Genomic DNA, 60,948 nt, shown 5'->3' with positions numbered 1-60,948 from the left:
TGATGAGAAAATTTGTGACATTGTGACATTATGACATGAACCGAGGAATTGAATGGGGCGAAATGTTTCAATCGAAAAAGTTAATTAATTTTACTATTGAGTATTGCATATGCAGATTATATTTGTTATGAGCTGGATCATGGTGTCTGTAAAAATTATGTTAATTAAGTCTTAAATAAGACTAGTTTAATCACTTTAAATGCTTAAGAATTTTATAAAATCTGCTTTGTATATCAGTATCAGTACTGGATAATTTAATGTAGGATGTATTGTAAGATCACTGAATGAAACACTGATGACAATAAACACTCTTATTATAATAACTTAATTAAATAAAATGTAATCAGCAATATACGCTTATGGCTTTATTGGATGTGTTTGAGCGTGTATTCTATGTTGCCGGCGTATTAGCATTATGTGAAGTAACATCATTATGCAATGATGTAAAAGAACTTGAGAATAATTTTTTTGAACCAGTTCATTGAAATGAAAGAACTGGTTCACTGAAAGGAATCGGATTTCCCATGACAGCACTTTTCAATGTTAAAAGAGTGTTCTCCTCCTAAAATTGTTTTGATTTCTCTAAAAGAGTTTGAGTTTTCCACTCACAAAAGAACAATACACAGCGGCGTTTTTCAAGATGCCTTTCTGCCCCTGTGTTGTTCCTGGATGTGGTCGATTTATCTCCAAGACCGATGGCCACAGACGCTGCCTCTTGTGCCTGGGCAGCGATCACACTGAGGCAGCGTTCGTGGATGGCTCATGTACTCATTGCGAGAACATGACCATGGCAGCGTTGCGGTCGCGGCTCTCCTTCCTCAAGGTGAATGCCACTTCAGCCACCCCCCGCGTTGCTCCTTCTTCCCAAAGGGATTGAGGACGACTTGGCTGGCGATGAAAGCAATATGGGGATAATAATGGGCTCAGTTTCACCGGGTAAATCCCCACAAACCACCCGCCCCCCGACACGCTCGCTCGCTTCCGTCCGAGCTCGGGAATAGTGCAGCTCGCCTCACAGCCAGCCGGCATTCTCCCTTTAGCCCCTGGACTTGCGCCTGGAGACCTGTTCTAGAGGAACCCCTGCCTGTAGCAATACAAGGTCGTTCCAAGGGCTGAAATGGTGGCAACAGATCAGCATGATGGCCACGCGATGTGTCCCGTGGTGCCATGCCCATCTCATAGCTGAGTCCGATGGTCTGGGTCAGCCATCACGATGGGTTGGAAAGCGCAAGCCACACGTCCAAGCTCTGGGCGAGGGGGACCAGGGGAACAATCTCATCGGATGTAGCGGCAGGTGGGGTCTAGAGGCGGAGCTGGTGCAGCTGCCGCAGGGAGACGCTCTTGGCAACAAGCAGACGGAGTGCAGGGTCTTGAGCCACGCCACTTTCTGGTCTCCATCTGCTGCTTCACTGCCAAGAACTGCTGGGCAAAGTGCTCGATGGTATTGCCGATTAGGCCAGCCTGGGAAATGGGGCGTTAAAGAACCATGCCTTGTCAGCCTCTCTCATCTCGACCAGGTTGAAGCAAAGGTGGACATCGCCTGCCCAAGAGATGGGCTGTGACCTTCGTCGCCCTGCATCAATCCCAGGGCGGGACTACCCTCATGCAGCTCTTTCAGCGCCTTGGCTTGGTGGACTTGCGAACTCAGATACTAATCCTTGAGTGCGAGGGTTCAGGGGAGTGCGGAGAGTTCCACTCTAGCCCGACGCTCACTGCTGCCCGTGAAAGCACGTCCGTCATTTCCGCATCAGTATGTGACTGGGCGACCTCACCCGAAGGGGAAAGCCCAGCCGAAGATTTTGTGTCCGAATGGACAAGCCAGGTCTCTGGTGCTACGCTCAAGAACTCATCACCTTCGCAGGCACCGAACAAGAGGTCGAACTCACCCTAAAACGAGCCAGAGCACACATCCGGAAGCCTAACCGGAGCAAAGCGTGCCGGGGAATGGGAGGTCCGCTGGGATTTACCTGGCGGAGGTGGTTCCATTGTGGTCCCCGAATCACCCTCAGTGCTCGCAGCGCTGGCCTCATACCAGTGGGTAGGTGGACTGAGAATCCGACATCGGACAAATAGTTTGAATGGCTCTTTTTTACACTGTGACTAGTTAAGAGACAGTGCCAACTGCTGTTGAAACTTGATGTCGTGCAAGTGAAAAACACAAAAGGGCAAATGACAGCTATCAAATGCAAGACTTCTGTTATAATTTCTTGGCCACTTTACGATTTTGGCCATGATTCTTCCTTCTGAGACAAATTTCGGGAATCCTAAAGGATTTCTCTCATCGCAGGGCAAAATCAGCACTCTTACAACGTTCAGTGTGACATGTTCACAGACAGCCGATTAATAGCATTTATGATGATCTTCAGGCACCGCTGAGATTTGAAACCAAAACCTCCTGTTTCAAAAAATATGCACTTTCACCAGCTAAGCCACAGCACCAGTTGTTGTTGGTACACGGTGTTATGCAATTCAAAAACACAAAGGAGCAAATTACATAACATAGCATTCACAAAAGTGTGAACTTGTTTACAAAAGTCTATTAGGCACCACTGGAATTTGAACCCAGGAATTCATGTTTACAAGGCAGACGCTGTGATTTTTTAAGACACATTGCAAAATGCTGTTGTAAATTGATGTCATGAAATTGAAAAACAAAAAGGGGCAAATGCCAGATATCAATTGCAGAAAAGTATTCACTTCAGTTAAATGTTGTCTGCCAAAGCCGGATTTGAAACCAAAACCTCCTGTTTACAAGAAATGCACTTTCACCAGCTAAGAAATTGTGCCAGCTATTGTGATTACAAAGTGTCATTCAAGCCAAAAATTCAAAGGGGCAAATAAAAGCTAACAAATACAAGTCAGCATTCACATAATTATAACTTAGAAGTAAAAATCTATTAGTTAACACTAGGGTTTAAACCCAAGATCTCCTGTTCACAAGACAGGCAAGTTGACCTGCTAAGCAACTGTGCCAACTGCATTTACAGCTCTGTGTTTTGCCAGTGAGAAACAAAAAGGGGTAAATGTCAGCTATAAAATGCAAGATAGTCATCACTATGGTTACTTCTTATGTTGAGCAAGTGAAAATCACAAACGGGCAAATGACAGCTACCATTTCTGTTATAGTTTCTTGGCTAAAGCCTGTTAGGCACCACTGATATTTGAACCCAGGATCTCCTGTTTACAAAAAAGGCACTTTCACCAGCTAAGCCACAGCACCAGCTGTTGTTGTTACATGGTGTTGTGCAAGTCAAATACACAAAGGAGCAAATAAATTACCACAGCATTAACATAAGTATAAACTTGTTTACATCAGTCTGGTAGGCACCACTGGCATTTGAACCCAGGATCTCGTGTTTACAAGACAGATGTTATGACTGGCTAAGCCATAGTTGAAACTGCTGTTGTAAATTGATATCCTGCAATTGAAAATCAAAAAGGGACAAAAACAGCTAACAAATACAAGTCAGCATTTACATAAGTTCTAACTTAGAAGTAAAAGACTATTAGCAATCACTGGAATTTGAACCCAGGATCTCCAGTTTACAAGACAGGCACATTGTCCTGCTATGCCTCTTAACCAACAGCTTGGTGTTTTGTTCACAAGACAGGCACATTGTCCTGCTATGCCTCTTAACCAACAGCTTGGTGTTTTGTTCACAAGATAGGCACATTGTCCTGCTATGCCTCTTAACCTACAGCTTGGAGTTTTGTTCACAAGATATGCACATTGTCCTGCTATGCCTCTTAACCAACAGCTTGGTGTTTTGTTCACAAGACAGGCACATTGTCCTGCTATGCCTCTTAACCTACAGCTTTGTGTTTTGTTCACAAGATAGGCACATTGTCCTGCTATGCCTCTTAACCTACAGCTTGGTGTTTTGTTCACAAGATAGGCACATTGTCCTGCTATGCCTCTTAACCTACAGCATGGTGTTTTGTTCACAAGATAGGCACATTGTCCTGCTAAGTAAATTAACCAACAGATTGGTGTTTTGCCAATGAATAACTAAAAGGCATAAATGTCAGCTATAAAACAAGATAGCACTCACTATAGTTACGTCTTATCAGCCAAAGCCTGTTAGGCACCACTGGGACTTGAACCCAGGATCTCCTGTTTACAAAACAGGCACTTTGACCAGCTAATCCACAGTTCCGGTTGTTGTTGTTACATGGTGTTGTGCAAGTCAAAAACACAAAGGAGAACATAAATTACCATAGCATTAACATAAGTATGAACTTGTTTACAAAAGTCTGGTAGGCACCACTGGCATTTGAACCCAGGATCTCGTGTTTACAAGACAGATGTTATGACTGGCTAAGCCACAGTTGCAACTGCTGTTGTAAATTGATATCCTGCAATTGAAAATGAAAAGGGGGCAAATAACAGCTAACAAATACAAGTCAGCATTTACAGAAGTTCTAACTTAGAAGTAAAAGACTATTAGCAATCACTGGAATTTGAACCTAGGATCTGTAGTTTACAAGACAGGCACATTGTCCTGCTATGCCTCTTAACCAACAGCTTGGTGTTTTGTTCACAAGATAGACACGTTGTCCTGCTATGCCTCTTAACCTACTCTTGGTGTTTTGATCACAAGATAGGCACATTGTCCTGCTATGCCTCTTAACCTACAGCATGGTGTTTTGTTCACAAGATAGGCACATTGTCCTGCTATGCCTTTTAACCTACAGCATGGTGTTTTGTTCACAAGATAGTCACATTGTCCTGCTATGCCTCTTAACCAACAGCTTGGTGTTTTGTTCACAAGATAGACACGTTGTCCTGCTATGCCTCTTAACCTACTCTTGGTGTTTTGTTCACAAGATAGGCACATTGTCCTGATATGCCTCTTAACCAACAGCTTGGTGTTTTGTTCACAAGATAGGCACATTGTCCAGCTATTTCTCTTAACCTACAGCTTGGTGTTTTGTTCACAAGATAGTCACATTGTCCTGCTATGCCTCTTAACCAACAGCTTGGTGTTTTGTTCACAAGATAGACACGTTGTCCTGCTATGCCTCTTAACCTACTCTTGGTGTTTTGTTCACAAGATAGGCACATTGTCCTGCTATGCCTCTTAACCTACAGCATGGTGTTTTGTTCACAAGATAGGCACATTGTCCTGATATGCCTCTTAACCTACAGCTTGGTGTTTTGTTCACAAGTTAGGCACATTGTCCTGATATGCCTCTTAACCTACAGCTTGGTGTTTTGTTCACAGGATAGTCACATTGTCCTGCTATGCCTCTTAACCTACAGCATGGTGTTTTGTTCACAAGATAGGCACATTGTCCTGCTAAGTAAATTAACCAACAGATTGGTGTTTTGCCAATGAATAACTAAAAGGCATAAATGTCAGCTATAAAACAAGATAGCACTCACTATAGTTACGTCTTATCAGCCAAAGCTTGTTAGGCACCACTGGGATTTGAACCCAAGATCTTCTGTTTACTGAAACAGACACTTTTACCAGCTAAGCCACAGCGCCAGTTGTTGCTGTTACATGGTGTTGTGCAAGTCAAAAACACAAAGGAGAAAATAAATTAACATATAATTAGCATAAGTATGAACTTGTTTACAAACGTCTGGTAGGCACCACTGGCATTTGAACCCAGGATCTCGTGTTTACAAGACAGATGTTATGACTGGCTAAGCCACAGTTGCAAGCACTGGAATTTGAACCTAGGATCTCCAGTTTACAAGACAGGCACATTGTCATGCTATGCCTCTTAACCTACAGTTTGGTGTTTTGTTCACAAGATAGGCACATTGTCCTGCTATGCCTCTTAACCTACAGCTTGGTGTTTTGTTCACAAGATAGGCACATTGTCCTGCTAAGTAAATTAACCAACAGATTGGTGTTTTGCCAATGAATAACTAAAAGGCATAAATGTCAGCTATAATGCAAGATAGCACTCACTATGGTTATGTCTTAATCAGCCAAAGCCTGTGAGGTACCGCTGGGATTTGAACCTAGGATGGTTACGTCTTATCAGCCAAAGCCTGTTAGGCATCACTGGGATTTGAACCCAGGATCGCCTGTTTACAAGACAGATGTTATGACTGGCTAAGCCAGAGTTGCAACTGCTGTTGTAAATTGATATCCTGCAATTGAAAATCAAAAAGGGGCAAATAACAGCTAACAAATACAAGTCAGCATTTACATAAGTTCTAAATTAGAAGTAAAAGACTATTAGCAATCACTGGAATTTGAACCTAGGATATCCAGTTTACAAGACAGGCACATTGTCCTGTTATGCCTCTTAACCTACAGCTTGGTGTTTTGTTCACAAGATAGGCACATTGTCCTGCTAAGTAACTTAACCAACAGATTGGTGTTTTGCCAATGAATAACTAAAAGGCATAAATGTCAGCTATAAAACAAGACAGCACACACTATAGTTACGTCTTATCAACCAAAGCCTGTTAGGTACCGCTGGGATTTAAACCCAGGATCTCCTGTTTACGAAACAGGCACTTTCACCAGCTAAGCCACAGCACCAGTTGTTGTTGTTACATGGTGTTGTGCAAGTCAAAAACACAAAGGAGAAAATAAATTAACATGTAATTAGCATAAGTATGAACTTGTTTACAAAAGTCTGGTAGGCACCACTGGCATTTGAACCCAGGATCTCGTGTTTACAAGACAGATGTTATGACTGGCTAAGCCATACTTGAAACTGCTGTTGTAAATTGATATCCTGCGATTGAAAATCAAAAAGGGACAAAAACAGCTAACAAATAAAAAGTCAGCATTTACATAAGTTCTAACTTAGAAGTAAAAGACTATTAGCAATCACTGGAATTTGAACCTAGGATCTGTAGTTTACAAGACAGGCACATTGTCCTGCTATGCCTCTTAACCAACAGCTTGGTGTTTTGTTCACAAGATAGGCACATTGTCCAGCTATTTCTCTTAACCTACAGCATGGTGTTTTGTTCACAAGATAGTCACATTGTCCTGCTATGCCTGTTAACCAACAGCTTGGTGTTTTGTTCACAAGATAGACACGTTGTCCTGCTATGCCTCTTAACCTACTCTTGGTGTTTTGTTCACAAGATAGGCACATTGTCCTGCTATGCCTCTTAACCTACAGCATGGTGTTTTGTTCACAAGATAGGCACATTGTCCTGATATGCCTCTTAACCTACAGCTTGGTGTTTTGTTCACAAGATAGGCACATTGTCCTGCTATGCCTCTTAACCTACAGCTTGGTGTTTTGTTCACAAGATATGCACATTGTCCTGCTATGCCTCTTAACCAACAGCTTGGTGTTTTGTTCACAAGACAGGCACATTGTCCTGCTATGCCTCTTAACCTACAGCATGGTGTTTTGTTCACAAGATATGCACATTGTCCTGCTATGCCTCTTAACCAACAGCTTGGTGTTTTGTTCACAAGACAGGCACATTGTCCTGCTATGCCTCTTAACCTACAGCTTGGTGTTTTGTTCACAAGATATGCACATTGTCCTGCTATGCCTCTTAACCAACAGCTTGGTGTTTTGTTCACAAGACAGGCACATTGTCCTGCTATGCCTCTTAACCTACAGCTTTGTGTTTTGTTCACAAGATAGGCACATTTTCCTGCTATACCTCTTAACCAACAGATTGGCGCTTTGCCAATGAATAACTGAAAGGCATAAATGTCAGCTATAAAACAAGATAGCACACACTATGGTTACGTCTTATCAACCAAAGCCTGTTAGGCACTGCTGGGATTTGAACCCACGATCTCCTGTTTAAAAAAAAGGCGCTTTCACCATCTAAGCCACAGCACCAGTTATTGTTGTTACGTGGTGATGTGCAAGTCAAAAACACAAAGGAGAAAATAAATTAACATATAATTAGCATAAGTATGAACTTGTTTACAAAAGTCTGGTAGGCACCACTGGCATTTGAACCCAGGATCTCGTGTTTACAAGACAGATGTTATGACTGGCTAAGCCAGAGTTGCAACTGCTGTTGTAAATTGATATCCTGCAATTGAAAATCAAAAAGGGGCAAATAACAGCTAACAAATACAAGTCAGCATTTACATAAGTTCTAACTTAGAAGTAAAAGACTATTAGCAATCACTGGAATTTGAACCTAGGATCTCCAGTTTACAAGACAGGAACATTGTCCTGCTATGCCTCTTAACCTACAGTTTGGTGTTTTGTTCACAAGATAGGCACATTGTCCTACTAAGCCATTTAACCAATAGCTTGGTGTTTTGTTCACAAGATAGGCACATTGTCCTATTAAGCCATTTAACCAACAGATTGGTGTTTTGCCAATGAATAACTAAAAGGCATAAATGTCAGCTATAATGCAAGATAGCACTCACTACGGTTATGTCTTATCAGCCAAAGCCTGTGAGGTACCGCTGGGATTTGAACCTAGGATGGTTACATCTTATCAGCCAAAGCCTTTTAGGCACCGCTGGGATTTGAACCCAGGATCTCCTGTTTACAAAACAGGTACTTTCACCAGCTAAGCCACAGCGCCAGTTGTTGTTTTAATATGGTGTTGTGCAAGTGAAAAACACAAAGGAGAAAATAAATTAACATATAATTAGCATAAGTATGAACTTGTTTACATAAGTCTGGTAGGCACCACTGGCATTTGAACCCAGGATCTCGTGTTCACAAGACAGATGTTATGACTGGCTAAGCCATAGTTGAAACTGCTGTTGTAAATTGATATCCTGCGATTGAAAATCAAAAAGGGACAAAAACAGCTAACAAATAAAAAGTCAGCATTTACATAAGTTCTAACTTAGAAGTAAAAGACTATTAGCAATCACTGGAATTTGAACCTAGGATCTCCAGTTTACAAGATAGGCACATTGTCCTGCTATGCCTCTTAACCTACAGCTTGGTGTTTTGTTCACAAGATATGCACATTGTCCTGCTATGCCTCTTAACCAACAGCTTGGTGTTTTGTTCACAAGACAGGCACATTGTCCTGCTATGCCTCTTAACCTACAGCTTTGTGTTTTGTTCACAAGATAGGCACATTGTCCTGCTATGCCTCTTAACCTACAGCTTGGTGTTTTGTTCACAAGATAGGCACATTGTCCTGCTATGCCTCTTAACCTACAGCATGGTGTTTTGTTCACAAGATAGGCACATTGTCCTGCTAAGTAAATTAACCAACAGATTGGTGTTTTGCCAATGAATAACTAAAAGGCATAAATGTCAGCTATAAAACAAGATAGCACTCACTATAGTTACGTCTTATAAGCCAAAGCCTGTTAGGCACCGCTGGGACTTGAACCCAGGATCTCCTGTTTACAAAACAGGCACTTTGACCAGCTAATCCACAGTTCCGGTTGTTGTTGTTACATGGTGTTGTGCAAGTCAAAAACACAAAGGAGAAAATAAATTACCATAGCATTAACATAAGTATGAACTTGTTTACAAAAGTCTGGTAGGCACCACTGGCATATGAACCCAGGATCTCGTGTTTACAAGATAGATGTTATGACTGGCTAAGCCACAGTTGCAACTGCTGTTGTAAATTGATATCCTGCAATTGAAAATGAAAAGGGGGCAAATAACAGCTAACAAATACAAGTCAGCATTTACAGAAGTTCTAACTTAGAAGTAAAAGACTAATAGCAATCACTGGAATTTGAACCTAGGATCTCTAGTTTACAAGACAGGCACATTGTCCTGCTATGCCTCTTAACCAACAGCTTGGTGTTTTGTTCACAAGATAGGCACATTGTCCAGCTATTTCTCTTAACCTACAGCTTGGTGTTTTGTTCACAAGATAGTCACATTGTCCTGCTATGCCTCTTAACCAACAGCTTGGTGTTTTGTTCACAAGATAGACACGTTGTCCTGCTATGCCTCTTAACCTACTCTTGGTGTTTTGTTCACAAGATAGGCACATTGTCCTGCTATGCCTCTTAACCTACAGCATGGTGTTTTGTTCACAAGATAGGCACATTGTCCTGCTATGCCTCTTAACCTACAGCATGGTGTTTTGTTCACAAGATAGTCACATTGTCCTGCTATGCCTTTTAACCAACAGCTTGGTGTTTTGTTCACAAGATAGACACGTTGTCCTGCTATGCCTCTTAACCTACTCTTGGTGTTTTGTTCACAAGATAGGCACATTGTCCTGATATGCCTCTTAACCAACAGCTTGGTGTTTTGTTCACAAGATAGGCACATTGTCCAGCTATTTCTCTTAACCTACAGCTTGGTGTTTTGTTCACAAGATAGTCACATTGTCCTGCTATGCCTCTTAACCAACAGCTTGGTGTTTTGTTCACAAGATAGACACGTTGTCCTGCTATGCCTCTTAACCTACTCTTGGTGTTTTGTTCACAAGATAGGCACATTGTCCTGCTATGCCTCTTAACCTACAGCATGGTGTTTTGTTCACAAGATAGGCACATTGTCCTGATATGCCTCTTAACCTACAGCTTGGTGTTTTGTTCACAAGTTAGGCACATTGTCCTGATATGCCTCTTAACCTACAGCTTGGTGTTTTGTTCACAGGATAGTCACATTGTCCTGCTATGCCTCTTAACCTACAGCATGGTGTTTTGTTCACAAGACAGGCACATTGTCCTGCTATGCCTCTTAACCAACAGCTTGGTGTTTTGTTCACAAGATAGACACGTTGTCCTGCTATGCCTCTTAACCTACTCTTGGTGTTTTGATCACAAGATAGGCACATTGTCCTGCTATGCCTCTTAACCTACAGCATGGTGTTTTGTTCACAAGATAGGCACATTGTCCTGCTATGCCTTTTAACCTACAGCATGGTGTTTTGTTCACAAGATAGTCACATTGTCCTGCTATGCCTCTTAACCAACAGCTTGGTGTTTTGTTCACAAGATAGACACGTTGTCCTGCTATGCCTCTTAACCTACTCTTGGTGTTTTGTTCACAAGATAGGCACATTGTCCTGATATGCCTCTTAACCAACAGCTTGGTGTTTTGTTCACAAGATAGGCACATTGTCCAGCTATTTCTCTTAACCTACAGCTTGGTGTTTTGTTCACAAGATAGTCACATTGTCCTGCTATGCCTCTTAACCAACAGCTTGGTGTTTTGTTCACAAGATAGACACGTTGTCCTGCTATGCCTCTTAACCTACTCTTGGTGTTTTGTTCACAAGATAGGCACATTGTCCTGCTATGCCTCTTAACCTACAGCATGGTGTTTTGTTCACAAGATAGGCACATTGTCCTGATATGCCTCTTAACCTACAGCTTGGTGTTTTGTTCACAAGTTAGGCACATTGTCCTGATATGCCTCTTAACCTACAGCTTGGTGTTTTGTTCACAGGATAGTCACATTGTCCTGCTATGCCTCTTAACCTACAGCATGGTGTTTTGTTCACAAGATAGGCACATTGTCCTGCTAAGTAAATTAACCAACAGATTGGTGTTTTGCCAATGAATAACTAAAAGGCATAAATGTCAGCTATAAAACAAGATAGCACTCACTATAGTTACGTCTTATCAGCCAAAGCTTGTTAGGCACCACTGGGATTTGAACCCAAGATCTTCTGTTTACTGAAACAGACACTTTTACCAGCTAAGCCACAGCGCCAGTTGTTGCTGTTACATGGTGTTGTGCAAGTCAAAAACACAAAGGAGAAAATAAATTAACATATAATTAGCATAAGTATGAACTTGTTTACAAACGTCTGGTAGGCACCACTGGCATTTGAACCCAGGATCTCGTGTTTACAAGACAGATGTTATGACTGGCTAAGCCACAGTTGCAAGCACTGGAATTTGAACCTAGGATCTCCAGTTTACAAGACAGGCACATTGTCATGCTATGCCTCTTAACCTACAGTTTGGTGTTTTGTTCACAAGATAGGCACATTGTCCTGCTATGCCTCTTAACCTACAGCTTGGTGTTTTGTTCACAAGATAGGCACATTGTCCTGCTAAGTAAATTAACCAACAGATTGGTGTTTTGCCAATGAATAACTAAAAGGCATAAATGTCAGCTATAATGCAAGATAGCACTCACTATGGTTATGTCTTAATCAGCCAAAGCCTGTGAGGTACCGCTGGGATTTGAACCTAGGATGGTTACGTCTTATCAGCCAAAGCCTGTTAGGCATCACTGGGATTTGAACCCAGGATCGCCTGTTTACAAGACAGATGTTATGACTGGCTAAGCCAGAGTTGCAACTGCTGTTGTAAATTGATATCCTGCAATTGAAAATCAAAAAGGGGCAAATAACAGCTAACAAATACAAGTCAGCATTTACATAAGTTCTAAATTAGAAGTAAAAGACTATTAGCAATCACTGGAATTTGAACCTAGGATATCCAGTTTACAAGACAGGCACATTGTCCTGTTATGCCTCTTAACCTACAGCTTGGTGTTTTGTTCACAAGATAGGCACATTGTCCTGCTAAGTAACTTAACCAACAGATTGGTGTTTTGCCAATGAATAACTAAAAGGCATAAATGTCAGCTATAAAACAAGACAGCACACACTATAGTTACGTCTTATCAACCAAAGCCTGTTAGGTACCGCTGGGATTTAAACCCAGGATCTCCTGTTTACGAAACAGGCACTTTCACCAGCTAAGCCACAGCACCAGTTGTTGTTGTTACATGGTGTTGTGCAAGTCAAAAACACAAAGGAGAAAATAAATTAACATGTAATTAGCATAAGTATGAACTTGTTTACAAAAGTCTGGTAGGCACCACTGGCATTTGAACCCAGGATCTCGTGTTTACAAGACAGATGTTATGACTGGCTAAGCCATACTTGAAACTGCTGTTGTAAATTGATATCCTGCGATTGAAAATCAAAAAGGGACAAAAACAGCTAACAAATAAAAAGTCAGCATTTACATAAGTTCTAACTTAGAAGTAAAAGACTATTAGCAATCACTGGAATTTGAACCTAGGATCTGTAGTTTACAAGACAGGCACATTGTCCTGCTATGCCTCTTAACCAACAGCTTGGTGTTTTGTTCACAAGATAGGCACATTGTCCAGCTATTTCTCTTAACCTACAGCATGGTGTTTTGTTCACAAGATAGTCACATTGTCCTGCTATGCCTGTTAACCAACAGCTTGGTGTTTTGTTCACAAGATAGACACGTTGTCCTGCTATGCCTCTTAACCTACTCTTGGTGTTTTGTTCACAAGATAGGCACATTGTCCTGCTATGCCTCTTAACCTACAGCATGGTGTTTTGTTCACAAGATAGGCACATTGTCCTGATATGCCTCTTAACCTACAGCTTGGTGTTTTGTTCACAAGATAGGCACATTGTCCTGCTATGCCTCTTAACCTACAGCTTGGTGTTTTGTTCACAAGATATGCACATTGTCCTGCTATGCCTCTTAACCAACAGCTTGGTGTTTTGTTCACAAGACAGGCACATTGTCCTGCTATGCCTCTTAACCTACAGCATGGTGTTTTGTTCACAAGATATGCACATTGTCCTGCTATGCCTCTTAACCAACAGCTTGGTGTTTTGTTCACAAGACAGGCACATTGTCCTGCTATGCCTCTTAACCTACAGCTTGGTGTTTTGTTCACAAGATATGCACATTGTCCTGCTATGCCTCTTAACCAACAGCTTGGTGTTTTGTTCACAAGACAGGCACATTGTCCTGCTATGCCTCTTAACCTACAGCTTTGTGTTTTGTTCACAAGATAGGCACATTTTCCTGCTATACCTAACTTAACCAACAGATTGGCGTTTTGCCAATGAATAACTGAAAGGCATAAATGTCAGCTATAAAACAAGATAGCACACACTATGGTTACGTCTTATCAACCAAAGCCTGTTAGGCACCGCTGGGATTTGAACCCAGGATCTCCTGTTTACAAAACAGGCGCTTTCACCAGCTAAGCCACAGCGCCAGTTGTTGTTATTACATGGTGATGTGCAAGTCAAAAACACAAAGGAGAAAATAAATTAACATATAATTAGCATAAGTATGAACTTGTTTACAAAAGTCTGGTAGGCACCACTGGCATTTGAACCCAGGATCTCGTGTTTACAAGACAGATGTTATGACTGGCTAAGCCAGAGTTGCAACTGCTGTTGTAAATTGATATCCTGCAATTGAAAATCAAAAAGGGGCAAATAACAGCTAACAAATACAAGTCAGCATTTACATAAGTTCTAACTTAGAAGTAAAAGACTATTAGCAATCACTGGAATTTGAACCTAGGATCTCCAGTTTACAAGACAGGAACATTGTCCTGCTATGCCTCTTAACCTACAGTTTGGTGTTTTGTTCACAAGATAGGCACATTGTCCTACTAAGCCATTTAACCAATAGCTTGGTGTTTTGTTCACAAGATAGGCACATTGTCCTACTAAGCCATTTAACCAACAGATTGGTGTTTTGCCAATGAATAACTAAAAGGCATAAATGTCAGCTATAATGCAAGATAGCACTCACTATGGTTATGTCTTATCAGCCAAAGCCTGTGAGGTACCGCTGGGATTTGAACCTAGGATGGTTACATCTTATCAGCCAAAGCCTTTTAGGCACCGCTGGGATTTGAACCCAGGATCTCCTGTTTACAAAACAGGCGCTTTCACCAGCTAAGCCACAGCGCCAGTTGTTGTTTTTATATGGTGTTGTGCAAGTGAAAAACACAAAGGAGAAAATAAATTAACATATAATTAGCATAAGTATGAACTTGTTTACATAAGTCTGGTAGGCACCACTGGCATTTGAACCCAGGATCTCGTGTTCACAAGACAGATGTTATGACTGGCTAAGCCATAGTTGAAACTGCTGTTGTAAATTGATATCCTGCGATTGAAAATCAAAAAGGGACAAAAACAGCTAACAAATAAAAAGTCAGCATTTACATAAGTTCTAACTTAGAAGTAAAAGACTATTAGCAATCACTGGAATTTGAACCTAGGATCTCCAGTTTACAAGATAGGCACATTGTCCTGCTATGCCTCTTAACCTACAGCTTGGTGTTTTGTTCACAAGATATGCACATTGTCCTGCTATGCCTCTTAACCAACAGCTTGGTGTTTTGTTCACAAGACAGGCACATTGTCCTGCTATGCCTCTTAACCTACAGCTTTGTGTTTTGTTCACAAGATAGGCACATTGTCCTGCTATGCCTCTTAACCTACAGCTTGGTGTTTTGTTCACAAGATAGGCACATTGTCCTGCTATGCCTCTTAACCTACAGCATGGTGTTTTGTTCACAAGATAGGCACATTGTCCTGCTAAGTAAATTAACCAACAGATTGGTGTTTTGCCAATGAATAACTAAAAGGCATAAATGTCAGCTATAAAACAAGATAGCACTCACTATAGTTACGTCTTATCAGCCAAAGCCTGTTAGGCACCGCTGGGATTTGAACCCAGGATCTCCTGTTTACGAAACAGGCACTTTGACCAGCTAAGCCACAGCACCAGTTGTTGCTGTTACATGGTGTTGTGCAAGTCAAAAACACAAAGGAGAAAATAAATTAACATATAATTAGCATAAGTATGAACTTGTTTACAAAAGTATGGTAGGCACCACTGGCATTTGAACCCAGGATCTCGTGTTTACAAGACAGATGTTATGACTGGATAAGCCACAATGCCAACTGCTGTTGTAAATTGATTTCGTGCAATTGAAAATCAAAAAGGGGCAAATAACAGCTAACAAATACAAGTCAGATTTTACATAACTTCTCACTTAGAAATAAAATCTTTTAGCAAATATTGGAATTTGAACCTAGGATCTCCAGTTTACAAGTCAGGTACATTGTCCTGCGAAGCCACTTAACCAATAGCTTGGTGTTTTGTTCACAAGATAGGCACATTGTCCAGCTATTTCTCTTAACCTACAGCTTGGTGTTTTGTTCACAAGATAGTCACATTGTCCTGCTATGCCTCTTAACCAACAGCTTGGTGTTTTGTTCACAAGATAGACACGTTGTCCTGCTATGCCTCTTAACCTACTCTTGGTGTTTTGTTCACAAGATAGGCACATTGTCCTGCTATGCCTCTTAACCTACAGCATGGTGTTTTGTTCACAAGATAGGCACATTGTCCTGCTATGCCTCTTAACCTACAGCTTGGTGTTTGTTCAAGTTAGGCACATTGTCCTGTATGCCTCTTAACCTACAGCTTGGTGTTTGTTCAAGATAGTCACATTGTCCTGCTATGCCTCTTAACCTACAGCTGGTGTTTTGTTCACAAGATAGGCACATTGTCCTGCTATGCCTCTTAACCAACAGCTTGGTGTTTTGTTCACAAGATAGACACGTTGTCCTGCTATGCCTCTTAACCTACTCTTGGTGTTTTGTTCACAAGATAGGCACATTGTCCTGATATGCCTCTTAACCAACAGCTTGGTGTTTTGTTCACAAGATAGGCACATTGTCCAGCTATTTCTCTTAACCTACAGCTTGGTGTTTTGTTCACAAGATAGTCACATTGTCCTGCTATGCCTCTTAACCAACAGCTTGGTGTTTTGTTCACAAGATAGACACGTTGTCCTGCTATGCCTCTTAACCTACTCTTGGTGTTTTGTTCACAAGATAGGCACATTGTCCTGCTATGCCTCTTAACCTACAGCATGGTGTTTTGTTCACAAGATAGGCACATTGTCCTGATATGCCTCTTAACCTACAGCTTGGTGTTTTGTTCACAAGTTAGGCACATTGTCCTGATATGCCTCTTAACCTACAGCTTGGTGTTTTGTTCACAAGATAGGCACATTGTCCTGCTATGCCTCTTAACCTACAGCATGGTGTTTTGTTCACAAGATAGGCACATTGTCCTGCTAAGTAAATTAACCAACAGATTGGTGTTTTGCCAATGAATAACTAAAAGGCATAAATGTCAGCTATAAAACAAGATAGCACTCACTATAGTTACGTCTTATAAGCCAAAGCCTGTTAGGCACCGCTGGGACTTGAACCCAGGATCTCCTGTTTACAAAACAGGCACTTTGACCAGCTAATCCACAGTTCCGGTTGTTGTTGTTACATGGTGTTGTGCAAGTCAAAAACACAAAGGAGAAAATAAATTACCATAGCATTAACATAAGTATGAACTTGTTTACAAAAGTCTGGTAGGCACCACTGGCATTTGAACCCAGGATCTCGTGTTTACAAGATAGATGTTATGACTGGCTAAGCCACAGTTGCAACTGCTGTTGTAAATTGATATCCTGCAATTGAAAATGAAAAGGGGGCAAATAACAGCTAACAAATACAAGTCAGCATTTACAGAAGTTCTAACTTAGAAGTAAAAGACTAATAGCAATCACTGGAATTTGAACCTAGGATCTCTAGTTTACAAGACAGGCACATTGTCCTGCTATGCCTCTTAACCAACAGCTTGGTGTTTTGTTCACAAGATAGGCACATTGTCCAGCTATTTCTCTTAACCTACAGCTTGGTGTTTTGTTCACAAGATAGTCACATTGTCCTGCTATGCCTCTTAACCAACAGCTTGGTGTTTTGTTCACAAGATAGACACGTTGTCCTGCTATGCCTCTTAACCTACTCTTGGTGTTTTGTTCACAAGATAGGCACATTGTCCTGCTATGCCTCTTAACCTACAGCATGGTGTTTTGTTCACAAGATAGGCACATTGTCCTGCTATGCCTCTTAACCTACAGCATGGTGTTTTGTTCACAAGATAGTCACATTGTCCTGCTATGCCTCTTAACCAACAGCTTGGTGTTTTGTTCACAAGATAGACACGTTGTCCTGCTATGCCTCTTAACCTACTCTTGGTGTTTTGTTCACAAGATAGGCACATTGTCCTGATATGCCTCTTAACCAACAGCTTGGTGTTTTGTTCACAAGATAGGCACATTGTCCAGCTATTTCTCTTAACCTACAGCTTGGTGTTTTGTTCACAAGATAGTCACATTGTCCTGCTATGCCTCTTAACCAACAGCTTGGTGTTTTGTTCACAAGATAGACACGTTGTCCTGCTATGCCTCTTAACCTACTCTTGGTGTTTTGTTCACAAGATAGGCACATTGTCCTGCTATGCCTCTTAACCTACAGCATGGTGTTTTGTTCACAAGATAGGCACATTGTCCTGATATGCCTCTTAACCTACAGCTTGGTGTTTTGTTCACAAGTTAGGCACATTGTCCTGATATGCCTCTTAACCTACAGCTTGGTGTTTTGTTCACAGGATAGTCACATTGTCCTGCTATGCCTCTTAACCTACAGCATGGTGTTTTGTTCACAAGATAGGCACATTGTCCTGCTAAGTAAATTAACCAACAGATTGGTGTTTTGCCAATGAATAACTAAAAGGCATAAATGTCAGCTATAAAACAAGATAGCACTCACTATAGTTACGTCTTATCAGCCAAAGCCTGTTAGGCACCGCTGGGATTTGAACCCAGGATCTTCTGTTTACGAAACAGGCACTTTTACCAGCTAAGCCACAGCGCCAGTTGTTGCTGTTACATGGTGTTGTGCAAGTCAAAAACACAAAGGAGAAAATAAATTAACATATAATTAGCATAAGTATGAACTTGTTTACAAAAGTCTGGTAGGCACCACTGGCATTTGAACCCAGGATCTCGTGTTTACAAGATAGATGTTATGACTGGCTAAGCCACAGTTGCAACTGCTGTTGTAAATTGATATCCTGCAATTGAAAATCAAAAGGGGGCAAATAACAGCTAACAAATACAAGTCAGCATTTACATAAGTTCTAACTTAGAAGTAAAAGACTATTAGCAATCACTGGAATTTGAACCTAGGATCTCTAGTTTACAAGACAGGCACATTGTCCTGCTATGCCTCTTAACCTACAGCATGGTGTTTTGTTCACAAGATAGGCACATTGTCCTGATATGCCTCTTAACCTACAGCTTGGTGTTTTGTTCACAAGTTAGGCACATTGTCCTGATATGCCTCTTAACCTACAGCTTGGTGTTTTGTTCACAGGATAGTCACATTGTCCTGCTATGCCTCTTAACCTACAGCATGGTGTTTTGTTCACAAGATAGGCACATTGTCCTGCTAAGTAAATTAACCAACAGATTGGTGTTTTGCCAATGAATAACTAAAAGGCATAAATGTCAGCTATAAAACAAGATAGCACTCACTATAGTTACGTCTTATCAGCCAAAGCTTGTTAGGCACCGCTGGGATTTGAACCCAGGATCTTCTGTTTACGAAACAGGCACTTTTACCAGCTAAGCCACAGCGCCAGTTGTTGCTGTTACATGGTGTTGTGCAAGTCAAAAACACAAAGGAGAAAATAAATTAACATATAATTAGCATAAGTATGAACTTGTTTACAAACGTCTGGTAGGCACCACTGGCATTTGAACCCAGGATCTCGTGTTTACAAGACAGATGTTATGACTGTCTAAGCCACAGTTGCAAGCACTGGAATTTGAACCTAGGATCTCCAGTTTACAAGACAGGCACATTGTCATGCTATGCCTCTTAACCTACAGTTTGGTGTTTTGTTCACAAGATAGGCACATTGTCCTGCTATGCCTCTTAACCTACAGCTTGGTGTTTTGTTCACAAGATAGGCACATTGTCCTGCTAAGTAAATTAACCAACAGATTGGTGTTTTGCCAATGAATAACTAAAAGGCATAAATGTCAGCTATAATGCAAGATAGCACTCACTATGGTTATGTCTTATCAGCCAAAGCCTGTGAGGTACCGCTGGGATTTGAACCTAGGATGGTTACGTCTTATCAGCCAAAGCCTGTTAGGCATCACTGGGATTTGAACCCAGGATCGCCTGTTTACAAGACAGATGTTATGACTGGCTAAGCCAGAGTTGCAACTGCTGTTGTAAATTGATATCCTGCAATTGAAAATCAAAAGGGGCAAATAACAGCTAACAAATACAAGTCAGCATTTACATAAGTTCTAAATTAGAAGTAAAAGACTATTAGCAATCACTGGAATTTGAACCTAGGATATCCAGTTTACAAGACAGGCACATTGTCCTGTTATGCCTCTTAACCTACAGCTTGGTGTTTTGTTCACAAGATAGGCACATTGTCCTGCTAAGTAACTTAACCAACAGATTGGTGTTTTGCCAATGAATAACTAAAAGGCATAAATGTCAGCTATAAAACAAGACAGCACACACTATAGTTACGTCTTATCAACCAAAGCCTGTTAGGTACCGCTGGGATTTAAACCCAGGATCTCCTGTTTACTGAAACAGGCGCTTTCACCAGCTAAGCCACAGCACCAGTTGTTGTTGTTACATGGTGTTGTGCAAGTCAAAAACACAAAGGAGAAAATAAATTAACATGTAATTAGCATAAGTATGAACTTGTTTACAAAAGTCTGGTAGGCACCACTGGCATTTGAACCCAGGATCTCGTGTTTACAAGACAGATGTTATGACTGGCTAAGCCATAGTTGAAACTGCTGTTGTAAATTGATATCCTGCGATTGAAAATCAAAAAGGGACAAAAACAGCTAACAAATAAAAAGTCAGCATTTACATAAGTTCTAACTTAGAAGTAAAAGACTATTAGCAATCACTGGAATTTGAACCTAGGATCTGTAGTTTACAAGACAGGCACATTGTCCTGCTATGACTCTTAACCAACAGCTTGGTGTTTTGTTCACAAGATAGGCACATTGTCCAGCTATTTCTCTTAACCTACAGCTTGGTGTTTTGTTCACAAGATAGTCACATTGTCCTGCTATGCCTGTTAACCAACAGCTTGGTGTTTTGTTCACAAGATAGACACGTTGTCCTGCTATGCCTCTTAACCTACTCTTGGTGTTTTGTTCACAAGATAGGCACTTTGTCCTGCTATGCCTTTTAACCTACAGTTTGGTGTTTTGTTCACAAGATAGGCACATTTTCCTGCTATGCCTCTTAACCTACAGCTTGGAGTTTTGTTCACAAGTTAGGCACTTTGTCCTGCTATGCCTTTTAACCTACAGCTTGGTGTTTTGTTCACAAGATAGGCACATTTTCCTGCTATGCCTCTTAACCTACAGCTTGGTGTTTTGTTCACAAGATAGGCACTTTGTCCTGCTATGCCTTTTAACCTACAGCTTGGTGTTTTGTTCACAAGATAGGCACATTGTCCTGCTAAGTAACTTAACCAACAGATTGGCGTTTTGCCAATGAATAACTGAAAGGCATAAATGTCAGCTATAAAACAAGATAGCACACACTATGTTACGTCTTATCAACCAAAGCCTGTTAGGTACCGCTGGGATTTAAACCCAGGATCTCCTGTTTACGAAACAGGCGCTTTCACCAGCTAAGCCACAGCACCAGTTGTTGTTGTTACATGGTGTTGTGCAAGTCAAAAACACAAAGGAGAAAATAAATTAACATGTAATTAGCATAAGTATGAACTTGTTTACAAAAGTCTGGTAGGCACCACTGGCATTTGAACCCAGGATCTCGTGTTTACAAGACAGATGTTATGACTGGCTAAGCCATAGTTGAAACTGCTGTTGTAAATTGATATCCTGCGATTGAAAATCAAAAAGGGACAAAAACAGCTAACAAATAAAAAGTCAGCATTTACATAAGTTCTAACTTAGAAGTAAAAGACTATTAGCAATCACTGGAATTTGAACCTAGGATCTGTAGTTTACAAGACAGGCACATTGTCCTGCTATGCCTCTTAACCAACAGCTTGGTGTTTTGTTCACAAGATAGGCACATTGTCCAGCTATTTCTCTTAACCTACAGCTTGGTGTTTTGTTCACAAGATAGTCACATTGTCCTGCTATGCCTGTTAACCAACAGCTTGGTGTTTTGTTCACAAGATAGACACGTTGTCCTGCTATGCCTCTTAACCTACTCTTGGTGTTTTGTTCACAAGATAGGCACATTGTCCTGCTATGCCTCTTAACCTACAGCATGGTGTTTTGTTCACAAGATAGGCACATTGTCCTGATATGCCTCTTAACCTACAGCTTGGTGTTTTGTTCACAAGATAGGCACATTGTCCTGCTATGCCTCTTAACCTACAGCTTGGTGTTTTGTTCACAAGATATGCACATTGTCCTGCTATGCCTCTTAACCAACAGCTTGGTGTTTTGTTCACAAGACAGGCACATTGTCCTGCTATGCCTCTTAACCTACAGCTCTGGTGTTTTGTTCACAAGATAGGCACATTTTCCTGCTATGCCTCTTAACCAACAGATTGGCGCTTTGCCAATGAATAACTGAAAGGCATAAATGTCAGCTATAAAACAAGATAGCACACACTATGGTTATGTCTTATCAACCAAAGCCTGTTAGGCACTGCTGGGATTTGAACCAACGATCTCCTGTTTATGAAACAGGCACTTTCACCAGCTAAGCCACAGCACCAGTTGTTGTTGTCACATGGTGATGTGCAAGTCAAAAACACAAAGGAGAAAATAAATTAACATATAATTAGCATAAGTATGAACTTGTTTACAAAAGTCTGGTAGGCACCACTGACATTTGAACCCAGGATCTCGTGTTTACAAGACAGATGTTATGACTGGCTAAGCCAGAGTTGCAACTGCTGTTGTAAATTGATATCCTGCAATTGAAAATCAAAAAGGGGCAAATAACAGCTAACAAATACAAGTCAGCATTTACATAAGTTCTAACTTAGAAGTAAAAGACTATTAGCAATCACTGGAATTTGAACCTAGGATCTCCAGTTTACAAGACAGGAACATTGTCCTGCTATGCCTCTTAACCTACAGTTTGGTGTTTTGTTCACAAGATAGGCACATTGTCCTACTAAGCCATTTAACCAATAGCTTGGTGTTTTGTTCACAAGATAGGCACATTGTCCTACTAAGCCATTTAACCAACAGATTGGTGTTTTGCCAATGAATAACTAAAAGGCATAAATGTCAGCTATAATGCAAGATAGCACTCACTATGGTTATGTCTTATCAGCCAAAGCCTGTGAGGTACCGCTGGGATTTGAACCTAGGATGGTTACGTCTTATCAGCCAAAGCCTTTTAGGCACCACTGGGATTTGAACCCAGGATCTCGTGTTCACAAGACAGATATTATGACTGGCTAAGCCATAGTTGAAACTGCTGTTGTAAATTGATATCCTGCGATTGAAAATCAAAAAGGGACAAAAACAGCTAACAAATAAAAAGTCAGCATTTACATAAGTTCTAACTTAGAAGTAAAAGACTATTAGCAATCACTGGAATTTGAACCTAGGATCTCCAGTTTACAAGATAGGCACATTGTCCTGCTATGCCTCTTAACCTACAGCTTGGTGTTTTGTTCACAAGATATGCACATTGTCCTGCTATGCCTCTTAACTAACAGCTTGGTGTTTTGTTCACAAGACAGGCACATTGTCCTGCTATGCCTCTTAACCTACAGCTTTGTGTTTTGTTCACAAGATAGGCACATTGTCCTGCTATGCCTCTTAACCTACAGCTTGGTGTTTTGTTCACAAGATAGGCACATTGTCCTGCTATGCCTCTTAACCTACAGCTTGGTGTTTTGTTAACAAGATAGTCACATTGTCCTGCTATGCCTCTTAACCTACAGCATGGTGTTTTGTTCACAAGATAGGCACATTGTTCTGCTAAGTAAATTAACCAACAGATTGGTGTTTTGCCAATGAATAACTAAAAGGCATAAATGTCAGCTATAAAACAAGATAGCACTCACTATAGTTACGTCTTATCAGCCAAAGCTTGTTAGGCACCGCTGGGATTTGAACCCAGGATCTTCTGTTTACAAAACAGGCACTTTTACCAGCTAAGCCACAGCGCCAGTTGTTGCTGTTACATGGTGTTGTGCAAGTCAAAAACACAAAGGAGAAAATAAATTAACATATAATTAGCATAAGTATGAACTTGTTTACAAACGTCTGGTAGGCACCACTGGCATTTGAACCCAGGATCTCGTGTTTACAAGACAGATGTTATGACTGGCTAAGCCACAGTTGCAAGCACTGGAATTTGAACCTAGGATCTCCAGTTTACAAGACAGGCACATTGTCATGCTATGCCTCTTAACCTACAGTTTGGTGTTTTGTTCACAAGATAGGCACATTGTCCTGCTATGCCTCTTAACCTACAGCTTGGTGTTTTGTTCACAAGATAGGCACATTGTCCTGCTAAGTAAATTAACCAACAGATTGGTGTTTTGCCAATGAATAACTAAAAGGCATAAATGTCAGCTATAATGCAAGATAGCACTCACTATGGTTATGTCTTATCAGCCAAAGCCTGTGAGGTACCGCTGGGATTTGAACCTAGGATGGTTACGTCTTATCAGCCAAAGCCTGTTAGGCACCACTGGGATTTGAACCCAGGATCACCTGTTTACAAGACAGATGTTATGACTGGCTAAGCCAGAGTTGCAACTGCTGTTGTAAATTGATATCCTGCAATTGAAAATCAAAAAGGGGCAAATAACAGCTAACAAATACAAGTCAGCATTTACATAAGTTCTAACTTAGAAGTAAAAGACTATTAGCAATCACTGGAATTTGAACCTAGGATATCCAGTTTACAAGACAGGCACATTGTCCTGTTATGCCTCTTAACCTACAGCTTGGTGTTTTGTTCACAAGATAGGCACATTGTCCTGCTAAGTAACTTAACCAACAGATTGGTGTTTTGCCAATGAATAACTAAAAGGCATAAATGTCAGCTATAAAACAAGACAGCACACACTATAGTTAGGTCTTATCAACCAAAGCCTGTTAGGCACCACTGGGATTTGAACCCAGGAACTTCTGTTTACGAAACAGGAGCTTTCACCAGCTAAGCCACAGCGCCAGTGGCTGTTATTACATGGTGTTGTGCAAGTGAAAAACAGAAAGGAGAAAATAAATTAACATATAATTAGCATAAGTATGAACTTGTTTACATAAGTCTGGTAGGCACCACTGGCATTTGAACCCAGGATCTCGTGTTTACAAGACAGATGTTATGACTGGCTAAGCCATAGTTGAAACTGCTGTTGTAAATTGATATCCTGCGATTGAAAATCAAAAAGGGACAAAAACAGCTAACAAATACAAGTCAGCATTTACATAAGTTCTAACTTAGAAGTAAAAGACTATTAGCAATCACTGGAATTTGAACCTAGGATCTCCAGTTTACAAGACAGGCACATTGTCCTGCTATGCCTCTTAACCTACAGCTTGGTGTTTTGTTCACAAGACAGGCACATTGTCCTGCTATGCCTCTTAACCTACAGCTTTGTGTTTTGTTCACAAGATAGGCACAGTGTCCTGCTATGCCTCTTAACCAACAGCTTGGTGTTTTGTTCACAAGATAGGCACATTGTCCTGATATGCCTCTTAACCAACAGCTTGGAGTTTTGTTCACAAGATAGGCACTTTGTCCTGCTATGCCTTTTAACCTACAGCTTGGTGTTTTGTTCACAAGATAGGCACATTTTCCTGCTATGCCTCTTAACCTACAGCTTGGAGTTTTGTTCACAAGTTAGGCACTTTGTCCTGCTATGCCTTTTAACCTGCAGCTTGGTGTTTTGTTCACAAGATAGGCACATTGTCCTGCTAAGTAACTTAACCAACAGATTGGCGTTTTGCCAATGAATAACTGAAAGGCATAAATGTCAGCTATAAAACAAGATAGCACACACTATGTTACGTCTTATCAACCAAAGCCTGTTAGGTACCGCTGGGATTTAAACCCAGGATCTCCTGTTTACGAAACAGGCGCTTTCACCAGCTAAGCCACAGCACCAGTTGTTGTTGTTACATGGTGTTGTGCAAGTCAAAAACACAAAGGAGAAAATAAATTAACATATAATTAGCATAAGTATGAACTTGTTTACAAAAGTCTGGTAGGCACCACTGGCATTTGAACCCAGGATCTCGTGTTTACAAGACAGATGTTATGACTGGCTAAGCCATAGTTGAAACTGCTGTTGTAAATTGATATCCTGCAATTGAAAATCAAAAAGGGACAAATAACAGCTAACAAATACAAGTCAGCATTTACATAAGTTCTAACTTAGAAGTAAAAGACTATTAGCAATCACTGGAATTTGAACCTAGGATCTCAAGTTTACAAGACAGGCACATTGTCCTGCTATGCCTCTTAACCTACAGCTTGGTGTTTTGTTCACAAGATAGGCACATTGTCCTGCTATGCCTCTTAACCTACAGCTTGGTGTTTTGTTCACAAGATAGTCACATTGTCCTGCTATGCCTCTTAACCTACAGCATGGTGTTTTGTTCACAAGATAGGCACATTGTCCTGATATGCCTCTTAAACTACAGCTTGGTGTTTTATTCACAAGTTAGGCACATTGTCCTGATATGCCTCTTAACCTACAGCTTGGTGTTTTGTTCACAGGATAGTCACATTGTCCTGCTATGCCTCTTAACCTACAGCATGGTGTTTTGTTCACAAGATAGGCACATTGTCCTGCTATGCCTCTAAACCTACAGCTTGGTGTTTTGTTCACAAGATAGGCACATTGTCCTGCTAAGTAAATTAACCAACAGATTGGTGTTTTGCCAATGAATAACTAAAAGGCATAAATGTCAGCTATAAAACAAGATAGCACTCACTATAGTTACGTCTTATCAGCCAAAGCCTGTTAGGCACCGCTGGGATTTGAACCCAGGATCTCCTGTTTACAAAACAGGCACTTTTACCAGCTAAGCCACAGCGCCAGTTGTTGCTGTTACATGGTGTTGTGCAAGTCAAAAACACAAAGGAGAAAATAAATTAACATATAATTAGCATAAGTATGAACTTGTTTACAAAAGTCTGGTAGGCACCACTGGCATTTGAACCCAGGATCTCGTGTTTACAAGACAGATGTTATGACTGGCTAAGCCACAGTTGCAAGCACTGGAATTTGAACCTAGGATCTCCAGTTTACAAGACAGGCACATTGTCCTGCTATGCCTCTTAACCTACAGTTTGGTGTTTTGTTCACAAGATAGGCACATTGTCCTGCTATGCCTCTTAACCTACAGCTTGGTGTTTTGTTCACAAGATAGGCACATTGTCCTGCTAAGTAAATTAACCAACAGATTGGTGTTTTGCCAATGAATAACTAAAAGGCATAAATGTCAGCTATAATGCAAGATAGCACTCACTATGGTTATGTCTTATCAGCCAAAGCCTGTGAGGTACCGCTGGGATTTGAACCTAGGATGGTTACGTCTTATCAGCCAAAGCCTGTTAGGCACCACTGGGATTTGAACCCAGGATCGCCTGTTTACAAGACAGATGTTATGACTGGCTAAGCCAGAGTTGCAACTGCTGTTGTAAATTGATATCCTGCAATTGAAAATCAAAAAGGGGCAAATAACAGCTAACAAATACAAGTCAGCATTTACATAAGTTCTAACTTAGAAGTAAAAGACTATTAGCAATCACTGGAATTTGAACCTAGGATATCCAGTTTACAAGACAGGCACATTGTCCTGCTATGCCTCTTAACCTACAGCTTTGTGTTTTGTTCACAAGATAGGCACATTTTCCTGCTATGCCTCTTAACCAACAGATTGGCGCTTTGCCAATGAATAACTGAAAGGCATAAATGTCAGCTATAAAACAAGATAGCACACACTATGGTTATGTCTTATCAACCAAAACCTGTTAGGCACTGCTGGGATTCGAACCCAGGATCTCCTGTTTACGAAACAGGCGCTTTCACCAGCTAAGCCACAGCGCCAGTTGTTGTTGTTACATGGTGATGTGCAAGTCAAAAACACAAAGGAGAAAATAAATTAACATATAATTAGCATAAGTATGAACTTGTTTACAAAAGTCTGGTAGGCACCACTGGCATTTGAACCCAGGATCTCGTGTTTACAAGACAGATGTTATGACTGGCTAAGCCAGAGTTGCAACTGCTGTTGTAAATTGATATCCTGCAATTGAAAATCAAAAAGGGGCAAATAACAGCTAACAAATACAAGTCAGCATTTACATAAGTTCTAACTTAGAAGTAAAAGACTATTAGCAATCACTGGAATTTGAACCTAGGATCTCCAGTTTACAAGACAGGCACATTGTCCTGCTATGCCTCTTAACCTACAGCTTGGTGTTTTGTTCACAAGATATGCACATTGTCCTGCTATGCCTCTTAACCAACAGCTTGGTGTTTTGTTCACAAGACAGGCACATTGTCCTGCTATGCCTCTTAACCTACAGCTTGGTGTTTTGTTCACAAGATAGACACGTTGTCCTGCTATGCCTCTTAACCTACTCTTGGTGTTTTGTTCACAAGATAGGCACATTGTTCTGCTATGCCTCTTAACCAACAGCTTGGTGTTTTGTTCACAAGACAGGCACATTGTCCTGCTATGCCTCTTAACCTACAGCTTGGTGTTTTGTTCACAAGACAGGCACATTGTCCTGCTATGCCTCTTAACCTACAGCTTGGTGTTTTATTCACAAGATAGTCACATTGTCCTGCTATGCCTCTTAACCTACAGCATGGTGTTTTGTTCACAAGATAGGCACATTGTCCTGATATGCCTCTTAACCTACAGCTTGGTGTTTTGTTCACAAGATAGGCACATTGTCCTGATATGCCTCTTAACCTACAGCTTGGTGTTTTGTTCACAAGATAGGCACATTGTCCTGCTATGCCTCTTAACCTACAGCTTGGTGTTTTGTTAACAAGATAGTCACATTGTCCTGCTATGCCTCTTAACCTACAGCATGGTGTTTTGTTCACAAGATAGGCACATTGTCCTGCTATGCCTCTTAACCTACAGCTTGGTGTTTTGTTCACAAGATAGTCACATTGTCCTGCTAAGTAACTTAACCAACAGATTGGTGTTTTGCCAATGAATAACTGAAAGGCATAAATGTCAGCTATAAAACAAGATAACACACACTATAGTTACGTCTTATCAGCCAAAGCCTGTTAGGCACCGCTGGGATTTGAACCCAAGATCTCCTGTTTACGAAACAGGCACTTTTACCAGCTAAGCCACAACGCCAGTTGTTGCTGTTAAATGGTGTTGTGCAAGTCAAAAACACAAAGGAGAAAATAAATTAACATATAATTAGCATAAGTATGAACTTGTTTACAAAAGTCTGGTAGGCTCCTCTGGCATTTGAACCCAGGATCTCGTGTTTACAAGACAGATGTTATGACTGGCTAAGCCACAGTTGCAAGCACTGGAATTTGAACCTAGGATCTCCAGTTTACAAGACAGGCACATTGTCCTGCTATGCCTCTTAACCTACAGTTTGGTGTTTTGTTCACAAGATAGGCACATTGTCCTACTAAGCCATTTAACCAATAGCTTGGTGTTTTGTTCACAAGATAGGCACATTGTCCTGCTATGCCTCTTAACCTACAGCTTGGTGTTTTGTTCACAAGATAGGCACATTGTCCTGCTAAGTAACTTAACCAACAGATTGGCGTTTTGCCAATGAATAACTGAAAGGCATGAATGTCAGCTATAAAACAAGATAGCACACACTATGTTACGTCTTATCAACCAAAGCCTGTTAGGTACCGCTGGGATTTAAACCCAGGATCTCCTGTTTACGAAACAGGCGCTTTCACCAGCTAAGCCACAGCGCCAGTTGTTGTGGTTACGTGGTGTTGTGCAAGTCAAAAACACAAAGGAGAAAATAAATTAACATATAATTAGCATAAGTATGAACTTGTTTACAAAAGTCTGGTAGGCACCACTGGCATTTGAACCCAGGATCTCGTGTTTACAAGACAGATGTTATGACTGGCTAAGCCAGAGTTGCAACTGCTGTTGTAAATTGATATCCTGCAATTGAAAATCAAAAAGGGGCAAATAACAGCTAACAAATACAAGTCAGCATTTACATAAGTTCTAACTTAGAAGTAAAAGACTATTAGCAATCACTGGAATTTGAACCTAGGATCTCGTGTTTACAAGACAGATGTTATGACTGGCTAAGCCACAGTTGCAAGCACTGGAATTTGAACCTAGGATCTCCAGTTTACAAGACAGGCACATTGTCCTGCTATGCCTCTTAACCTACAGTTTGGTGTTTTGTTCACAAGATAGGCACATTGTCCTACTAAGCCATTTAACCAATAGCTTGGTGTTTTGTTCACAAGATAGGCACATTGTCCTGCTATGCCTCTTAACCTACAGCTTGGTGTTTTGTTCACAAGATAGGCACATTGTCCTGCTAAGTAAATTAACCAACAGATTGGTGTTTTGCCAATGAATAACTAAAAGGCATAAATGTCAGCTATAATGCAAGATAGCACTCACTATGGTTATGTCTTATCAGCCAAAGCCTGTGAGGTACCGCTGGGATTTGAACCTAGGATGGTTACGTCTTATCAGCCAAAGCCTGTTAGGCACCACTGGGATTTGAACCCAGGATCGCCTGTTTACAAGACAGATGTTATGACTGGCTAAGCCAGAGTTGCAACTGCTGTTGTAAATTGATGTTGTGCAATTGAAAATCAGAAAGGGGCAAATAACAGCTAACAAATACAAGTCAGCATTTACATAAGTTCTAACTTAGAAGTAAAAGACTATTAGCAATCACTGGAATTTGAACCTAGGATCTCCAGTTTACAAGACAGGCACATTGTCCTGCTATGCCTCTTAACCTATTGCTTGGTGTTTTGTTCACAAGATAGGCACATTGTCCTGCTAAGTAAATTAACCAACAGATTGGTGTTTTGCCAATGAATAACTAAAAGGCATAAATGTCAGCTATAAAACACGATAGCACATTCACTATAGTTACGTCTTATCAGCCAAAGCCTGTTAGGCACAGCTGGGATTTGAACCCAGGATCTCCTGTCAGTTGTTGTTGTTACATGGTGTTGTGCAAGTCAAAAACACAAAGGACTAAATTAACATATAATTAGCATAAGTATGAACTTGTTTACAAAAGTCTGGTAGGCACCACTGGCATTTGAACCCAGGATCTCGTGTTTACAAGACAGATGTTATGACTGGCTAAGCCACAGTTGCAACTGCTGTTGTAAATTGATATCCTGCAATTGAAAATCAAAAGGGGGCAAATAACAGCTAACAAATACAAGTCAGCATTTACATAAGTTCTAACTTAGAAGTAAAAGACTATTAGCAATCACTGGAATTTGAACCTAGGATCTCTAGTTTACAAGACAGGCACATTGTCCTGCTATGCCTCTTAACCTACAGCTTGGTGTTTTGTTCACAAGATAGGCACATTTTCCTGCTACGCCATTTAACCAATATCTTGGTGTTTTGTTCACAAGATAGTCACATTGTCCTGCTATGCCTCTTAACCTACTCTTGGTGTTTTGTTCACAAGATAGGCACATTGTCCTGCTATGCCTCTTAACCAACAGCTTGGTGTTTTGTTCACAAGACAGGCATATTGTCCTGCTATGCCTCTTAACCTACAGCTTTGTGTTTTGTTCAGAAGATAGGCACATTTTGCTGCTATGCCTCTTAACCAACAACTTGATGTTTTGTTCACAAGATAGGCACATTGTCCTGCTATGCCTCTAAACCTACAGCTTGGAGTTTTGTTCACAAGATAGGCACTTTGTCCTGCTATGCCTCTTAACCTACAGCTTGGTGTTTTGTTCACAAGATAGGCACATTGTCCTGCTAAGTAACTTAACCAACAGATTGGTGTTTTGCCAATGAATAACTAAAAGGCATAAATGTCAGCTATAATGCAAGATAGCACTCACTATGGTTATGTCTTATCAGCCAAAGCCTGTTAGGCACCGCTGGGATTTGAACCCAGGATCTCCTGTTTACAAAACCAGCACTATCACCAGCTAAGCCATAGCATCAGCAGTTGTTGTTACATCGTTTTGTGCAAGTAAAAAACACAAAGGAGAAAATAAATTACCATAGCATTAACATAAGTATTGTTGTAGAAATTTTGATGCTTAGTGGTCAAGACTCAGCCATTGCACAGGATTGCCACATGGTCTTCTGATCTGGAAAGAGAGAAGACATTGGGAAATTTATGTTTGAACAAGGGACAGTATTTACGACTGAAAAGCAGAACAGAGACACCTCGGTCCAGGCTGAGTGGGGACCTCTGCCCTCTTCAGGTCAGAGGTCATGTATTACAGGGGGGTACGTTTGGGCTGGTTAATAGTAAATCAGGCCTAGTAGCCTTGTCCCTGTATCCAAGGGAGAGAAGGGGGGAGGAAGATCTGCTTCTGCCAGTTGACCTCGGGGGGGGAATGTATAAGAATGGCAGCCCTGCCTGATAAAAAACACTCTCTCATGACACAGACAGGTTGCTGTGTAATGACTGGGTCTTCTTGCAAGAATACATTTATTTTAAAAGACTGTTTGAGTCAGAGTGTCTCTTATGCAGTGATAATGGTTGGTTGATAATTTTTTGCCACAACAATTTGGTGTCAGAAGTGGGATTCCTTGGAAGTGCCTTCTGGACCTGAGTGCGGACGTTGTTTGGCCACCTGGACTGGGAAGTTCTAGCTCTACCTCATAAGTTTTAAGAGAGAGGGCCGACCGCACCAGGGCCAGGAGAAACTCCACTGGAATCAAATGAAAACAAACCCGTGGCAACCTAAATGTCTCTGGTAAGGGACGACTAAATTATTTTCTTTTGGTATGAAAGTGAGTGAACCCATAGTGGCTGGGACTGTTTTTTGTGGTCCGAGGGCAAGAAGTTTTCTAAACAGAGACTGAGTTCTCACATAAATTGGGTAGGTCAAGATTTTTGTTTTCTGGCAATGAATGAGTCCTCACAAAATTGTTAATTAGGTTAGGTGAAATACTGAGCGCTGGAACATCCTCCAGAGAAAGATTTTGGGCAAACCGTAATTAACAAAGCACAATGGAGTGCACCCATAACTGATCTTGGGTTAAGAAATCAGATCTGTTGGAGACGTCCTACAGATTATAAGACGTGCGTCGAAAAATCCACAGAGAAACAGAAACAGACAGTATGGGGAAATCTCAAAGCAAGCTTGCCAAATTTGATACACCGGTTTTCTGTCAAATGAGAAAAAACTATAGGAGAAAATGTATGCAGGACATAGAGAAACTGATCAAATACCATGATTTCCCCAGGGGAGGGAACACTGAGCACTGAGATTGGTGCGAGAATCAGTGGGACAGGGCAGCGCACAAAACAGAGTTGTGGCTGCGTTCAACATGTGTGTAAGAATGTGAACAGACAGTGGGCTGTTGCTTTAAGGAAGCAGATAGAAGAGAACAAAAGCAAATGCAGAAACAATTAGCATGTAGGGTTGAAAATGTGGAATGTAAAAATAAGATGTGTGAAAGATCTGTTTGTGTGTCAGCAGCACCAGTTTTAAATTTTTTTTTTTTTGAAAAGTATGTTTGTGTTTTCCCACATGCAACAACAATTGTGCCGGCACCGCCGGCATACAACCATCACTATCCCGTGGCAGAGCTGAGAGCCCTGAAACTAAACCCTGACCTCGACTGCTGTCCGCCCAGAAGACAAGCACCAAAAGCAGCTTCTTCCCTTTCTGACAGTGAAGGAGACCTGAATGAACTTTTTTTTCCTGAGACCTGAGATCGCACAAGCAGTGAAAGCAAGTTACATCGAATGGAGCGGGCGATTGACCTCCACCCTGGCACACGCTGTACACGCAGAGGAACAGCTGCTGACAAAGAAAGACAAAGTCAAGGCGAAGGCAGAGAGAGATCTTCAGCTGGCGACTACGGTCTAAATATCAGTACATCGAAACCACAGCAGAAGTGGGCCGACAAAAAGAAGAGAGGCTACAGAAACCAGCGGAAGTGGAATTGCGGCTTGTGTGAGACTGTCTGGAGAAGAAAAAGGCAGACTGAGGAGGAGCGGAGAGTAGCGAAGGTGGGGGCCGGACACAGGGCAATCAGCTGCTGCTACAAGACAGGGAAGTGAACATTTCTTTACCCCCACACACACACACACACACACACACATACACTGATTTACTCACTGCTCTCTGCAATGAAGACAATGCTTGCAAATCTTTCAGTGTGACTGATGAAGTTTTATGTGATAATGTTTCGGATGAATGTTTGAGAATGTACAAAAGTTCAGGTTTTTTTTTTTACAAATGCCTAGATATTAGATGATGGGACATTAGTAGATTTTTTTTGGTAGATTCTGGGGCTAGAAATTTTACTATACAATCATGTGACTTGCCATGTGTCCCAAAATTGACAGGTTCAGTGCATAAAGAGCACTTTGGCCTAGGGCCATTTGATTTCTGAAAAATTCACAGTGCCCTTAGAGTATGAGTCAAAGGAGAAGGGGAGAACATTTAAACATGCGTTTTTGTGTTCACCAGCTTGTCCAGTACCTCTAATGGCCAGAGATTTAATGTGTGAATTAAATTTGACCCTTACTTCCTTTGGAATTAGCATTGAGGAAGAACGATGCATGGTAAACTTAACAATATTAACAGTCCTATCACCGCAATTGGTAACACAGTTTGAATCAGCCAATACCCCCATCCTCCCCAGAGATTCATAAACCAAGTAACCCATGTACTTTCAATATGTTCTGGCTCCTGTACGGCTTTTCTCATGTGTTCAATTACATTTGTGATGTTGTCGCTGTAATCTGGAATATTGAAACAACAAGACATTCCCAAAAACATTTTGCAAACTCCCCCTTTCTCTGCAGTTAACATATCAAGAACCAACCTGTTTTGAATGACCACATCTCTTAACTGTTTCATTTCATCATTTATCATTGTCAAAGCATTTTCTGTGCTATTAGCTATTGCTAATACTGTCCATGCTAGCCCATTTATCGTATTAATTGTTACCGTTGTACCCACCCCTAAGAACAATGACCACCCCACATTGCTGCATAGTGCTTTGGTAAAACCCCAGGTAAAATTTCAACATTTATTTTTTTATTTCTTCCCTTCCCACCCCGGGTGCCTTGTTTGGCAAATACACAGATGTACCCACATTCATCAAAGCTTGATAACAACACCCTCTCCATTTCTTATGTCATCCGATGAAATGCCCTGTTACTACACACCCACACAGCTGCAGGTGAAGTTTCATGTGGCTTGCTGAATGGGCATGTGAAGTTGACTTCTTTGTCGTTGATGACGGCTGTACAATTGTCCGCTGATCTGTCCTTCACGTTGATTCTGACCCTGCAGTCAGACATCCTGCTTTAATTCTTTTCAGTTCGTACCTTTTCACGATGATTACTGCTTGTGACCACACAATGGGGTCCAATCTGCACACAGGCCATGTTATTCTCTGTGGTTGGCCTTGCTCTTCCACTGATAGTGGTACTTGGTGTTCAGACTTGACTTCGGCATTTATTGACATTCACTCGGAACAATCTCTTCCTGTTGCTGATTCTCCTGCGATGGTTGGCATGAACCCCCACGTAGCTCTCTCTGCGACCTTCACTGGCGTGTGAGTCGTTAGTAGCACTTGGAATGGTGCCAGCCAACTTTTGGCCTTCCAGCTCTTTCTCCTCAGGTCATGAATCACAACAAAATCGCCAGGCCTGATCTTATGCAGCTTTTCACTTGAACACAAACATTGGACAACAGAGAAGACATTTCTTTGCAATAATTCAACATGTCATTCTCACACAGATCTGTTGATGGCAGCCCTTGTCTACCCCTTTCTATTCCCATGAATGGTGGTCTACCAAAGAGTATTTCAAATGGACTTAAATTTGTTTTGACTCTTTTTCTCATTCTGGTGTACTTCAACACAATTGGGAGTGCTTTTACCCATGTGAGCCCAGTTTCCTCACAGCACTTAGCCAATTTGTTCTTGATTGTTTGATTCTCCCTCTCAATAACTGCAGTGTGTTCTCATGTCAATTCCCAAAAACCGACCCACCTGCTTTATTGCTTCATTGACAAAGTGTGTCCCATTGTCCGAGCTGATTTTCCTTGGAATTCCACATCTCGGAACAATCTCAGTTAAAAGAGCCTTCGCTACTTCGAGTCTTGTTTCGAGGTTGGGAAGGCCTCAACCCATTTGGACCACATGTCAACCATCACCAGGCAGTATTTGTGTTTCCCACAAGGGGTTAACTCGATGAAATCCATCATCAGATATTCAAAAGGCCCCCCTGATGGTGGTTGAGATACTATAGGTGTTTTTATCCCTCTTGCCACGTTATGTGTGTGTTACAAATGAAACATATTTTGCAAAAATTTTCAGCAAACCACAATTCTTTCATTTGCACAACCATCCCCTCTTTTGATACATGGTCTAACCCATGCATCAACTTTCCATAATGAGGAAAGAAGTGTTTGGGTAAACAAGGCATGCCATCACAGCTCATCCACACATTCTCCTTAGAGCTACAGCCAGCTGCCTTCCATCGGGTTTTCTCCTTGCCCGTGGAAAAAGTTTGCATGCTCTGTAAACAAGAACAAATGTTGAGGTTATTGTCAGATATCAAAGCACACGTAGTCTCTTTTGTCTCCATCGCTGCCTCGGCCTTCACTGCCGCGTCTGCTCGTGCGTTTCCTGTTGAGACTGAACTGTTATCATTAGTGTGCGCTGCGCATTTGCAAATCGCGACCTTGTCTGGTAAAAAAAATGGCCTCCAAAAGCTCAGACACAAGAGATGCATTTAATATTGGTCGACCATCTGACTTCAAACCTTTTCTGTGCTTCCATAACGCACCAAAATTGTGTGTTAACCCAAAGGCATAACGTGAATCTGTGTATTTTGTCACACATTTGTCTGCCATAAGTTTACATGCTTCTGTTAAAGCAACCAGTTCAGCTGCCTGAGCTGAATAATTTGATGGCAGTTTGCCAGATGTCACGACCTCAAATTCAGTGGTTATCGCGTAACCAACCTTATACTTTCCTGTTTGTGGATCTTTGGAAGCTGACCCATCCACAAATAGGATATTGTCACAATTGTCTAATGGCATGTCTAATAGATCTGGAAGCAGTGTGCACACCTGTTTAAGCACTGACAGACAACAGTGAGGTCCCTCGCCATCCTCTGTGGTGAGAAGTGTGGCAGGGATTCACAGTTGTGCATCTTTTAACAGTTATGTTTGGCATGTCCAATAAAGTTGTGTGGTACCTCAGCCATTGGGCTGTAGCTCTTGTAAAATCATGGAAACTGCGTGTGGAACCCTCAAAGTTAAATCAGAATACCCCACAAATTCCCTGGATGCCAGTACTGCCAGTTCAGCAGCCGCCACAGCCCTCAAACAGTGTGGTAAACCTGCTGCTACTGCGTCAAGTTTGGTTGAGAAATATGCCACAGGTCACAGTCTGTCTCCATGAGTCTGCAAAAGAACAGAAGTCATAAACCCATTTTTCTCATTAACCATCTGAACAAACTGTTTGTTTACATCTGGCAGGCCCAAAGTGGGAGCCAGAGCCATTTGCTCTTTCATGTTAGCAAATGCCTCTTCTTCTTCGCTTGTCCAAACAAGCTTGTCACATGACCTCAGCCCTTTCCCTGTCATCAGGGCTCACAAAGGCTGTTCAAGAATGTCATAATTAGGAATAAATGTATGACAATAAGCACACGTTCCTAAAAATTACAATAAATGTTTTTTTGTAATTGGTTTTGGCACATCTTTTATGGCCTGTACCCGTTTGTCACAGATGGATTTACTGTTTGGTCTGATAACATTTCCCAAAAACTTTATTTCCTGTTTCACAAACTGCAATTTCGAAAGACTGACTTTGTGTCCCTCCTGTTTTAAGTGCTTCAAGAGAGACACAGAGTCTGTCACACACGTAGCTTCATCACATGCACAGATCAACAAATCATCCACATACTGCAACAAAGCCGTTCCAGCTGTCAGTGTTAGGGGTTCAAGGCTTCTTCGAAGCACTTCATTATAGATCGTTGGGGATTCAGTGTACCCCTGGCACAACCATGTGAACTATAACCCTTATTGTCAAAATCAAACGCAAACCAAAACTGACTCTTCTGGTCCACTGGGACGCTAAAGAAAGCATTAGCCAAATCCACCACAGTAAAATACATTTGTTGGGTAGCTGCAGCTGCTCCCTGTTCTAAAGATGTTCTAAAGGAATGTGTTTTTTTTTCTCTGTTCTCAAATTTCACAGGTAGTTCAAACATATATGTCACCCCCATATAAGGTAAAGAACTATTTAATTGGTGGGGGTCCAATGGAATGTGGTTTTTCTGGACCATATAACAGAATGTTGAAGAAGGATTTGATACCATCTGGTGTCTGTGTCATTTCTTTCTTCCCTCAGCTGAGCCGTATCGAGACGGGGATTGCAGATCAACAAAATAAATTAAATACTTTGAATGACAAAATTATCTAACAGTTTTGTGGCTCGTCGGGATCTCTCCAGAGAGGTAAGACTGATTTAAGTATCAAGTATTCCTGTCTGATGAGAGTTTGAATAAAACGTAGTTTAATTTGGCTCGATAGTAACTCCATTAATAACTCTGCTCGGGGGATCCTTCAGAGGTAGGGATTTGCCCTATTATGAAATAGGAAGGAGGGTTTTGCTCTATTATATACTACTGCCCCACAACCGCAGCAGTAGTTTAAAGGATATCCTTATTCTGGTATGAATAAGAACAGTACGGGAATTGTCCTAAGGAATAGACGGAGAAAAATTTGATCTGCAGGAACCGTGTTGATCGGGAATTTTATTGAAGTGTTTATTAAAAGGGTGACATTATGTGACAGGAAATAAGTCGCCCGTTATCGAACGAAACTCCAAAACAATGGATGTTTCGCAATAATCAGGGTTTCAATACTGAACCTTATATTAGTAATCTGGCCAGATGGTCAGAAGGAAAAAAAACAATGAGATCCATATCTTAGAGATGGCTCATTTATTGATCGATTCATGAGCGAATCAAAATCTATTGTTAAAAAAGGGTGGGGGGACCCTCAGTGGGATTATATATACATGAAAGAGCCATACGAGGTATGGAAGAAGATGAAAATGTTTTGGGACAAAGGTCCTGAACAAAAGGAAGCTAATCAAATGCACGCATCGGTCTCTGTGTCGGAACAACCACCTAAATATGATATTGTTATGCACAAAACTTTAACCCCTAACCTCCCAATGACACCATGCGCACTGTTGTAACACGATTATTGTCAGCTCATTCGCTGCAGCTGCAGTCGCGGCCGTATTCGCTTCAGATTCAAAGAAAAATATGAGTAAAGATAGAACAGCTGCTTTTCCTTTTATCCAGTGCCCAGACAGATTTAAAATAATTCCACTAACAATGTCAGAGGTGCTGGCAATATGCAAGGAATTACCCGACCCAGTTAGTTCTCCCCTTCAATACGTGAATGTTTTAAAGAAACTTAGAACATACAGTCAACTAACCAGGCGCGATTATAGATTTATATTGTCCAAAACATTACATCCAGACGTAACTGAAACAGTATTAGTTGATAAAGTACCTTTGCTGGATTTAAAATTCGATCAGCCACGAGTGGAGGAAGGGAAAACCAGGTCAGGAAGAGACTTTAAAGGAACAACCATAGACTGGGCATGGAGAGAAAATGACGCCTTGCCAATATTTTTTGGAGACCTCATATTCCAGCAGGGCATGGCCACTTCCAGACAAGATATTACACATGCGGCTAATACGAAACAAAAAAGAGACGAAGGTCCAGTGGCATCTTTGCCCGGTTTAAAGCTTCGTGGACAGACGAATAGTCCCTTTCGACTGATGATGATCAAGCGATTCTATTTATAAACACGTTCTTGAATAACATGGACCCTGAAACCGCTCGATTAATTCGTATCACAACTGCTGGTTTGACTGCAATGACAATTACAGAATTCAGACGAAGTCTTCGTGAGCTGTCCACTGCTGGGTCTTTTGAGGGCTGTCAGCGTTCTTCCTCGAAAACGGCATCCGCAATGGTGCAATATACGTCCCAGATGTATGAATCTCGCATATGCCATTACTGTGGAAAACAGGGACATCTAAAGCAAGATTGCCGTAAATTGATGAAAGATCAGGGACAACCATATTGGTGTAACCAAAATGAGAGACAACATTCAGCACACTCTGTACCACCGCGCTCTGAACAGTCATGAGAAATTGGCCCACATAACCGCTCCACGCCGCGATACCCCACAGAATGGACACCCTGCTAGGGAAGCCCACAGAGCACTGAGCCCTCCGCATATGCATTAGCATCAATGCTGCATTTCGATAACTCAGCACTGCCTTTTATATCGTTAAATATTGACCACAAACAGTATACATTTCTGGTCGATACTGGCGCATCTAAAAGTTCATTAACAGCCCATTGCTATGAGGGCTCTATTACGGGACGCACTCTAAACTCTGTGGGAATTAATGGCGTTCCCGTTAAGTGTCAGATGACACCAAAATTACCCATAACATCTGATAACCCAAACTTGTTTAAAATGCATGATTTTGTGATTTTGCCCGACTCTCCGTTCTGCCTACTGGGTCGTGATCTGATGCACAAAATTGGGGAAAAAAATAACTTTTGATTCTAACTCACTACAATTACTGTATCCCTCAGTATATTTTCAGTCTGTGTATACAGGACATTGTGGAGATGTTTGCAGCTCAACGTCTGTCCGCACTTCAGGCATTGGCCCAAAAATACAGCAATGCCTGTCACAAGGTATTCTAAAACCTACTCACTCACCATACAACACACCAACTCCAGTAAAGAAAGCTAATGGTACATGGCATTTAACACAATATTTAAGTTAAATTAATGATTTAATTATTCCATTGTCACCTGTGGTACCAGATGTACACACTATCATTAACTCAATTCCAGCAAACCACACTCATTTTACTGTTATTGATTAATGTTCTGCCTTCTTCAGTATGCCAGTTGCACTAGTTACACAGCCCCTGTTCACATTCACCTATGGAGGCCAACAGTACACTTGGACGCGAATGCCTCAAGGATTTCGAGACTCGCCTGCTGTGTTCTCTGCTGCAATATGCCGACAACATCCTGGTTTCTGGACCGGACATCGAGTCATGCACAGCTGCTTCAACTATTGTGTGCAATGTATTAGTGAAGGCTGGCTTCAAAGCATCAAAAGAAAAGCTGCAATGGCTGGAACCAAAAGTTGACTATCTGGGTCATGAACTACAAAAAGGAACAGTACGTCTCTCCACAGACAGGGTGAAAACAATCTACCTTCAAATGCCCTAAAACAAAAACTCAAATGCAAAGTTTCTTGGGCTTAGTGAACTATTATCGAGCATGGGTGCCAAACTGCTCATTATATGACAAAATACTGAGAGAAGCAACACTCTCAAATGCTGAAGAACCTATAGAGTGGACTCCTACAATGGACATGGCTTTCAAGCATCTATGAAACAGCCTCAGCTCTCCACCTGCGCAAGGCTTACCGAACTATGATGAACCCTTTCATCTGTACATGCACGAGGTGGCAGGCACAGCAGCAGCGATCCTCGCTCAGTCCCATGGCGGAATATATAGACCAGTGGCGTACTTGTCAAAAACTTTAGATGCAGTCGCCAGAGGCCTCCCTGCATGTTTGCGAGCAGTGGCTGCTGAGGCATTGATGGTACAACATGCAGAACGTATTGTACTCTCACATCCATTAGTTGTCCACACCTCCCACCAGGTAGGAACTCTCATGCACAACATTACAACACAACACATGACAGCACAACGTCGATCGGGGTATGGAGCTATTTTATTGGCTACTGCTTATCTGACCATTAAACCAACTTCCTCTGTACACGGCCCGACATTGTCATTACACAAATTGCTAACTGAAGGTGAATTTTCCAACGACACACATGATTGCTTTGATCGCCTAAAAACACGTACTTGTTTTTAGGCGAATGTGGGAGGAAAGAGATTTCAAGACAGCTGAAGGCAAACCTATATCACATCATAACCTGGTTTCAGAATTATTGAGATGCAGCACAGTTGCCTGCCAAATTGGCCGTAATAAAAGTTGCGGGGCACATGACGGGAACTGGAAGAGGCGAGGGGAAATAAATTAGCTGATGAGGTAGCAAAGTGGGCTGCAAAGGAAGTTGTGGTAAGCCCAGATCTTAATCAAGTTGAAGAGAGAGTTTCCATGATGCAATCAACCCTAGTGAGAGACATTGACATAAAACTGTTGCAGGCAAATCCATCTGAATCTGATATTCAACACTGGGCCTCAAATAAAGTGAAACCAGACCGGAATAATTTGTTAAGGGATGAACAAGGGCGTCTGGCTCTGCCCAAAACCGCAATAGTAATACTCTGTCGACATTATCACGGTATCTCGCGCATTTCAAAAGAAAAAGGTATACAGTCAATAAATCAAACATATTGCATAAGTGGGGTACGAAGTGCAGTAAAATTAATCCTAGACTCATGTCTAACGTGTGCACAGAATAACAGACACAAGTTTACAAAGCACGACTCATTACCGCACCCGGAATTGCCGTTCCAACACCTGCAAATAGATTTTACACATATGCCGCCATGTAAGAATAACAAATTATTACTTGTAATTGTGGACCATTTTTCTAAGTGGAAAGAAGCTTTCCCGTGTGTGAGGGAAAATGCTAAAACTGTGGTAAAAATTCTGCCAAAAGAAATAATACCAAGATTCGGCATTCCAACCGTTATTGAGAGTGACAATGGCACTCTGTTCACGTCCAAAGTTACGCAACTACTCGCAAAGGAATTGAACATAAATTGGCATTTCAACATACCCTACCACCCACAGTCGGCGGGCGTCGTTGAACGAACAAATCGAACATTAAAAGAACGATTGAACAAAGCCTGCACCGAAACCGGAAGAACATGGGTTGATGTTCTACCGGCTGTGTTGACTGAACTCAGAATGTCACCATCTTCTGTTGTTAAATTCTCTCCATTTAAATACTAATGGGTAGGCCTTTCCCGACCCCTTGGGTCAAAGGCCGCGCTGACTTTCTCTCCACAGGTGACACGGAGGTGGTGATTGCATAAATGGTGATATCTCTCTCTCTCTCTCTCTCTCTCTCTCTCTCTCTCTCTCTCTATCTATCTCTGTAATTCCAATTCCCAGAAACAATGTATGGTGGTTATGGATGAACTACACCGCTGGTGGTAAACAATGTATAGTGTGCTCTAGATCGCCAGCATCAATTTCTTATGTCATCCCTGTACCAATGAATACATCAACATGTTTAACTCATCAGGAGCAGCTGGTTAAGAGAAGGCCTCCATGTTTGAACTATACAATCAGTCTGCCAATAGTCGGAACTAACAAAACAACTTGAGCTTGCACTGACCATAATGCCATAGCAGTGCTTCAGAAGGAGTCAATGTGTCCTTTTAACTGTTAACTTTACAGGGCCAGTGGACGTGTTAACGAAACTATGCTGGACAATTCCCGATGTACAAACTGGCCAGTGCCAGGTGCCAGTCCACCCAAGCTAGTTTCCTGGGTCAAGTTTAATAAGACTGAATGTTATAAATTCTCAGATACAGGTAACAGAACTTGGTTTCAGATCAAATACTGTTCTCAGGTGAGGTGGATGGAGGTTGTAGAATCTTATTCACATCAAAGCATCGGTTTACCCACACAAATATTTCACAACATGAGGGGGGTTGCAGATATGTGGTGGGTATGTTCTGGTAATGATTCAGAACTTCTTGTCACACCCCCCACACCATTTGATGGTTTGTGTTTTATGGTAAAGTTACAGGAAGATGTTTCTGTTATGAAGGTACGGGTGAACACGGGCCTTCGATTTGGTGAAAGAACAATTACATGCCGCAAGTGAAATGACTAAACAAAATCGGATAGCTTTGGATTACCTCTTGGCTAAAGATGGAGGAGTATGTAAAATGTTTGGTGACAAATGCTAGGCAAGGCAAGGCAAGGCAAGTTTATTTATATAGCACATTTCATACACAATGGTAATTCAAAGTGCTTTACATAGAAGAGATTAAAATAAGAATAAAAAAAAAAATAAGAATAATTGAAACAGTTTAGAATATAAAATAAAATAAAATACAGTACAAACAGTCGGACACACAGTGGCACAGTGCTTATTCAGTAAATGCACAGCTAAACAGATGTGTTTTGAGTCTGGATTTGAATGTGACTACTGTAGGAGCACATCTGATCTCTTCTGGAAATGTCCGGTCCTAAATGTAACTGGGAGCCAGACCTGAGGACTGGTGTGATATGTTCATATTTTCTGGTTCTGCTCAGAATCCTGGCAGCAGCGTTCTGTATGAGCTGCAACTGTCTTATGGTCTTTTTGGGAAGGCCAGTGAGGAGTCCATTACAATAATCCACCCTGCTGGTGATGAAAGCATGCACAAGTTTCTCTAGGTCTTGACTGGAAACAAAGCATCTAATTCTTGCAATATTTTTCAGATGATAGTATGCTGATTTAGTTATTGCTTTGACATGACTACTGAAACTAAGGTCTGACTCTAGAGACACACCAAGATTCCTGACTTGATTTTTAGTTGTTTGACCCCTAGCATCAAGGTATACATTCACCTTGAGAACTTCATCTTTGTTTCCAAACGCAATTACTTCAGTTTTGTCTTTGTATAACTGAAGAAAGTTTTGGCACATCCAACTGTTTACTTCATCAATGCATTGGCACAGGGAGTCAATGGGGTTGTAATCATTAGGTGATAGGGCTAAGTAGATCTGTGTGTCATCTGCATAGCTGTGGTAAGCAATTTGGCTCTTTCTCATTATTTGGCTCATTGGGAGCATATACAGGTTGAACAGGAGTGGCGCAAGAATTGAGCCTTGAGGGACTCTGCATGTCATGGACGTCCACTCAGACTTATGGTCTCCTATATTCACATAATAACCTCTCCCTTCTAAGTATGACCTGAACCATTTTAGGACCATCCCAGAAAGCCCCACCCAGTTTGCTGTACATACATCCCTTGTCACACTGATGATGATGGAGAATTTACGAAAGTGTTAAAGGAAATGGATAGGTTGAATAAAGAGTTAGCAGATAACGCCGGTCATCAGGGAATATGGGGAAACTTTTTCAATATGTTTGGGTGGTTCTCACCCTGGATGTCTTCCATTATATCGATTGGTGTATGCATTATACTTATGTTATTATTTGGCCCATGTTTGCTACATTTACTAATGCAAAAGATAAATGTGATGATAAACGGACATAATATCGCCATGCTCCATTATATGCATGTAACTAATACTGAAGTTGGTTGAGAAGGCTACATGATCCTTTCAGGATCAAAGTGGGCAATGTGAAATAATTAATGCTTCTCAACAACTTCTCTGGTGATGTAATGTGGAATAATGAAGGCCTCTTTTAAACTTCTTTTGTTGGGTAGCTGCAGCTGCTCCCTGTTCTAAAGGAATGTGTTTTTTTGTCTCTGCTCTCACGTTTCCCACTTATATACCCCCGTATAAGGTAAAGAACTATTTCATTGGTGGGGGTCCAGTGGAATGTGTTTTTTCTGGACCAACAATAAACGTTGAAGAAGGATTTGATACCATTGGGTGTCTGTGTCATTTCTTTCTTCCCACAGCTGAGCCGTATCGAGACGGGGATTGCAGATTAACAAAATTAATTAAATACATTGGATGACAAAAATATCTAACAGCCACTTAACCAATAGCTTGGTGTTTTGTTCACAAGACAGGCACATTGTCCTACTAAGCCACTTAACCAACTGCGTTTACAGTTTGTTTTTTTTGCCAGTGAAAAACAAAAAGGGGTAAATGTCAGTTATAATCTGCAACATAGCCATCACTATGGTTACATCTTATCTGCCAAAGCATGTTAGGATCCATTGGGATTGGAACCCAGGATCTCCTTTTTACAATGCAAATGCTGTGATTATTAAATCCAGATGGAAAAGAGCTGTTGAAACTTGATGTCATGCCAGTGAAAAACACAAAGCTTTATATGACAGCTATCAAATGCAGGACAGCAAAATCTTCTGTTAAATTTTCTTGGCTAAAGCCTGTTAGGCACCACTGGGATTTGAACACAAGGTCTCCTGTTTACAAGACAGGCACATTGTCCTGCTAAACAACTTAAACAACCATGTTTCCAGTTGGGTTTTTTTTGCCAGTGAAAAACAAAAACGGGTAAATGTCAGCTATAAAATGCAAGACAGCCATCACTATGGTTACATCTTATCTGTGTAAGCATGTCAGGAACTGTTGGGATTTGAACAAAGGATTTCCTGTTCACAAGACAGGCACATTGTCCTGCTAAGCCACTTAACCAATAGCTTGGTGTTTTGTTCACAAGATAGGCACATTGTCCTGCTAAGTAACTTAACCAACAGATTGGTGTTTTGCCAATGAATAACTAAATGGCGTAAATGTCAGCTATAATGCAAGATAGCACTCACTATGGTTACATCTTATCTGCCAAAGCCTGTTAGGCACTGCAGGGATTTGAACCCAGGACCTCCTGTTTACAAAACAGGAACTTTCACCAGCTAAGCCACAGCACCAGTTGTTGTTGTTACATGGTGTTGTGCAAGTCAAAAACACAAAGGAGCAAATAAATTACCATAGCATTAACATAAGTATAAACTTGTTTACAAAAGTCTGGTAGGCACTGCTGGGATTTGAACCCAGGATCTCGTGTTTACAAGACAGACGTTATGACTGGCCAGGCCACAGTACCAACTGCTGTTGTAAATTGATGTTGTTCCATTGAAAAACACAAAGGGTTATATGACAGCTATCAAATGCGGGAGAGCAAAAACTTTTGTAATATTTTCTTGGCTAAAGCCTGTTTGGTACTGCTTGGATTTGAACCCAGGATCTCCTGTTTACGAAACAGGCACTTTCACCAGCTAGACCACAGCACAAGCTGTTGATGTTACATGGTGTTGTGCAAGTCAAAAACACAAAGGAGCAAATAAATTACCATAGCATTAACATAAGTATAAACTTGTTTACAAAAGTCCGGTAGGCACTGCTGGAATTTGAACCCAGGATCTCATGTTTACAAGACAGACGTTATGACTGGCCAGGCCACAGTATCAACTGCTGTTGTAAATTGATGTCGTTCCATTGAAAATCAAAAAGGGGCAAATAACAGCTAACAAATACAAGTCAGCATTTACATAAGTTCTAACTTAGAAGTAAAAGCTTACTAGTAAACATTGGGATTAGAACCCAGGATCTCTCATTCACACGTCAGGCACATTGTCCTGCTAAGCCACTTATCCAACTGCGTTTACAGCTTTGTGTTTTGCCAGTGAAAAACAAAAAGCTATATATGCAAGACAGCCATCACTATGGTTACATCTTATCTGCCAAAGTGAACCCATGATCTCCTTTTTATAAGGCAGACCATGTGATTATTCGAGTCAAGTTCTCTCTGCTCCTGATGGTCACAGGCGCTGCCTCGTGTGTCTGGGCCATGATCACACTGAGGCAGCGTTTGTGGATGGTTCCTGTTCTCACTGTGAGAACCTTACCGTGGCAACAATGCGGGCGCGGCTTTCCTTCCTAAAAAGGAACACCATTCCAGCCGCCCCCCGCATTGCTCCTTCTTCCTACGGGATTGAGGATGACCCGGCTGGAAATGGAGGCGATTTGGGGAGGGCAGCGTGCTCGGTTTCACGGGGTACATCCCCACGAACCACCTGCCCCCCCGACAAGCTGGTTGACTTCTGCCCGGGCTCGGGGTGACATCGGCTCGCCTCACGGCCAGTCTGTTTATCCCCTCGAGCCCCCCCAAGCTGGATGATGAGCTCACCACGGCATCGGAGAGTGTTCCGGGGTCTGACATGGAAGACTTGATTTTGCTGCCACCCTCGGGTCGGCACACCCAGTCTGAGGCTGACGACCAGATGGCCAACATGCTTGCCAGGTCTGCTGTCAGCGTGGGGCTGGACAGGAACCCTCCGTCATCCCCACAGCCTTCACAGCTGGATGATTGGTTCCTTGGGTCTGGGCGCCGCTCACAGCCACCTCACTCCCGAGAGTTACTATGGACTCACAGAGACCAGGTGCTCAGGCACCTCTGCCATTTATGGGCTTCAGGTCAACCGAGAAAAGAGCAAACTCACCCCGGTTCTAAGTATCTCTTTTCTTGGCATGGAGTTAGACTCAGTCTCAATGTTAGCACGTCTCTCCAACGAGCGTGCGCAGTCAGTGATGGACAGCCTCGCCTTCTTCAGGCCAGGCACAACGGACCCTTTAAAACATTTCCATAGGCTCCAGGGGCATATGGCATCCTCCGCGGTGGTTGCGCCGCTGGGGTTGATGCATATGTGACCGCTTCAGCACTGTGTCCCGACGCGTCCTGGTCACGACCGACGCCTCCAAATCGGGTTGGGGCACTGTGTGCAATATCAACTGCCTAGAGTTGCTGACTGTTTTCTTTGCCCTGCGGAAGTTTCTCCCATTAGTTCGAGACAAACATGTCCTAGTCAGGTCAGACAGCACCTTCGCGGTAGCACACATAAATCGACAAGGTGGCGTATGCTCCCGCCACATGTCACAACTCCCCCGTCGTCTCCTCCTTTGGAGCCAGCCGCGACTCAAGTCGCTGCGCGGCACTCACATCCCCAGCGACCTCAGTGTGATAGCGGACGCGCTGTAATGACAATGCTGGCCCAGTGGAGAGTACAGGCTTCACCCAGAGACGGTTCAGCTGATTTGGGAACGATTCGGCAAGGCCCAGTTAGGCCTGTTTGCCTCCCAAGAGACCTCCCACCGCCCGCTCTGGTATGCCCGAACAGAGGCTCCCCTTGGGGCAGACGCGCTGGCACACAGCTGGCCCTTGGGGCTGCGCAAGTACGCATTTGCCCCAGTGAGCCTTCTTGTACAGGTGCTGTGCAAGGTTAGGGAGGACGAGGAACAAGTCACCCTAGTGGCTCCTTACAGGCCCACTCGGGCCTGGTTCTTGGACCTCATACTCCTCGCTACAGCCCCTCCCTGGCGAATTCCCCTGAGGAAGGACCTTCTTACTCAGGGATGGGGCACACTCTGGCATCCGCATCTGGCCCCTGGATGAGATGCGGAAGATCTAGCTGGTCTACCACCTGCCGTCGTAGACACGATCAGCCAAGCCAGAGCCCCTTCTACCAGGCAACTTTACACCCTGAAGTGGCGCCTGTTCGCAAATTGGTGTTCTTCCCGGGCTGAATACCCACAGAGGTCCGCAGTTAGGTCAGTGCTCCTAGTCCTGCAGCAGAGGTTGGAGGGGAGGCTGTCCCCTTCCACCTTGAAGGTGTACGTTGCTGCTATCGTGGCCCACCACGACGCAGTATACGGCAAGTAAGCATGACTTAATCAGGTTCTTAAGAGGCGCCCGGAGGTTAAATCCTTCCCGGCCAAGCCTGTTCCCCTCCTGAGATCTCTCAGTGGTCCTCACTGGCCTTCAGAGACCCCCCTTCGAGCCGCTAGAATCAGTTGGACTCAGGGCCCTCTCTCTAAAGTCTGCCCTGCTCATCACGCTCGTCTCCATCAAGAGGGTCGGGGACCTGCAAGCGTTTTCTGTTAGCGACACTTGCCTGGAGTTCGGTCCAGCAGACACACATGTGATCCTAAGACCGCGACCGTGCTACATACCCAAGGTTCCTACCACGCCCCTCAGAGACCAGGTAGAGAACCTGCAAGCGTTGCCCCAGAGGAGGCAGACCCAGCCCCTTCGTTGCTGTGTCCGGTACATGCTTTGCGTACCTACTTGGACCGCACGCAGAGCTTTAGACATTCTGAGCAGCTCTTTGTCTGCTTTGGTGGACAGCAGAAAGGGAACGCTATCTCCAAACAGAGGCTTTCCCACTGGGTAGTGGACATCATTTCATTGGCCTATCACACCCAGGCCATGCCCCCCCCTTGCAGGTCCGAGCACACTCAACAAGGAGTGTTGCATCCTCATGGGCACTGGCCAGGGGCACCTCCATGGCAGACATATGTAGAGCAGCGTGTTGGGCAACACCCAATACCTTTGCAAGATTTTACAATCTCAGGGTTGAGTCAGTATCGTCCCGTGTTTTCTCAGGTCCGAGCCGGTAGAACTCGGTAACACGCTGATGGACTGGCTGGGAGGATCGCTTGCACCTAGCGCCCTTTCCATCGGTTGAGGTAAAACTGTGCATTTCTCTCCAAGGCGATTCCGTATATTCGGATACCTGGATGATTCGTCCCTAGCCCTGTGGGTCCACAATTCGGCAGAGGAATTTGCTGACCCAATCCACTGCGGGTACTCAAATCTACCCTGTACTGGAATAGGTGCTCCACAGGTCGGGACTCCTGCTTGGACTCCTCCTGTGTGTATTTTCCATGGTACGGTCCCCTTGCGAGTGGACCTGCGTCTCCCTTAGGCAGTTCCATCTGCCCTCCGGTCGCCGTGCTTTAGCAACTCCCCCCTCCCTGAGGCTGGATCTACCACAGTGCCATGTTTCCACATGTGACCTGAATGGCCCATGTGATGTATTCGCCACTTTACCTCCCGGTCCCTGGGCAGGTGTGGTCTCCGCAGGGTCTTTTCCCCCTGAAAGAATAGGAAACTGGGTAAGACCCCCTTCCCACAAGGCCCCAGCCTTTGGCTCTATGCGAGAAACATAGAGAGAAAAGAGGCCCGGCTAGGCTCGGCCTGTTCCCAGGTTGGAAAGTGTCGCCTTGTTCCCCTGCTTAGGGTAACCAAAAGGATACTGACGACTTTTTATGGGGCATTGGGTAAATCTGCCACATCTGACACAACTGGTCACCTTTACACATAAAAAACCTGCCCGCTCTTGTGTCAGCAGTACACGTACACGGCTCAGCGCATGGCGTGATTTGAATTCGACACAACGTCGAAATGAGCGACAGACGGGGAATATTTAGGTTACGGATGTAACCTCCGTTCCCTGATGGAGGGAACGAGAAGTTGTGTGCTCCCGGCCACATCGCTGAGCCGAGCCGCTGTAGTGGCCGGCCATTTCCGGCTCCTCAGAAAAATCCTTAATGATCTCCACTTTTATACCCATATGTCCGGGGGCGGGGTATGCAAATACTGTTTGCCTAATTCACATTGGCCTTTTTTCATAGATCAGAGGCATATTCGGCGCTCAAGAGAGACCCCTAGTGTCGCTTCTTCGACACAACGTCTCGTTCCCTCCATCAGGGAATGGAGGTTTCATCCATAACCTAGACGCTTAGCAACCATTCTGTCTGAGGTTTTTGACATCCACCATTGTGTTGACTTTTTTTCCACAGCTGCATGAACAGTTGCGCAGAGGTGGGTAGAGTAGCTAAAAACTGTACTCAAGTAAAAGAACAATAACTTTAAAAAAGATTTACTCAAGTAGAAGTAAAAGTGCTAACACAAATAATTACTTGAGTAAGAGTAAGAAAGTATTCAATAAAAGAGTACTCAAGTAGTGAGTAACTTGTTACTTTCACAAATGACATAATAGACGTTAACTCCCCTATATTCCGTTACATAATACACATTTAAGATGTACTACAGAATTATTAGTATTATTAATGGAAATTATGTCATCATTCACCATCATGTTCTTCCAAACCCGTATGACTTTCTTCCTTCCATGCAACACAATAAGGAAATTTTAGACACAATGTCACTATTTACTTTCAGTTAATGTTTTTTTATATATATATATATATATATATATATATATATATATATATATATATATTGAAAGTGAATGGTGACTGAGACTGTCAGTCCCTAACATTCTGTCTAACATCTTTTGAGTTCCACAGAATACGGGTCACATGGGTTTGCAACAACATGAGGATAGAGAAATGATGACAGAATATTAAATTATGGCTGAGCTATCACTTTAAAGGGACAGTTCACCCAAATATGAACATTTTCTAATCATTTACTCACCCTCATGCCATCCCAGAAATGTATGCCTTCCTTTATTCTGCAGAACACAAATTATGATTTTTAGAAGAATATTTCAGCTCTGTAGTTCATTACAATGCAACAGCTTCGATAAGCACAAAGGCAGCATAAAAGTAATCCATATGACTCCTGTAGTTAAATTAATATCTTCAGAAGTGATATGATAGGTGTGGGTGAGAAACAGATCAATATTTTTCAACCCCAGTCGCAGAACACTCACTGTGTCTGAAACTGCCCCCTATCCACTATATAGTGCACTATTTCGGGTGTCCGCCATTTTGTAGGAGTGTCTGAATTCTGAGTGAACTTCTCCTTCCCTACTTTTGTTCACTCATTCTTACCCACAATGCACTCTAATTTCGAGTGTACATTTGATGTACACTTAATGAGGTTAATTGTCCATAATCCGTTGCGGGGAAGACGTATGAGCTGGGAGTTTTTACTGCTTCCTTCACTCTTGCAAAGTTTTATTTCATGTTGAATGTATAAAATTTTTGACAAATGATTACTTGATTAATAACATAATAACATAGAGAGAAAAAACATGCAGAATCATTTTAAAATGTACTCTTTATTTATATTTATACAGAATTTTGCCATTAAGATGAATAATTCTTTATTTACTAAATAATTCACTGAGGTGATATTATTTTAACTAATAATAATAATTATGTGATTGATTTAAATATTTGCTTATAACATGTAGGTTATGATAACTTTGGTTGTGGATAAGGGCACTATGCACCCAGAAACGCTACCCAGAATGTATTGGAGTTTAAAGATACTAAAGTATAACAAATAAATACAATAATGTACATTTGATAAAAGGTGTTTACTCTATATATTAACATATATATATTAAAAATGACAAACAGAATTAATATTTATTGTATTAATATATTATTTCAAAGCCCAAGTATTTTAAAAGTTCATATGTGACATTTCTGCGACAGCCCCAGAGCTCCGAAATTTAGTGTATATATCACCACTCTCACGCACGCGCCCCGCACTGTGCATGGCTACACACGCGGAAATGCTTTCTGTTTGCACTCCAGCGGCAGAGCAAAAGGCATTTACACTTAAATTGGATGTTTACGTGGATTTATACAGTTAATCAGCCTGAAGTAGCTGCTACAGTTTCCAGTATCCAGTAAATGCATAAATACTACTTATGACATGTCATAAGAGCCCAGTTACAGAATCGCCCTGAAAATGACCATCTCATTACACAGCTGCGACAAGATTGGGTGGTTGGATGTTGGCTGTTCATTGATGAAATGCTGCAGTAACGCTGTGTGTTACTATTAAATTACACATTTTCTACCAGTAGGTTTATAATTTTACTTCATTGTTTTACATGTAGTTATGAACATTCATGAGTTAACATTAACAAGATACTTGTAAACGTTAGCTAGTTGCTACAGCTAAATTACCTTGGAGCAGACATACATGGTCCTTGTAAATTTCAACGGGTTTAGCTGGTAATGCGGTCTACCACACTGTTTTATCCAGAGTCTGCATCTCTCCTCTTGACTTTTAGGTTTGGGAAATGGGTAAAATTCACTCCATTGTCCAAACTTTGTGGATATCTTGTATCCTATTTGAAAGCTCCCCAATGCACACTGTTTTTGCATACAGTATTGAGAATCTCTGAGAGCTTCAGGCAAACAAGCAAAGTAACAGTCACCAAGTTGTTATTGGTCAATAGGTGTTTCTAGGCGTGGGTTAGTAATGTGTAGGTGAGTGCTCTCGCTCTTCTCCTATGGAATGACATTATTTGCCGTCTCTGTAGTTTTAACTACATTAACTTTAATTGCTTTATTTTACAATTTCATTAAAAAAAAACATGGCATACTTTACCTGGGGTTGTCCACAGTTAAAGAAACTTGCTTTTGCAATGAGTTACTTGATTTAATACATTTAATTAAACATAACAGCCATTCATGCTCTAGTGAGATGTGTTACTTAATGCTTGATGTGTAGTTTATGTGCTAAGAATTGGAGACGAACACAGGTAAAGACAAATCCTGAAAGACAACATTACTTCACATTAACCAACTTGAATAGCCTTGGATAAGTGCATGTTGGAAATATGATGGTTTAATTTAATTATCTGTTGGCTGTGTTTATTAGTCTTGTAAAGTTGTCATCAGTGGTGGGTAAGTTACTCTAAAAAATAATTAAGTACTAACAACTAATTGCATCCTCTACAGTGTAATTAGATTACTGTACTAATTACGCTGGCTGAAAAGTAAATACATTACTTATTACTAATTACTTTCTAAAACCCTTATCATCCTTGACCAGATTAAAAATTCAAGGATAGACTTGAAACTGTTCTTTTAATTATTTCAAATAAATCATATAAAATCAACTAAATTATTATTCATGAACTGGCCAAAGAATTTAATGGGGCAGCGTTAAATTAGAAAACATATATTTTAATATTCCACAGTTAGTTCCGGTCCTCGAATCTGATTGGACAAGAGATGTTCCATGAGCACTGATGGTGTGACAGCATCAGCACTCAGATGCTTCACTGTGTGTATCACTCCGCTTGTGTTTGGCTGTTCTAAACTAAAGTGAAAGCATAGTGCATATGTGTTAGGAGTTATTGTCTTTATTTTTTAAATTACATATGTTAGCTAGCACTGGCGACCTGTCCAGGGTGTCCCCCGCCTTTCGCCCAATGTTAGCTGGGATAGGCTCCAGCCCCCTGCGACCCTGTACACAGGATAAGCGGTTGACGATGGATGGATGGATGGATGTTAGCTAGCAGGTGGTGGCAAAAGATCATTTTTGTGTGTAATATGAGCCAGTTGGTGACGTAAAAGTGAATCCGTTAGTCTTTGTTTACATAGAACAGCGCTCTGTGAGTTTCAACATTGGATACACACTGTTTAAAATGGCAGAGGACATCGCTGTTTCTATAGTGAATGACATTTGCGCACTGGCTACCCTGAAATAGAGAGGAATACCCAGCTCAGACATCTATATTCCACTGAGAAAAATGACCTTCAGAAATCTGTAAGCATCTCTGATTGGGTGTGGCAACAGGTGATCGCAAACGCTCCATCTTTCTCTCTCTCTTTCTCTCTCTCACACACACACAAACACATAGACAAACACACAAATCCATCCGTCTATCCTTGTTTATCCAATGACTTGTTAGAAACAACACAAGCCGTGATACTATTTCTGAAGTGAACATTTTTGATTTACTAACGGAGGCTTGGATGCATCATTTGTTTTGAACCAGCAACGGCAGATTCTGATCCGTAGCGTAATAAAGTAGTTCCATGCACAAATGCGTTTATATTTTCCTATTTTTTTTAAAAATGTACTTGTTCATTGAACTGTTGTATATAAGTGTGGCGTTGCAGTGGTACTGAAAAGAGAATTGAAATGCTTTATCAAACTGTTAACAGAAATGGCAATATATGATCGACTACGCCACCCCGGACAACCGGGGAAATAATAGCCCTAAGGGCACACAGGTTCGGTTTGAATGAGTGGGTGAGAGGACAGGAGTCGTATAGAAATAGAAAAGTTTATTTTGTTTGTCAATATTGACTAATAAATAGCTAATACTTCAAGGTGAAAAACTCCTACATTGGCCATAAAATAATGATGAACACCAGCAATCTACATCTACTCATACACACAGAAAATAAACTCAATTTAAGGAAAACAAATTAGCCAACAGGAGAGGTATCTGGAGGTCCGGGCCAGCTGCCAAATTGGAAAAGGAACCCGCCCCACGATAGACCACTACAAATACCCAAACGCACACGTGAAGTTTATACTGCCGGACGACACACAGCACTAGAGGTGAACACACCACGCAAATGGCAGCTTCGCCTCCACCCTCCAGAAAACCCCCAGCTCCTGCAACAGAGACAAAAAATGAGAAAAAAACTAAACAAGTAAAGAAAATTAAAAAAAGCACCGGGGTCTTGACAAACATTGCCTTTAGCACATCAAAGCTATTTTGGCACTGAACTGTCCAAGCATCAGCAAAACTCTGCGCCGCTCGCGTCCTGGGCCCAGCACCTCCATACTCCGTTACCAACCTATGCAGAGGGGCTGCCAATTTGGCAAACCCCTCCACAAAGCGGCGGTAGTAACTGGCAAAACCCAGAAAAGAGCGGAGCTCGGAAACACTATTGGGCCTTGGCCACTGAGCCAGGCAATAATAGTGACTGGCACTGTTGGTCACCGAACAACCGTTGCATCAGGCGTTGGAATGTACCGGGGGCATTACAAAGCCCAAACGGCATCCGGTTCCATTCAGTCTTAGCTTTATCCCTTTCGCTAACAGGAACCTGGTTATACCTGCTGGCTAAATCCATAGTGGAAAACCAGCGGGCACCGGTCAGAGAGTCCAACGACTCCTCGATTCTCGGAAGGGGAAAAGCATCCTTCCTAGTCTTGGAATTCAGTTGGCGGTAGTCCACACACATGCGTAGACTACCGTCCTTCTTTTTAACCAAGACTATCGGGGAAGCATAAGGACTGCAACTTTCCCGTATAACCTGTGACTCCAACAGTGTATCAATGTGGGCCTTCACTACCTCATACTCTGAGGGTGGTATCCGGCGGTAACGCTGCCGGACAGGGGTGTCATCCAACAAAGGGATGTCGTGTGACAGTAGACTAGTACACCCCAAATCTCCCTCATGAGCAGAGAACACACACTGATACTCCAGTAATAAGGCCCTAACCTGATCCTGATCTTGCGATGACAAAACAGACAGGTCAATAGCCCCAATCTGTTCCTCCACCGTGAAAGCAACCTGAGCGCTATGGGAGCCAATAGCAGCAAGGACAGAATTAACCTCAGTAACCCCCCTGGGCAAACTCACCACATAAACACTTGTGAGAGAGCCCAAGAGGGTCCGAGGATATAACATTATGTACGTAGTCCCTACGTTCACCACCGGTACAGAGACAGTTCCTCGGCTCACCCGCACCAATGATGATGACGCTAACAATCCAGCTGGTAGGCCCGACTCTGCAGGCTCAAACAACACAGTCTCCTTCGAAAATTGCTCAGAACAAGTTGCCAGTACTAATTTTAACGTACCACCTGGACTACGCCATGCTCGACGGCCTCGCATTCTAACCTGACCTACCCTATCGGCATCCAAACAGGCACCCACCTTATGACAGTGCTGAAATGCCTGAGTTACAAAATTGGGGGCCTGCAGTAAGGGTGGTAGTTCAAAAAGAGCAGGACCATGCTGCCCAAAGAGCTCCCGGTAACACCGACTGAGAATATTCATTCCCACAATACCTGGTACTTTAGAACACAAGCCGCCAGGGGGATCCCTGAGAACAAGCACCCCACAGTTTGACACTAACCTGCCACAGAGCTCGACATCCAATTCTACATACCCAATATAAGGGATGTCCAGACCGTTGGCCGCCCGCAACTGCAACCATTGGCACGAGCGAAGGCAATCTTGACCCCATGGCTCGAAATGCTGTACAAAGCAACTCTCAGTAATGGTGGACACCATAGAGCCAGTGTCTAACAGACAAGGCACCTGAACTCCACCAATAAGAACAACCAAATGTGGGCATGACGACATCAAACGGGGCACCGGACTAGTATTCTGACAAACGTCTAAGCCATTCTTTTTCCCAACCGAGCTGTGGCTCTGCAGCCCGGTGGGAACTAGTTTTCCGATGGCCGCTGAAGACGAGGCTGCCCATTCCCCCCTGAATGAGGAGCCGTAAAGGGAGATTTAGAACGATAGGGGATACGTTCCCCATCACACTCCCTAGCAAAATGGCCCGGCTGTTGACATCTTCTACATATTACCGGATTAGTATGAGAAAATGTATTCCGTGGATACGAGGGATAACCAACCGGGTGAGGAGATTGACTCCGAGCAGCAGGAGCAGGGCCCTGAAATAATGCCAAACCCTTAGTGAGCTGATCCAGCTGTACCTGTTGAGATTTTAACATTTCCCTCAACTCCCTTAATTCCGAGTTTGGCATTAAACTAGCAGTATTCGACGACGGTCCCCCCTGCACCCCGTGTTGGATCAAAGGGACTAATGGAACGGACTGACTTCGCCCACGTACACCACCCGGCATTCCCTCCTGCTCCCATCTTATTGCCTCTCTACGAACCTCTAGCAATTAGAAGTAGGTTGGCGGCGAACTAGCTGTTTAAGTTCACGACGCAGAGAACTATCCACTACATGTTCAACAAATTGATCGCGTAAAAGGTTCTCAGAATTTGACATTACATATGGGGACTGTTGCTTAACACCCTCAAGGAGGCTCATTAGAGCGAGGGAAAACTCTAACAAAGTCTCCCCTTCCCGCTGCTTTCGCGAGAAAAAGGCCTCCTGTAAGGCCACATATGACTGAGAGCAACCAAATACCTCCCGCAATGCAGAAATAATTTTATCTGGGTCCCCTTTTTCAATTGCAGGACGGTGCTGGATCTCTTCCCGTGCCTCCCTCTCCAAATGGTCAAACAAAAAGAATGCCCTATCAGTCGCAAAGAGGTGACACAACTGCATACACGCTTGTACTTCTTCAATCCACTCCTCAATGCTGATGCCAGTATGGCCATTAAACTTTGGGCACTTTCGATCTCGAGGTACGAAAACAAATCTTTCCGGCTGAGTGGCACCCGTAGCCAAGGGTACCGGTGCCCCCACAGGCATTACTGGAGCACTAACTGCTACACTTGGGCCCGGTAATTCAACAGTATGTTCTTGATACAATTTTTCATTATCAGCGTTTAGCTGCGCCACCAACTCTCTTAACTGTTGCAACTCTTCCTCCATAATAAATGCACTCACCAATCGTAGAGGGAAGCCAACTGATAGGGGAGGTCCGGTTCACACCAGCTACGATGTTTTGCCTAAAAAAAAACAAGACACAGACAAACACCTACACCGAATTGTGCAAACGTTCTTTTGTATTTTTTTTTTATTAAATCTGAATATACATACCCACGTCTTCACCCAACCCACACAAAGAAAGGGACCAAAACCCGGTCCTGCCGACTATGCCAAAATGTGGCGTTGCAGTGGTAGTGAAAAGAGAATTGAAATACACTCTTAACAGAAATGGCAATATATGATCGACTACGCCACCCCGGACAACCGGGGAAATAATAGCCCTAAGGGCACACAGGTTCAGTTTGAATGAGTGGGTGAGAGGACAGGAGTCGTATAGAAATAGAAAAGTTTAGTTTGTTTGTCAATATTGACTAATAAATAGCTAAAACTTCAAGGTGAAAAACTCCTACATTGGCCATAAAATAATGACGAACACCAGCAATCTACATCTACTCATACACACAGAAAATAAACTCAATTTAAGGAAAACAAATTAGCCAACAGGAGAGGTATCTGGAGGTCCGGGCCAGCTGCCAAATTGGAAAACGAACCTGCCCCACGATAGACCACTACAAATACCCAAACGCACACGTGAAGGTTTAACTGCCGGACGACACACAGCACTAGAGGTGAACACACCACGCAAATGGCAGCTTCGCCTCCACCCTCCAGAAAACCCCAAGCTCCTGCAACAGAGACAAAAAAATTAGAAAAAAACAAAACAAGTAAAGAAAATAAAAAAAAAGACAAAACAAACTCAAAGAAAATAAACTACCAAAGATACAAAAAAAAAAAACATTTAGAAGGTACAATACCCACAAATAAGTTTGAAACAACTTCACAAAATAAATCAAATAATTCAAGAATTTAAACCATTTAACACGAAAGTAAAACTCACATAACCAAAAAAACAAGTTAACAGTTTGAAATAAACCACGTTCACTCGGGTTTACAGTGCTCGGAGATGAGACACGGAATGAACAAGAAAAGAAAACAAATAATCAAACATAAGACCGTACGGTACTCAAACGATACACACAAGATGCTGATTACAAGTTTAACCCGATGGAATTCAATTGGCGGCGGCCAGAGGAGACGGTCAGCTAACCCGCAAAGCCATGCACAATCCGCAAATAGCAACGTAAATCAAAAATCACAGTAGCTTAATGTTTGCTATCGTGATGAAGGTCAAGGCAAAACAGCGACGCAGTCGCAATTATACGCAATCATGATTTAGTGTTAATGCTTAATTCCCACAAATAGCCCAAGAGACCCTCAGTTATGCAGGGGAGACCTGCAGAGCATAAAGAAACTACATTAAAACGAGAGAAAACACATTACTAATACACAAACTATAATCCTACATACCACGGGATGATCCTGCACACAAACTGCTTCGTAGTCGCACACTATATTACAGTATAGTGGCTCAGTCAGGACCATGTAAGTGACGTGCTATCAATGCCACCGAGGACAAAGCAAATCATAAGTAGCCAACCGCGGTCAATTGCTTCTTGTTATAAACAAAGGGCTATACATACCTGTGAGGAGTGGGCAGCCAGCACACAGCAGACGGGAAAAGCCAGCTTATAATCTAAGCCTAACAATGTAGAGAAATTCACATCAAATGCCTGCACAGTACGAGAAGCAACGAGTTCACCCCAAACAACTCACATACCTGCGGCGACCACGGATGACATCACAAGGACAATACAAAGATGCATACCAAGTGGCCACAACACATCCCTTATATATCCGACAAAAGAATAAAGGAGGAGGGATTAATAAACTAAGCACAGGTGTATGACATTCCCATAGGTGGATTCAACCACCCTGCTGCATAAGCAATATCACACTCGCAATATGTCCCTACATCAGCACTGCTGTAATTACCTACGGCACTCGGCCTGCAGCCGAATCACAGCAATGCTGATGTAGGGCCATATCGCACAATTGCGAGTGTGATATTGCTTAAATATTACACAATTTTGATTTTACATAGAATTGTTCTATAGTCTATAAAGTATTGAACACAACTACATCAGAAGTAACTGTAATTCAATTACTGAAAAATTAAGTGTAATCCCTTACTTTACTTTTTTCACTGAAAAAGACATTTAATTACAGTAATTCATTACTTAGTAATGCATTACACCCAACACTGGTTGCTGTTCAGGTTGATGATGTTCTAATGGAATGAATGTCAGAACGGCCACCATATACCAGCGCGTTTTTTTTTTCCAGCTTAACAATTTTTTATTGATTCACATATTAAACACAGAAAAACAAAACATATATACACAGAATCAACAAGGAACCCCCACTATTACCCCTTCCAATCACCAACCCCACCCTGGCCCCCAACAACATCAGTCATACATGTGGTCATACATGATTATAGACACACACACACACACACACAC

General features: G+C 42.1%; 17 non-coding genes across 17 annotated transcripts; all 17 read right to left on the bottom strand.

Moving 5' to 3' along the window:
* Positions 1-6,432: 6,432 nt before the first annotated feature.
* trnat-cgu (transfer RNA threonine (anticodon CGU)) lies at positions 6,433-6,506 on the bottom strand. Its single transcript has one exon. It is a non-coding gene; the product is annotated as a tRNA-Thr (tRNA).
* Positions 6,507-8,420: 1,914 nt separating this feature from the next.
* On the bottom strand, positions 8,421-8,494 carry trnat-ugu (transfer RNA threonine (anticodon UGU)). The gene has a single exon. It is a non-coding gene; the product is annotated as a tRNA-Thr (tRNA).
* Positions 8,495-12,502: 4,008 nt separating this feature from the next.
* trnat-cgu (transfer RNA threonine (anticodon CGU)) lies at positions 12,503-12,576 on the bottom strand. The gene has a single exon. It is a non-coding gene; the product is annotated as a tRNA-Thr (tRNA).
* A 1,207-nt stretch (positions 12,577-13,783) lies between these two features.
* trnat-ugu (transfer RNA threonine (anticodon UGU)) lies at positions 13,784-13,857 on the bottom strand. Its single transcript has one exon. It is a non-coding gene; the product is annotated as a tRNA-Thr (tRNA).
* Positions 13,858-14,492: 635 nt separating this feature from the next.
* On the bottom strand, positions 14,493-14,566 carry trnat-ugu (transfer RNA threonine (anticodon UGU)). The gene has a single exon. It is a non-coding gene; the product is annotated as a tRNA-Thr (tRNA).
* A 750-nt stretch (positions 14,567-15,316) lies between these two features.
* Positions 15,317-15,390, bottom strand: trnat-cgu (transfer RNA threonine (anticodon CGU)). The gene has a single exon. It is a non-coding gene; the product is annotated as a tRNA-Thr (tRNA).
* A 2,927-nt stretch (positions 15,391-18,317) lies between these two features.
* On the bottom strand, positions 18,318-18,391 carry trnat-cgu (transfer RNA threonine (anticodon CGU)). The gene has a single exon. It is a non-coding gene; the product is annotated as a tRNA-Thr (tRNA).
* Positions 18,392-19,084: 693 nt separating this feature from the next.
* Positions 19,085-19,158, bottom strand: trnat-cgu (transfer RNA threonine (anticodon CGU)). Its single transcript has one exon. It is a non-coding gene; the product is annotated as a tRNA-Thr (tRNA).
* Positions 19,159-21,147: 1,989 nt separating this feature from the next.
* trnat-cgu (transfer RNA threonine (anticodon CGU)) lies at positions 21,148-21,221 on the bottom strand. Its single transcript has one exon. It is a non-coding gene; the product is annotated as a tRNA-Thr (tRNA).
* A 2,392-nt stretch (positions 21,222-23,613) lies between these two features.
* trnat-ugu (transfer RNA threonine (anticodon UGU)) lies at positions 23,614-23,687 on the bottom strand. Its single transcript has one exon. It is a non-coding gene; the product is annotated as a tRNA-Thr (tRNA).
* A 939-nt stretch (positions 23,688-24,626) lies between these two features.
* On the bottom strand, positions 24,627-24,700 carry trnat-cgu (transfer RNA threonine (anticodon CGU)). Its single transcript has one exon. It is a non-coding gene; the product is annotated as a tRNA-Thr (tRNA).
* An 862-nt stretch (positions 24,701-25,562) lies between these two features.
* trnat-cgu (transfer RNA threonine (anticodon CGU)) lies at positions 25,563-25,636 on the bottom strand. The gene has a single exon. It is a non-coding gene; the product is annotated as a tRNA-Thr (tRNA).
* An 864-nt stretch (positions 25,637-26,500) lies between these two features.
* On the bottom strand, positions 26,501-26,574 carry trnat-ugu (transfer RNA threonine (anticodon UGU)). Its single transcript has one exon. It is a non-coding gene; the product is annotated as a tRNA-Thr (tRNA).
* A 939-nt stretch (positions 26,575-27,513) lies between these two features.
* trnat-cgu (transfer RNA threonine (anticodon CGU)) lies at positions 27,514-27,587 on the bottom strand. Its single transcript has one exon. It is a non-coding gene; the product is annotated as a tRNA-Thr (tRNA).
* A 1,205-nt stretch (positions 27,588-28,792) lies between these two features.
* trnat-cgu (transfer RNA threonine (anticodon CGU)) lies at positions 28,793-28,866 on the bottom strand. Its single transcript has one exon. It is a non-coding gene; the product is annotated as a tRNA-Thr (tRNA).
* Positions 28,867-29,385: 519 nt separating this feature from the next.
* On the bottom strand, positions 29,386-29,459 carry trnat-cgu (transfer RNA threonine (anticodon CGU)). The gene has a single exon. It is a non-coding gene; the product is annotated as a tRNA-Thr (tRNA).
* Positions 29,460-46,215: 16,756 nt separating this feature from the next.
* Positions 46,216-46,289, bottom strand: trnat-ugu (transfer RNA threonine (anticodon UGU)). Its single transcript has one exon. It is a non-coding gene; the product is annotated as a tRNA-Thr (tRNA).
* Between the last annotated feature and the right edge of the window lie 14,659 nt (positions 46,290-60,948).

Source organism: Xyrauchen texanus, chromosome 38 (genome assembly GCF_025860055.1).
Source record: "Xyrauchen texanus isolate HMW12.3.18 chromosome 38, RBS_HiC_50CHRs, whole genome shotgun sequence".
Classification (NCBI taxonomy): Eukaryota; Metazoa; Chordata; class Actinopteri; order Cypriniformes; family Catostomidae; genus Xyrauchen; species Xyrauchen texanus.
This window is presented reverse-complemented; position numbering and strand designations above follow the sequence as displayed.